General features: G+C 42.2%; 1 protein-coding gene across 1 annotated transcript; it reads left to right on the top strand.

Annotated features, from left to right (window-relative positions):
• Window positions 1-22943: 22943 nt before the first annotated feature.
• ABCB9 (ATP binding cassette subfamily B member 9) lies at window positions 22944-47192 on the top strand. Its single transcript, XM_063454295.1, has 11 exons — window positions 22944-23604; window positions 25272-25386; window positions 26733-26863; window positions 28713-28918; window positions 37050-37247; window positions 38284-38412; window positions 39966-40154; window positions 41307-41480; window positions 43265-43424; window positions 43752-43888; window positions 46121-47192. The coding sequence occupies exons 1-11, from the start codon at window positions 22986-22988 to the stop codon at window positions 46409-46411; spliced, it is 2349 nt and encodes a 782-aa protein (XP_063310365.1). The 5' UTR covers window positions 22944-22985; the 3' UTR covers window positions 46412-47192.
• Window positions 47193-72089: the final 24897 nt, after the last annotated feature.

The raw sequence follows: 72089 nt of genomic DNA, 5'->3' as shown, positions 1-72089 counted from the left end.
CTTGTCTCGTTTTGCCTCCCAGGATGCCCAAGAGTTGCCAGGCGATGGCAAGAAGCCAGGTGTGGGCTGAAGACAATGATTTTGGGGCAATAAAACGCTATTTGCCCAGGAGCCGATAAGACTTGCGTCTGCTCGTCTTGATGGTCAGGCCCCGCCCCCTATAGATCAGATCTTGATGCTTTCATTTAGACATAGTTTGGCTTCACCCCAAAAAAAGGAGTACACCTGGGTGGGTGCTTATAGCAAGTATGCATAACTAACGGTCCGAATGCTCAGTGATCGAGCCCACACACATAGACGCAGTGTGCTAGGGGCATAAGCTAATGCATTAACAGCGCAAACGGGGCCTATTTGAGTTACTGGCCGGTCACCTCCCCGCGGCGGGGCCTATTCCTGGCCTACTTGGCGTGCCGGTGGGGCTGGCTCCCGGGTGTTTGCCTGGGGGGCGGTCCCGCCGGTGCCTACTGGCGCTGTGCGTGGGGGGTGGCCGGCGTCGGACCCTTGTGCAGTGCATAACGCCCTATACTATCTGAAACACGGGTACCGACTGCCACAATAACAGTGAAGTAGAACCCCGCAAGATACAATTGTGCAGAGGGAGCTGCTGATCCGATCATTAGACCGGGCACCTCGTTGGCACTGCTGCTGCACGTGGGGGACCCTTACGGGATGTGCTTGGGGTGGGCCACCACGTACAATACTTATTTAAAAAAAAAAGAGGAAAAACCATTCCCCAGTAAGGCATAACCCACTCCAGCCCTCAAACTCCTGCTACCGTTCCCGTTCACTATATAGCGTAAAGAGCCCCACTAATACTGCCAACCCTGTACATGGCAGTGGCAAGTCGGAGGGAATATAGAATCGCCCACTGAGAGTACCTGTCATGTGGTATCCAGTTGCAGTGAGGTGCCGCCCCCCAATCTGGCTCCGTGGGAACTCCGTCCGGTGGATCGCATGGTAAACCACGCCAAGGAAGACAACAGGGTGATTGCAGCTGGTTTCTACTCTTTATTGGATCCTTACAGTTAGATATATTGAGATTACATGTTTTTAGACTTGAGCATTGCTGGGGTGCTGTCCGGCTGTGTTTCCCCCCCGTTTTGAGGTGATCCCCTCGACTCGGTAGAGACCCACCCCCATAGCTCCGGGCAATCGGTAAGACCTGGACATCGTGATACCTTGTTGATTGTATAGAAGTTGCAACTAAGCGACTGATTTAGCACAACTGTATTTTGTCTTTTTTTATCTTGACTGTTTAATTTTTTGTTTGGTCTCACTATATACGAGAGCCGCACTTTTGCAAACTAAAGCTCAATCAGTAAGACGCACAACGCACCAAACGTTTCTCTGAAACTGCTATGTTTATAAAAAAAAGGGTTAATCCTAGAGGGACCAGGCACCCAGACCACTTCATTAAGCTGAAGTGGTCTGGGTGCCTAGAGTGGTCCTTTAACGTAAATGGGCTCAACAGTCCCACTAAACGTAGACTCCTCTTCCGTGAACTCAGACGTCAGAAAACAGACATTGCTTTCCTCCAGGAAACCCACCTACCACGCACAGCAAAGACACTACTTCAAAACCATATTTACACTAGGGCATTTGCTTCCCGAGCACTAGGCAAGAGAAACTGGGTCGAAATACTTACACAAGAAATGCCCAATTAATATCACCCAGACCCATATTGACTCAGAAGGCCGGTGCGTGGTCCATACGGGCATGCTTCACACCAACACATACCATATGATTAACATCTACGCACCCAACACCCCCAGTAAAGAATTCTGGAAGGAATTGGAGGCATTGATCTTAGGACTCCCTAGGGGGTTTGTACTACTAGGGGGAGACCTAAACGCAACACCATGCCCGGCGACCGATCGGGGAGGTGGGCTCCACCTCCCTAGGTCGCAGAATAGAGGAGGGCAGGACAAGCTCTTAAACAATCTCATTAACCATACGGGACTGTTGGAGCCTTGGAGGATCCAACACCCGAGTGAGCGGGACTATACCTTCTATTCGGAACGTACTCCCGGATAGATATGTTCCTTGTCAGCCAACCAGTCATGCCATGGATCAAAACCGCAGGAATAAACCTAATCTCATGGTCTGACATTGCACGCCGACATTGCACTCACCTTAAAACTCCCTGGCCCACACGCCCCTTGGTAATGGAGGCTGAATGCCTCCCTGCTTAAAGATCCCAAAATAAAGTGGACGATACAGCAGGAATTAACCCGCTACTTCCTAGAAAATGACACTCCTGACATATCCCCCACAACATTATGGGCAGCCCACAAAACAGTGGTAAGGGGATTACTGATTAAAACTGCCACCTTCCTAAAAAGGAAAAAAGCTGAACAAGTCATTGAACTCCAAAAACAGTTACGTAAAGCTGAAATGAAAAACAAGCAGACAGCGAAACCGGACACGACCAGGGTAGTGACTGACATCAGACGACGGCTTAGAGAAGTAATGATAGATGAGGTGAGCAAAGAGATGATCCGCACCAAACGCTTATTCTATGAAAAATCTAATAAGATGGACACATTATTAGCCCGGGCCCTTAGACCCAAACGAAGGGACACGATTATCACGGCCATTAAAGATTCTCAAGGCAAAGTCTTAACCAACCCCAGGGACATAAGCAAGGAATTTACGAAATTCCTAGCCCATGTATATGACCACTCCCCCACTCTCACGACTACAAACAGCGCATACATGGCACAAATTGCTGCCTTCCTGCAGAATGCTAAATTGCCACGACCCTCGGCGTAACTTCACACTTAGGGGCACCCATCGAACATGATGAAATAAATAGAGCCATAACGGATTTTAAGGGGGGAAAGGCCCCGGGCCCAGATGTGTTCGACGGCTCTTACTATAAAACCTTTCGGGAAGAACTGATACCTCACCTAGCCAACATAGACGGATAATGACTCTCCAAACTCCGACCTCTTAACGGCAGACATAGCCTTTATACCCAAACCAGACAGAGACAACTCTAACGTAACGAATTACCGCCCCATCTCTCTTATCAATTTTGATTTGAAAGTATTTGCTAAGATACTTGCTACCTGACTCAACCCCATCCTCCCAAAGCTCATACACGCAGATCAGGTGGGTTTCGTCCCAACCAGACAACTTTACAAAAACACAAGACTAGCAACAGACCAGATATGGTGGGCTAATAAAAAACAAGCGCCTTCTCTGGTCCTTTCCCTGGATGCAGAGAAGGCGTTCGACAGAATTCAGTGGCCATATATGTTTGCCCTCCTTGAGGAGCTGCGGCTCCCCACCATATTTATCAAGGCGGTCCAAGCACTCTACACTAACCCTACAGCCCAAGTCATGGTGCCGGGAGCACAACCGCTCCCTTTTGCACTGAAAAACGGCACTCGACAAGGATGCCCTCTATCCCCCCTACTGTTTATAATAGCTTTCGAACCCTTACTGCACCAAATTAGAACACACGCCAATATCAAAGGCATACGGGTCGCATCTGACGAATTTAAAATTTCGGCATATGCAGACGACCTATTGCTTACCATCACAGACCCTAGGGAATCAATCCCTCATGTCCTCGACATCCTAGACACTTAGACAGGTAGCCGGATATAAAATAAATTTAGATAAATCGGTGGGTATGCCACTGGGGGTCCCCGATACCGATGTCCAGTGGCTGCAACGCAGGACAAATATAAAAATAACACAACCAATTAAATACTTAGGTGTTAAACTCACATCGTCCCACACCGACTTGTACACAGAAAACCACAAGAAACTGCTAAGTACGTTACGGAAGGACTTAAATGGCACGAAAAGCCCATCTCGTGGATGGGGAGACTGCACACTATTAAAATGAACGTCCTCCCGCGTCTCTTGTTCCTCTTCCAGGCACTACCTGTGACAGTTACTAAAAATGATCTTAAACCCATGCAAACAGCGATTGACCACTTTATCTGGGCCGGAAAGAGACACAGGGTAGCAAGACACACGTTATACACACCAAAAAGTAGGGGGGGCCTTGGACTCCCCAATCTATACCTATTCTACCTTGCAGCCCAATTGGCGCAGATAGTGGAATGGCATTCCCCACCGGACACCCACCGATGGGTTGACCTTGAGACAAGCCTGATGAATACTGACCTGCCTCAGTTTTGTATCTCGGTGCCCAAACCCAATCGCCCAGAGCTCCACACGACCTGCCCAGCTATCCTTAATTGCATAAGAATATGGAACCTAACGGCGCACAAATATGCACTCATGCACCCTACCTCACCCCTTACACCGTATCTTCGCAATAAAGCATTCCTGCCAGGTATGACCCCTAGGGACTTTAGAGGTTTGTAAGACACTGTAGTTCAACGTTATTACCACCTATTTCAGGCAGACAAGTTCCGCACCTTTGACAACCTGAAGACCCTAGCGCCACTCACAATCACAGACCATTTTAGATATCTACAACTGAGGGACTTTGCCAAAATAAACACCATTGCCGAGGCAGCCAGAACTCGGCCCACATTCTATGAAACACTGTGTATGACCGAGGGACCATGTTCCGGCCTCATTACTCGCCTATATACGCAACTGAGCGCACCGAGACCCAAACACCTTCCTATATTCTACAATGGGAAACTGACCTCCAACAAACAGAGCGGGGAGTGGCAGGACATATGGGAGGCTGCAGCCAAGTCCTCAGTCTGTGTCATTCACCAAGAACAGTGTTACAAAACGCTCATGAGATGGTACACGACTTCAGTTAAATTGCACATAATGGGCAAAACACCCACAGATATATGCTGGAGAGGGTGTGGGGAGAAAGGCACTTATCTCCACATGTGGTGGACATGTCCAAAAGCTTTCCAATTCTGGGGCAACATAGCCACACTTCTGACGACAGTCCTAAACAAGCCAATCAAACCTGACCCCTGGACTTTCTTGATAGCAAAACCGATTGACAGCCTACCCAAAAGAGAACAAAAACTATTGAATAAAATCTTCCTGGCAGCCAGGCGTGCCCTAGCACAGACGTGGCTTCAAATGGAAACCCCTCACATGGACAGGGTAATTTTGTAATATTAAGGTAGCACACCTAATGGATAAGGTCACAGCGCAGGTACGGGTTACGTACCCCCTCTTCATTAAAGTATGAAAGTGTGGGAACCATGGGAGGACTACATTAACGCTCACTAACACTCCCCTCCCTCCCCTCCCCCCCGTGGCGGAACCCACTCACCCTCATCTATTCTCTCCCCCCCCCCCCCCCTTGCGCTTTTTTTTTTCTCTTCTTTCTCTCTACCACCATGATAAGGTCATGTATCAAAAAATGCAGATAAAGGCACGTATCTAAGTGCTACTCAACGGAAACCCGATGAGCGTGACCACCTATTGTAGCCTATGTACCAAGCACTTCTTATGTATTGTCTTCTCTCTCTTTATGTTTCTATAAAATCTAAAAATGTGACAATGTTTGGAAAGTACCTGTTGTACAAGACACGCACAAATGTTGCTATGCCAATTTCGGCTTCTGCGTAAGCCTTCACTATGTGCGACAAATATACTATGAATTAGGTCACGGCATAAATAAAGAATAAAAAATAAAAAAAGGAGTACACTTAATTACATTTTTTTAGTCTAGTCCAAATGACACTAAAGTAAAATTAATATTAAAAAAAAGATGTAAAACATTCACATTTTTAACACTGCAAATTCAATAAATAATTATTAAACAACCAAAAAGTGGTTCCTGCGTATGTATAAAAGAACCACAATAAAGTGTCATCCCACATACTTACTAAATGGATAATTTTACATTAGCACAACCAATTGATTTTTTTACACGTTGAATAATGATCTCTGTAGAACCATTTTTCTTTAAAAGAGCACTCCAGAATTTGAAATTTACACATGTATTTGTATATCTGGAATGTTCGAGATTGAGAGGGTCTTCTTGCCGCAGCTTCACTCAGACCCAGAAGATCCACCAGTCCAGTGTTTCTTCTAGAGAAGTATGGGCACTTAGCTCATTCCTTTTTGATCATGCAATTCAGGGATTTAGATACAGTAATACCAGTTGACATTGATCCCTTATATAGTGCTGTGGATAACTAATAATTCTGCTTTGGTTGCCTTCTAGGGCGAAGAGCCTAAAGGACATGGACCTATCTCCCAAAGCAATGAAGACTTCTTCCTCTACATTTCTGGAATGCAGGAGCAGAGGAAAGCAGTAAGAGAGATCGTAGGTGTCATCCTGTTACTATTAAAATCTCTCTCCTGTATTTGTTGCTGAAGGAATCATACATTGAACATGTAGGCATTAAAGTGAAACTGGTTGCCTAAAAAGCATGGGTGCTACAGGCATAATTAGAAACCACCTGGCCTTGGTATAAAAATTGCTCTGGGCCCGCCCCATGTATCTCATTTTCCCCCTCCCCCCAGCCCTCCAATGTGTCTCATTCTCCCCAGCCCAGCAATGTCTCATTCTCACCCCCACCCACAGCCCTCACATGTGTCTCATTCTCCCCCCAAGCCCTCACATGTATCTCATTCTCCCCCCAAGCCCTCCCATGTGTCTCATTTTCTACCTCAGCCCTCCCAAGTGTCTAATATTCCACCTCAGCTCTCCCAAGTGTCTTATTTTCCCCCCAAAGCCCTCCCATGTGTCCCATTCTCCTCCCAGCCCCTCCATGTGTCTCATCCCCTCCAGCCCCTCTAGTGTCTCAGCCCCTCCATGTGTCTCATCCCCTTCAGCTCCTCCATGTGTCTCATTCCCATATTCCATGTGTCTCTATCCCCCTTTGCTCTCCGCTGTCCATGTAGCGTCTCTGAGCGGACCATGGTACACTTTCTGACAGGAAATGCTCTCAGTGAGCACTTCCTGTCAGACTGGTAAATGGAAACAGAGACCACTCTACCTGCTTCTGCTCAGCCACACTACATGCTGTGACCGGCAGGAGGGGAGCGCTCCAATTCTGCTGGTCACCTTGCAACCGTGTGCACTGGGCCGGTGCATCCATGCAACCTTTGCGACAATGTTAGTTATGCCACTGCATTTTTAGGATCAACATTTTATCTATAGTCCTGTGGTAACCAGTTTGCTAGCTTAGTGCAGAAAAGATGTATGCTCCTTGTAACTGATCCCCTATACTCCGGCAGAGTATATCCGCTGTAAGTCTCTCAAATCCCAAGTGATGCAGTGATTTTAGCTCCCAAGTCCCTAAACATCAGCCTAGACTTGATGAAGGGTACAAGTAATCTGATTAATCCAGGCTCAATGGCCTGCTTTTATACAATACATGGACACAGTAAACACAACCATGACACTCCAAACAACACACCCATAAACACGCCTACAAAATGTCCCCACGCCTACAAAATTACAAAATATGAAAACACACAAAAATATATATTTCCCACATAGGAACCTCCACAATCTATACATCCCCAGGTAGCCTGGATCTGAGCGTCCAACATATCCCACGAACAGAGCCTAAACGCCACTGTGGGGAAGTTCGGACCAGTCGCACACCTGGTCCTATGCCCAAAACCGTTCCAGGGCGTTTTGTCCTTTTGCCGGGCAACTTTGGGAGTTCCATGCAAACAAAATACTGAACGCACACTCTGGCTTCTTGGTAACTTTTGTTCGTATGAACCATACCAACAAACCTACCGAATGGTGCTCTCCTGACGTTTGTGGGGAAGGAGGAGGCATTCGTCCAAGTTCAGCGGTGTTTGGGAGTTTCAGAGTCCGATTTTTAGTTCCACGCGATCGACGCCCAAACACCGCTGCCTGCATTCTTGCAAACAAGATGGCCGCCACACAGTTCCCACGCGTTTGTGCTTATGAACAGCGGCCACTTAGCTACACAATTAGAACCCACACTGGTTGAAGTGTCGATAGAGGTTAACAAGGGTCAAGCTCAGAGGTGGTCCGCAGTTTGTGGATTGGTTGGTTGGTTCCCGAACAGTCCAGGGTAATCCTACGAACAAAGTGTTTTAATAGAATGGCCCATATGCAGTGGGCAGGAGGCTAGCCTCAACACTCCTCAAGGAGCCAGTGGCGAACGTCCAGGCAAAGGGGCGTTCATCACACTTGTGTTTTAAAGGGACACTCTCTAAGCACCAAAACAGTATTGGCTTAATGAAGCAGTTTTGGTGTACAGATTGTATTCCTGTAATCTCAGTTGGGAGTTCCTTAGCCACACTTCCCGTAGCTGTGATTGACATAGTACAATGTGTTCACTTAAGAAGTTCTTATCTCCTGTTCTTTTAATTGAAATTTTAAGACACAGAAGGCCTTTAGCAGGCAATTAACAAAGCAGGAGACAAGAAATTTGAAATTAAACACACTGTGGAGAGAGAAGATTAAAAAAAAAATGTGCTATTTTATTTTTATTTTATTTTTTTGGGAGCTGTGAAGGGTATGTGTGGCAAGGGCTGCAAAAGCAAAGTAATCTTACTCCTAAACAGCAGAAAAATGTTTAGTTAGCCTTCAGGGGCATCATCTATACTGTAAAACTACTTCATTAAAGGACCACTCTAGTGCCAGGAAAACATACTCGTTTTCCTGGCACTAGAGTGCCCTGAGGGTGCCCCCACCCTCAGGGACCCCCTCCTGCCCGGCTCTGGAAAGTGGAAAAGGGTTAAAACTTACCTTTTTCCAGCGCTGGGCGGGGAGCTATCCTCCTCCGATCCTCCTCTTCTCCTCCCCGTCGGCTGAATGCGCATGCGCGGCAAGAGCTGCGCGCGCATTCAGCCGGTCACATAGGAAAGCATTCATAATGCTTTCCTATGGACGCTTGCGTGCTCTCACTGTGATTTTCACAGTGAGAATCACGCAAGCGCCTCTAGCGGCTGTCAATGAGACAGCCACTAGAGAATTAGGGGGAAGGCTTAACCCATTCACAAACATAGCAGTTTCTCTGAAACTGCTATGTTTATGAAAAAATGGGTTAACCCTAGCTGGACCTGGCACCCAGACCACTTCATTGAGCTGAAGTGGTCTGGGTGCCTAGAGTGGTCCTTTAAGCTAAAGTTGTTTTGTGCTTAGTTTGTCCCTTTAATATTGATGTACAATTGCATGGCAGTGTCTTTTGTTTCATGAGGTCAATGATTTTGTGATGTGTTAAATAAAATTATTTCAGAAAATGGGCTTTTGCTAGTAGCAGTTGTTTGTGTTCAATGCTTTTGGCTTCAAAATGTACCATTCAAGATATGTGTACCGTGTTTCCCCGAAAAAGACCGGGTCTTATATTAATTTTTCCCCTGAAAAACGCACTAGGGCTTATTTTCGGGGGAGGTCTGTTTTTAAAGTGTTAAGGAAGTGTATTTTGTGTGGTTTTATTATTTTTTAGAACAAACTATATTTAGTGGAGTCATGAGAAGACAACATTGTATCATCAAAACAAGTGGATTAATCATTAATTATTCTTTAAACAGGTTTTATCAAATCTTTCTGGTGCGGAAAAGCAAGAAAGAAACATTATTGAAAGATCCCAGAGGACTCCTCTACCTGTACTATCTCAAGGCCAAACTCAGGAGTTTGGAGAGAGACCTTTGAAAAGGTTTAAGCAGGATCATGTCATGGACTTTAAATTTGAGACTGTGCTACCCACTGGAGAAAACACACCGGTTATCGAAAAGAACTAAAATTTTAAAAAATTACAATTTTTACCACCATATCTAAGGAGGACATCAAAACTTGCTTCCAGTATTAAAGGAATAACATTCCAAATGGACATGTGGGTCAAAGAATTTCTTAAGACTTGGATATATAGAATTGATATATATTGTCATATTATCAGAAGAAAGCTAAAAACAAAACACAAATCTGTTTATTATTCATTAAAGTGTGAATTGTTGGGGTTCAATGTGAATTAGCTAAACTACTAGCTCATTTGGATTTTTTTTTTCTCAAATCCATTAACTTGCTTAAAATTTGAAATTCACTTTGAATTCCTGACAATACATACTTTAGTAATCGATACTGTATGTCTTTTGGTAAATAATTTTTTTTTTAAATCTACCTACTCATCCAGTTTTCAGTATCAGGTATTGTTATAGCTGACTGCAATATTTTGATATTACTGGATCTCCTGCACTGTTTTTTTTGTTGGTTTTTTTTAAAAATTGTTTTCTAAACTATGAGGTTTTTGTGTGTACGGGTCTGTATACATCCATTCTATTTGTATGAGCAGTTTTCTAGAAGGAATTGTAACAGTATTAAGTTCAGTTTCAACAATCTTCTACTGCAATACATCGTATATGCAGGCTGGCAAAAAAGCTGAGCTGATTTATAAGATGATCTGATGTATAATCTCTTCATACCAGAAGGATACACGTTTGACTCATAAGTGTCATTTAGCTATTTGTGTATCCAATGTCAATAAAGCCGAACTACCAATTTTGATAAGAATAATTGTTAATAATCGGCTACCAATTAAGATAAAATGTAATGTTTCAGATTATTGGTATAATGCTGTAAAATGTACACTATTCCTTCCACCAGTAGGTACTAAGTGGTGCCTATCACTTTACCTACTAGGCATGTGCGTGGAGAAAATTTTTGGTTCGGCATTCCGAAATTCTGGACTTTCGCAATTCGGGACTTCGACACTTCGGAATTTCGGGACTTCTTTTGCAGCCGCTTAGTAGATAACTCCCTAATTCCCACAGTATTAGGGAGTTATCTACCAAAAAGCTGAAAGACCTAAATTGGTCTCTCAGACAAATTTACTAATTCTAAGTAAAAATTACTTAGTATTAGTAAATTTTGCCCCTACTCGCTATACTGCGAGTAGGGGCATGTCTAGTAAAAAAAAATCCCCCCTCCCGAGCCCCCACCCGCGACACACGAGTGGGGGCTTTTAAACTAAAGGGGGGCCCTATTGCCCCCCCCGTCCCCACCCCTGAGCGGCGGGTGGGGGCCCTACAGTAAAATAAAAGGGGGCACCTAATGTCCTCCCCCCTGGCCCCTACCCCTGAGCGGTGGGGGCCCTAAATTATAATAAGGGGGGGAACCTAACGTCCTGCCCCCACCCCTGAGCGGCGGGTGGGGGCCCTAAATTATAATAAGGGGGGGGCCTAACGTCCCCCCCCATGGCCCCCACCCCAGAGCGGCGGCCCTAAATTATAATAAGGGGGGGAACCTAATGTCCTCGCCCTCACCCCTGAGCGGTGGGTGAGGGCCCTAAATTATAATAAGGGGCGGGACCTGATGTCCTCCCTCCTGGCCCCCACCCCTGAGCGGCGGGGGGGGGGGGCCCTAAATACTAGTTGGGGGAGGACCTAACGTCCTGCCCCCTGGCCCACACCCCTGAGCGGTGGGTGGGGGCCCTAAATACTAATAAGGGGGGGCCTAATGTCCTCCCCCCTGGCCCCCACCCCTTATTTTACTTAAAATTGTATACAATGTAACCTTGTTCTTTCGCTGGTAAGTGTATTAGTACTTACTAATACTGTGCTTCGGCACTTTGGTAATTTCGGAACTTCGGGACCTTTGCAATTCGGACATTCGGAAGTACCCGAATGTCCGAATTGTCCGAAATTCGTCCGAATTCATATTCGGACCGAAACGAATTGCACATGTCTATTACCTACAATCTATGCTTATTTTGAAAGAGTATAACATCCTCTCTGTACATTTTGCTATAGATTGGGAGAAAAATCCTTTTTTCAAATTGGTCTTTTGGCCACCTGTTGGGCGATGCCAAAGAACTGACTGACGAGAGCGCAGAAGAGATTTCCCAAAGGCGGTCCTTCTGTTCTCTAAACATAGCAACCACAGCACATCAATGTAAGTAATGTGCATGACATTAACGTTAATATGTGTATCTAATTTCCTTAGTAAAAAGGGGTTGTGGATGGGGCGGTTGCCACTTCTGCAACAGGTGCCATGTAACCAAAGCGCGCCTTTGTCCCCCTTCAGCCAGGGAGAAACTTTGACATAAAGATGTGCCACTCACCTTCCCCAAGAATGCCACATCTGAGATCCAAGAACCTAACTCCCCCCTACAGCTGTACGTCCAGGTGCCTTAAATCGTTACACTACTATACTTTTTATTTTTGTCTTCTTCCTAAAAACATTTTGTCTACAATGTTATTCACTAAATATTGTATTACTAACAACTTAAAGCGAATTTCAAATTGAAGACCATAATAAGTGATCTGAAAAAAACTCCAACTCATTGTTTTCAGTTCATCTAACTTCCCCTTCAATTTTGAAATGTACTTTCAGTTCTTGACAAGTCACACTTTTGGGGCAGGGGATGTATAAGTGATCACCCCTACTAATTACCTCTACAAGTCACACTTTGGGGGGTTTGGATGTACATGTGAATACTACCACTAATTACCCCTACAAATCACACTCTGGGGCTACGGTATGTATAAGTGAACACCCCTACAAGTCATAATTTGGGGGCACGATATGTATATATAAACACCCTTACAATTAACACTTGGGGGTATGGTATGTATATGTAAACATCCCTACAAGTCACACTTTTGGGGCACAGTATGTACATATGAACACCCCTACAAGTCACACTTTGGGGGCAGGGGATTTATATGGGAACATCCCTACTAATTACCCCTAAAAGTCATACTTTGGGGTTATGGGATGTATATGGGAATACCCCGACAAGTTACAGTTTGGGGGCAGGGGATGTATATGGGAACACACCTACTAATTATTAAGTTCAGATGTTTCAGCCTTACCAATTGATAACAGGTGCTTGTAATCAAGCACACAGCCAAAAAAACTTCCATACAGGGTTATTTGTGAAAGTGAGAATTCAAAGTGAATTTCCAATTTAAGGCCAGAGTGGCCCAACTGAAGGAATAGCGGACTTAGAGAATTTTTCAAGTTTGGATATTTTGTCCTGAAATTTTAAATTCACTCTATTAATAAATAATCATGGATAGGCAAACATCGATAGTGTGAAGAGTTGGAAAAATGTAGTGATTTTCAATGTGACAGTCATAGGATGCCATCTTTGTCACAAGTCAGCTTGTTAAATTTCTTCCCGATTAGACCTTCTCTGGTCAACTTTGTGAAGCAAAAGCAAAAACAATGCCATGTTTTGACTGGAGTGTGTAAAGCATGCCATCATGTACTGGAGATGTGTTCTCTGGAGTGATGAATCATGCTTTACTAGCTAGCTATCTTGTGGGAAAATCAGGGTCTGGATTGCTCAGTAGACATGTGCAATTTGTTTTGGTCCGAATTAAAATTCAGCCGAGTTTTGGGTAATTCGGACATCCGGGTGCTTCCGAATGTCCGAATAGCTGAATTGCTGAAGTACCAAAATTACCAAATTTCCGAAGTGTAGTAGTGCTGAAGTGCCGAAGTTCCGAAACACAGTATTGCCTAAGTACTAATAAACTTACCCAGTGAAAGAAGAAGAATGTTCCATTGTATACAATTTTAAATAAAAAGTATACAAACATAGCCAGGATTCAGCTGTAAGCGTTTGCAACACTTACAACAATCAAGTAACATACATTTATATAAAATGTAAGTTACTTGGCCAGTCAATGTAATGACAGGAATGAATAAGTAGATAACTCCCTAATTCCCACGGTATTAGGGAGCTATCTACTAAAAGGCTGAAAGACCTGAATTGATCTTTCAGCCAAATTTACTAATACTATGTAAAGATTACTTAGTATTAGTAAATCATGTCTATTAACCCCTTAAGGACACATGACATGTGTGACATGTCATGATTTCCTTTTATTCCAGAATTTTGGTCCTTAAGGGGTAAAACAGTGGGGGCCCTAAACAAGAATAAGGGGGGGGACCTAATGTCCTCCCCCCTGGCCCCCACCCCTAAATACACCCCCCTCCCCCCCAGGTGACTAGGGGTCCCCAAACCCCTAGTCACCCCCTCCTCAAAAAAATAAACCCCTACCTACCCCCCTCACCCTAAAAATAATGAGGGGGGGGGACCTTTAAGTTCCAGTAAAAATGCAAATAAACTTACCATTTGATGTTTTCAAATTGAAAAGAAAAGAAAAAACAGAGTGCAAAAATAAAAAAAATATCCATCTTCACCCGGCGAGGGCTCCGCGCACACTGAGCTCTGCAGGGCGGGGGAAGGCTTATAAAGCCTTGCCCCGCCCTGAAATTAGGCTCAGAGCACTCTGATTGGTGGGTTTAAGCCATCCAATCAGAGTGCTCTGACAGGTAAATGAAGAGACTGACAGGTAAGTCTCTACATTTACCTGTCACAGCACTCTGATTGGTTGGTTTGAAATCCACCAATCACAGTGCTCTGTGTCATTTTACACAGCGTGGGAAAGTTCTTTGGAATAATTTGTACTTAGTATTAGTAAATTTGGCTGAAAGACCAATTTAGGTCTTTCAGCCTTTTGGTAGATAACTCCCTAATACCGTGGGAATTAGGAAGTTATCTACCAAGCGGCTGAAAGAGAAGTCCCGAAATGCCGGAGTTCCGCAGTGTCTAAGTTCCAAAGTTGCCGAAGTCCCGAATTTCGGAATGCTGAACCGAGCCGAATATTTTCCGTATGCACATGCCTATTGCTCAGACTTCTCATCGAGCTGCATTGGGAAGTCTGTGATTGGACAGACACAAAGTCTGGAAGGGGAGGTTTGCAAAGGCTGTGGACAAAATATTTACAGCTCTTTTTAGCTATACCCACAATGAAAAAATGCATAATTAAATGCATGTACGGATATATTTACTAAATAGTAAATATTTTATTTTAGTTTTTTCGTTATTTGGGCAGTGAAAAAAGATGAATTGGAAAGTTTATTGCAAGCCTTACCTCACAGATGTGCATTTGCTGAAGACCTCTGTGATACACACTTAACATTACTGTGGGTTTTACTACTGTGGATTCCTGTGATGCACATTAGTGCGACTTTTACTGCTGAAGAGTTCTGTAATATATTCATACACTCTGCACAGTATTTCTGTGGACTTGTGTGTCACACACACATACACTGCAAATTACGGCAAGTTGTATTGTTTATGCATTCATATACTTTGTAGATAAATGTTAGTTTGATAGCCAAGAATCTCTGTGAAACATTCACACATTCTGCACATTGTGTGTTTTATTGCACATTACTGTGAGTTCTGTTGCTGAGGTGCTCTATTCATTCATACTACATCATACAGTGAGTTTCATTGCTTTGGAGTACTGTTCTAGACATAAACATTCTACATTACTGTGAGTTTTATTGCTGTGGAGCTCGGGGTCCATTCCACATTAGACATGTGCAAAAGTTTGCTATAGCCAATAAAATCACAGTATTGTGTGCCATGTATGAGCGCCAAAGCATTCAGGAGTTACTCCAACCACCATAGCTGCTTTACTAATTTGAAGTGGTCATGGTGCTTGGAGTCTGTGTGCAGTGTTTCACTATAAAAAAAACTAGATATACAGAAAGAATGCCCTTTGCTGCTGAAGATGTAACTGCACCTATGGTGTCATTGAGCAGCCCGGAACGCTGTCAGTTCTGTGCATAATAAACGTCGCCCTCAGTACGCACTGCATGCTGGGGATATTATACCAATGGAGGCAATGACCTCTGCCCCCCCCAAGTCCTCCAGACATACATCCTCCTAGAGCAGCAACTTGACCTCCCCACTGGATGGATGTGTGTTTAAAGTAAGGGTTGCTCCATCCAAAAACAGTATTTGATTAAAATACTATTTTTTGTTGTTGGAGTAACCCTTTAAATTCAAGTTTGCGTGGGTGTCCTTTACTATACGAGTAGTGAAGGCCCCCTTACTTTTAATATACCTGATATACTTTTGAGACACACATACACTTGTCATCTCTCTCTCTCACACACACACTCACTCCCTTTCTCACACACACTGTCACACACACACTCACTCCCTTTCTCACACACACACTGTCACACATACACTCACTCCCTTTCACACACTGTCACACGCACTGACACACACACACACACACACACACACTCTCTGTCTCACATACACTCTCTCTCTCACACACACACACACACTGTCACACACACACACACTCACTCTGTCTCTCTCTCTCTCACACACACACACAAACTGTCACACACACACACTCACTCTGTCTCTCTCTCTCACACACACACACACTGTCTCACATACACACACTCTGTCTCTTTCTCTCTCACCCCCCCCCCCCCCCCCCCCCCATTTTTAGTATAAATGTAACATTGATGTAATATACCAGTAATGAACACAGGTTGATGCTATACCAGCTCCTGTCCCCCAGTTCCCCTCCAGCTGGCTGCTGTCACATGTCCTGTGTGGACCAGACCGGTGCTTCCTGGATGCTGAGCGCTGCAGGTTGCTAGGGGAGGTCCAGCCGGTGGGCTGAGGTTTGCGTGACGTCACGAAGTGGGCGTCCCTCCCGGCTTTCCGTAGTGCATTGCCATTGCCCTGCATGCTCAGTGAGTGCCTGGGAGCTGCTATAAAGGTAAGGCTCACACCCCCATCTCCTGGCTCAGCAGCAACGTGATGCCCATGGGAAGACCCTGCTCTCCTCTATGGCAGCCACTATATTCATTATTCCTTTGTTCCATTGAGGCTCCCCTTTGGCACTCTAGTTGTGGTGGGCTGCCTTTGCTATGGTGGGCAGACTGCCAGGATGGCTGAGCATCATGGGAAGTGTTGTGTTGTCTACTAAAAATTGTAGTGCCAAAGTTTCATCATCTTGATCTCTGCCTTTCTTCTGTAAGAGATGCAGATGAAGGTCAGGTCTGGCCTCTGTATCACACAGACCTGAGCATCCTATATGCTGGAGCAGAGAGAACTTGCTTTCAGTTTTAAATTTTAATTAGTTTGTAACTTCCAGGGTCATAGTTATCTAAGCTAGTACATAATAAATCATTATTGCAGATATTTTATTTTGATACATGCCAAATTGTAGCAAAATAAAATCTGAAAGGGAAAATTCAGGTTAAAATTGCTTATCTGCAAAACAGACTAAAATATCCAATCTATGACAATAACTTTGGCTTTGAGCTCACTACAATGCAGTGTGTAGTGAATATACTTGTCAATTACTTTATAGAGAGCTTGCAAACAGACATTTAGAATTAGTCTTTTCTAGGCTCATACCTTCAGTATTGCATACAGGTATTTTGTGTTCCTGCTAAATATTTAGACTTTTAACCCCTTAAGGACCAAACTTTTGGAATAAAAGGTAATCATGACATGTCCTACATGTCATGTGTCCTTAAGGGGTTAAACAACTATATTTTGGGAAAAAAATGTGGTGACGTACTATCAAGCTGATGTGGAGGAACTGTAGTACACGAATGTAACCCATTCATTGATATCATTTAATTATATATTTTTTGTAATTGAGGTAGGTGCATCTGGTCAGTATAACACTTACAGGGTCAATCGCTAAATTCCAAATTTTGGCAAAAAAATTCAGCAGGGCAAAATTATGTTAAAACAGCTAAGCTTTGACTTCGCCAGTCACATTTCTCTGAGCTAGAGAATTTTTCCAGATTTGTTATTTTTAACCTCAATTTTGCCACTTGAAATTATTCTGTTAAAATTCAGTGTAGTGAATAACTGTGTTATGACCATGTTGAAATTCACTTTGAACTTTTTTTTACTACTTTTACCAAAATGGAACTTCTCTTGCTATGATAATATCACAGTTCATTATTGATATCTGTAACCCTGCAAGAGTTCAATATTTAAAAATAGTTTATTTGCCATAAGGCTGTGGTAGGGGGTAAAGTAGGGTGTTGAGAGATCCCAAGGATCATCGTATATCCTCGCTATATGAATTGCTAGGTAATACATATGTTAGACTGCCTCACACCCCCAGAATGTTTTGGACAAGTCCACAGGGAGTAGGAAAACAGGACTTTTTACGAGCCCAAACAAAGATGAGAAACATTGAGTAAATTAATGAGAAGGAGTATTTTATAAGGCATTTTATAAGGCATATGGGAAGGGTTTGAAACGGATAAAGATAGGTTGGCCATGCATTAATTATAATCATATTTACTCTGCTTATTGGGTGTGTAGTTTATTTAATAAAATCTGTAAAGAGGCTTTGCTTGAAGTTAGAGAAGTGTAGCTTTAACCCTGTAATGTGGACTTGTAGGTATTTAATGGATGTTTTTGTCCATTGGAATAGAAATACATTCTGTAGTCCGCTTCCAATATGTTTTTGGAACTGTAATATTCAAACTAGCACTTTCTTCCACACTTACTTTAAAGTTAGAGAAGAGGCTGGATGTCTGCATCTCTTTCCTTAGTGGTGGAGGTTAGTGAGGTTGATGGATTGCTTATAAAAATAACCGTATGCATGCATTTATTTATGCATTCGTTTCATTGAGGATATATATAAAAACAGATTTCAAAAGCTGCAGATCTCTTATCTGCAGCATTTGCAAACTCTCCCCTTTTTTACCCAGCACAGACTTTCAGTCTATACTGTAAAGATGACCAATGAGTCTCTGATTTTGAGGTGCTTGTACTGGGCTCACGGTGACTTGTGTGAGAAGGCAGGTGCGTTGTAGCAGCGGCCACTTCCGTTAACTCTGTGGATCTAATAGAGTATGGAATATAACCTATTTATAACAGTGCCAATTTCAAATAGAAATCATTACTATTATAAACTGCAATTAAGATGAGCATATGCTCGCACATAATGTGTGTAGTGTTCCTTTAATGATTTTCTTTTTAATAATGCTGATTTAGCAGGAAGGGGCAAAATCAGCCTGATCACTGTGGATCAATCCTGGTAGTGACAGGTGTAGTTGATTGGCCAATATCTTGGTAATGAGATTCCTATCAGTGCTGATGAGTGATATGGGCCTGTAGCTACTACATTGGGAAGAATGCTTTGCCAGTTTGAGAATTAATGCTATGACCGCCTCTAGCCTCGAAGGAGGGAGATGAGTAAATTGTATATTGGTGTTAAGGGCTAATAAAAAGAAGAGGGATAGCTGAAAAATAAACGTTTTATAGTATTTTTATTGTGAAGCTGTCTTGGCCTGGGCTCTTAACTCGGTATAATTTAAGTCATCTCTTGTGAGGTGACTATGACTATGTGCTGTCTGCAGAGCCCTCCTGCAAGCAATGGAGCCAGGTGCACAAATAGACACACATTTGCATGCCAGAGAGGGATGATATCAGGCCTGGCAAACTCTCAAGGACTGTCCACAACAAAGTAACTAGACAATGCAAGTCGAATAAGATATACAATTTGCTGTCTTTGTAATGCAATACCTTTTATTCATGACCCATCCATATTGCATTCTTTACAAACAGATCCTCTAAATCAGAAGTATAGGCTTCAGATATTTCATATAGTCCTTTGCAGTATATTCATTACGAACCAAACTGAAGTTTTACAAGTATTCACACAGTAGCTTTATATTTTGTGTAATTCATAACCGACATCTTTAGTGCAGTATATATTCCATATTAATAAATGAATATAACAGCTGTCAGTAATTGTCACATTACTATTTATGATTTGTAATGTATGTATCACTGTAATCTCACTTGGTGTATATAGTATTGACAAAAAGCCAGCAGAAGTTTGTGTAAACTCAACATACATCTGCAAAATGAATAGGGAATTGTGCACTGTTATTTTGAATATTTATTGTTGGTGTTTTTTCTCATTATGAAAATCTAGTTGTTTTTTTTTCTCTGATCCAAACTTTTCTTGTATGTTCTTCAAACTCTGGAAGGTTAGTTCACGTTGACCTCAATACAATGTCTCACAATAATCTCACATTAACCCCTTAAAGTCAGATGTAATGGTCCAAGTTCTGTCCAAACAAAATCTAGAATTTGCACTACGTGTTTGTTTCACCATAATTTAAGGGTTTATCTTTAAGTGCCACCGTCCATATGATATATTGATTTTAAATCCTTTCACTTAATATCTTATATGAATACATATCATAACATTAACTGTGAATAAAATGTTAAAATTGGGGTAAAACCAAATTTTATCACATTTTTGCCTTAATGATTTTTACACATCCTGTGCAGCTAAATAGAAAGAACTCAAAATAGACTAACATATCAGTCCTGATTGTTAAATATCTAATATGTCTAGGAACTAAAGTAATTTTTGGTAGTTAACACTAACTTTATTCCAACCTTCCCCCATGCTATACTAACCAAACCTCTATGCTTAAAACCAACCCTAACCCTAAAACTAGCCCTAAACCTTCCCCAACAGAAACCCTAAGGAAAGTAGTACTGATATTAGCAGTTCGCTTCCTAGCTAGAACATTAGAGAGTGGTATGTTGTCACCATCTACTGGCTGTTTTCAGTATTACAGGAAGAAAAGGGACTGTAGTGGGTGCAGGGGATTGTTAGAGGCTGTAGCGGTTGCAGGGGGCAATAGAGGCTATTGTGGTTGCAAAGGCTTTTAGGTGCTTTAGTGGGTACAAGGGAGGAGGAATTGCTTTAGTGGATGCAGGGAAGAGATAGGGTCTGTAGTGGGTATAGGAGACATAGAAGCTGTTGTGGGTGGAAGCTCTAATAGGGCTGGTAGCATGTGCAGAGGGGGCAGGTGCTGTGGTGGGTGTAGTTTGTGCACAGGGCAATAGATACTGTAGTGGGAGCAGGGGGATAGGGGCTATAGTGGGTGCAGAGGGAATAGGGGCTGTAATTTTTGCATGGGAGAGAGGTTAAAAGGGGTGTATGGATACAGAACTATTGCATGCTGCACACACTGCATATAGAATCTACTGATTTTGTGGACTTTGCATCCTCTTCACTAAGCCCAGAATTTGCATGTCTCTCACGCCCAGGGCCGCCATCAGATTTTGGGCCCCCTGACAAAGCACAAGGTCTGGGCATCCCTTTCCCCTCCCTCCCCCCCCCCCCGGGCCTGCCCACGCCCTACCTAGTCCGCTGACAATGATGCAGGACTGAATGTGGTGTGTATAGTGGAAGTGAATTAGAATGTGTGTAATGGATGTAGTGTTTGTGTGTATTAGATACTGTTTGTGCAGTGAATGCAGTGTGTATAGTGAACGCAGAGTGTGTTTGAGTAGTGGATGTAGTCTGTGTACAGTGATTTAGTGGATGTAGTGTTTGTGTGTACTAGATGAAATGTGTTTAGTGGATGCAGTGTCTGTAGTGGATGTAGTGTGTGTATTAGACGCAGTGTCTGTGTATAGTGAATGCAGAGTGTTTCAACTTGTGGTGGAGTGTGTGACAGTGTAGTGCATGCGGAGTGTGTGTCAGTGTAGTGAATGCGGAGTGTGTGTCAGTGTGTAGTGAATGCGGAGTGTGTGTCAGTGTGTATTGAATGCGGAGTGTGTGTCAGTGTGTAGTGAATGCGGAGTGTGTGTCAGTGTGTAGTGAATGCGGAGTGTGTGTCAGTGTGTAGTGAATGCGGAGTGTGTGTCAGTGTGTAGTGAATGCGGAGTGTGTGTCAGTGTGTAGTGAATGCGGAGTGTGTGTCAGTGTGTAGTGAATGCGGAGTGTGTGTCAGTGTGTAGTGAATGCGGAGTGTGTGCCAGTGTGTAGTGAATGCGGAGTGTGTGCCAGTGTGTAGTGAATGCGGAGTGTAAATGTGTAGTGAATGCGGATTGTAAATGTGTAGTGAATGCGGATTGTAAATGTGTAGTGAATGCGGAGTGTAAATGTGTAGTGAATGCAGAGTGTGTGTTGTACTAGTGCAGGGGTTCTCAACCCAGTCCTCAAGGACCCCTTACCAGTCCAGGATTTAGAGATTACATGGGTGTGTCTATGGTGTTCTTTTTTTTTTTCTTTTTCTAAACACTTTAGACACACCCGGGTAATCCCTAAATTCTGGACTGGTAGGGGGTCCTTGAGGACTGGGTTGAGAACCCCTAGTGCATGCAGAGTGTGTGTTGTATTAGTGCATGCAGAGTGTTTGTGTGTTGTATTAGTCCATGCAGAGTGTGTGTGTGTGTGTTGTATTGGTGTATGCAGAGTGTGTGTAAATGTGCAATCTAGGAGGGGGGGGAGAGGGCAGGAAGGTGTATTTTCACATTAATTTTATATTAAATTAATTAAATGTTATTCCCCCCTCCCTGCTTCTTACCAGTGTCCAGGGAGGGGGAGATTCCATTACCTGGTGGTCCGGTGGCATGGGGGGCCTCCTGGCTCCCTATTACTGCAGAGGGGGCCCAGCACACTGCTTCTTCACATTCAGTTAATTTCTTCCAATAACTCTCGCGAGACCCGCGGCCTGTGTGCCGCGCGGAGCGTTGCCATGGTAACCCGTGGTAATGCTCAGAAGGCCGCGGGTCTTGCGAGAGTTATTGGAAGAGAGGAGAAGAGTAGACGCAGTGTGCTGGGCCCCCTCTGCGGTAACCAGGGGCCCGCGGCTGCACACATAGATAGCGATCATGTTGTCACCCCCTGATGGCGGCTATTAACGCCTATTAACATCTCCAATTTCTTAACATAAACTCCTGGGCTGATCAGTGCACGAAATCTGTCCTATTGTGCCATTGGACAGGTTAGGCAAATTCCCAGGTTACTCTAGGAGGATGTCAGGGCACTCTTTGCACTGTAACCACTACAGTGTGCTGTATGACTATGGTGTTTGGAATGGTCCTTTAAAAATTGCAAGGAAATAACCTTAGATAAGATTACTTTACTGTAGAGTTCAGTAGGTAATTAGATATTGTCTGTGAAGTAATGGAGAAATGACCTTTAGAGTTCTAAACAAATTGGACACCATCCTAATGACCAATCCCAGACTAATTCTAGACCAGTTGAAGTTTCCTTCTAAGACTAGATGCCTACTATGATGTTTTCGAGCTTACGTTTTGCGCTAATGACCTGGTTTTGAAGATGATCATATGGATTCACTAAGGTTATAATTTGACCATCAATTGTACAGATATTCAGTAGATGGTGCTGAGTGTCCTTGCTGTTTTGGGGTGTTCCTCACTGTACTGTCTGGTGTTATTTACAGGGAAGCCCTGCAAAATGAAGCTAACTGGAAACTAGAAGACTTACTCTACACATGCATGAACATGAGGCCCAGCCAGGTAATGCTTGGCACTGTCTCCTTTACACTTGGTGACCTAGTTGTGTCAACAACACTGTACATGTACAGCAATAAAAAGGAAAGCATAGTTCAAGACATGATGCATTTTAATATTTTTCAATCCATGGTGGACGTTTGGGCAACTTCATTGCTGAGAACCTGCATATGCCTAGGTGCTGTGATTGGTGTTGCAAAAAACAGGACACACGGTCCTCCGAGGCTTAAAGCATCCCTAACCCCTATGACCTTAGTTTGCTACCTCATTGCTACCTATGCTATGATAAAGTTGCTGTTGTACTCCGAGGAGGAGAAACCTGTGCGGGATCCTTGGTTCTGGAGTCTATTCGCCTGGACCTGGATATCCTCAGCTCTTACTCTTTGTGCTTGGAGCCAGCTGGGACATGTTTCTCCTTGCATAGAAGAACCCAGGTCATATTCTGTGCTGTCTGGGGACCAAGGAGAGGCACTGGGTTGCAACAGGAAAGAGGACGTCAAAAGGGAGTTTTCAGGGGCCACTGTAGGAAGGCTGCTTTCTTATTGCAAGCAGGATTCATTATACCTTGTTGCAGCTTTTCTCTTCCTTATTCTATGCACTCTAGGTAAGTATAATGCATGGTGTACCATTACTGAAAGCTGGTAGTTATATATACTCATGTGCACTAATATATATGCATTATTGAGTTATGAAATATTGCTTATAATAATAATGTTCATGACAGACTATGAGTCGTTGAAAAGTTTAAACTAGTTGTATAGAAGTGCCTTTTGAAGTTGCATTAAATTAAATAGGCATTATTTGCTAACAAGTAGATTTTGTTTAGTCCAACCACCATGACCACGTCAGTGATTTGCAGTGGTCATGGTGGTAGGAGTCAATATGCGCAGTGTTTCTGCTCGAAACATTGCACATACTGAGATATTGCTAATTGTGTGCTGGAGGCTACTTGCACCTCCAGCACACGAGACTTAGGCAGCCCAGAACTCTGTTACGGGCTGCCTAAAATCAATTCTGTGCATAAATTACTCCTGTGCACACTGCACGCTGACAACAGGCATGAGAATGTTACTCTCACAGGCAGAGTGCCTTCAAGGGGAAGCTAGCTCTACTCTCCCTGATCTCCCACCCTACCACATTGTGCTCCTCGTGTACTTTGGTCTTTAAAAAAACAAAACCTGCATACATAGGCACACTAACACACTTTTCCACTAACACAGCACACAGAGAGACTGGTGTGTCCTCACACAGACACTGCACACAAGAGAAGTTATACACCTTCACAGTGCACACAAATAACACTGACAAGCTCTCACACTGGCACTGTATACTCAGAAAAACTTACATGGCCTCACACTGACACTGAACATACAGAAACACTAACATGTCCTCACAAGGACACTGCACAAACAGAAAAACATGCTCCCACATTTATGCTGAACACAGGAACACTGACACCTGTATGTCCTCACATTGACACTGGTAACACAATTTAAATTGACCTTATTACGCCTGTTATTAGTGCGCACTGCACGCTGACAACAGGCGTAAAAATCTTACTCTCGCAGGGAGAGCGCCTTCAAGGGGAAGCTAGCTCTACTCTCCCACCCTACCACATTGCGCTCCTTCCTGTCTCCCTCGTGCACTTTGCTCTTTAAAAATATAAAAACCATGCACTGTTCACACAATTTAAATTGACTTATGCTGGCCTTTAGTTAAGAATTCAAGTTTGTCACCTAATTAAATAAATTAATTGTATTGCAAATGTTGCAATGGCATTAGCTGGGTAGGTTAATTCATTGGGACAAGGGGATTGCCCATTTTGAGTCAAAATTGCTAAACTTGAATAATTCTCCAATCATCTATTTTTCTACCAAAACTATTTAGCCCACAGGTTTAGTGAATAGTCTCCACTGGCTTTCATGCATTATGCAATGGATGTTAATGATCTGCCCTAAAAAAAAAAAAAAAAAAACACAATTTATAGTGCTTTCCTGCTATGAGATTTAATTTTAGTTTGAATATCTTTCCACTTTACTGCGGTATGTCTTTCACACTGTATGTGCAACTCCTTGCTCCATTAAATGAAACCAAACACAATGCCATATACCGAAAAGAGATTGTATGATAGTCCAAATATCCATCTTGGTTACTTTAGCCAGACCCTGACTTATACAAAGTATGTAAATATCGTGCTAAAAACCTATAGGTAGTTAATAGTGGCTAGTACAAACGGTCTTACAATTTACAGTGTGGCCTTCCTCTCCACAGGGGAAATATTCAGTCCATATTACACAGGGCTGGTGATTGATGGCATTGTTGTCCAAAGAAGTCTGAAGAAGTTTTCCAGTGCAGTCGTCATTCTTGCAGTTTTGGCTGTTGGGAGGTAACAAAACAATGTACAGTGGTACCTCGGTTAACATAATTTTTGGTTTACAAATGAAAATCCATTGAAAACAATGCCTCGGTTTACAAATTTTTTTTTTGCAATACAAAGCAAGTTTCCCCAGGATGCATTGCGCCTGGGAGGTTTATAGCGCCGCCCCCGTGCATGCTGGAGTCTGTGGGTAGCACGTGGCGTTGATTGTGAAGGTGTTGGAGCGGTTTTTGCATCAAGTTTTGGAGCAATTCTGGAATTTGTTTGGGACTTTTTTGAACTTTTTTGGTGCATTTCTCAAGTGGCGGAAAGGTAGGTAGCCGAGCTTCGTCATTTGCATGCCTTTTACTATGTTCGGCATTGTGGATTTACCTCCGGAACTGATTAATTGGTTTTCAATGCATTCCTATGGGAAACCACGTTTCGGCTTACACATTTTTCGCAATGAACATGTACATAAAGTGCACTGCATCTTTAAAATGTTGTTTTTTTGTCTAGTTATGTGTTTATTTTTTTTTAGCTTTTACACATTATAAAGTGCAGCTACTATTATTATTTCTTATATTTCTTAAATTTAATTTATAGCATTTTTAGCACCATACTTTTACTTGTTTTTTCTTTTACATTTTTCGCAATACAAAACATCCCGGAGAACGCATTAATTTCGTAAACCGAGGTACCACTGTATTTGTATATATGTATGTATGCCTGTGATAAATACACTATATATACATTCCACATCTCTCAAGTACAAGTCCTTCCTATAGATTTCAAACGTAAACCTCATAGATCCATATCACCCCTAAACAGCCTCTGTGATGGTTTATATAGTAGCATCCAGTAGACTTGTGCAACAATTAATTCCGGCCGCTTCTGATTCAAGTTTCTTCTAATCCACCCCCAAACAAATCGATCTGTCTGAAATTTACTGAATAAGCCTATTGTCTCCATTATTTATTAAATAACTGTATTGTATCCTCTATTGAATTCTGGATCCTAATAATCTATGTGCTAAATGGACTTCTTTGCTTACTTTATTTTGAACTCCGTAGATATGACATGACTTCTAACAGTGTGGTAACACCATCTATATGTCATTAATTCCATGCATATACCCTTCTTGTAGAAGATTATAACTATAGCTATCTTCACCATGATTTATATTAGTCCAGGCAGTATAATATTAAGTATGGTGATAGATCAGTAGACCATAAAGGATGATATAGCCATCATGTTTAACTTTGGTATATATAGAACGGGACAGGTCACGATGAGGAAGGAAACACATTTAATTCTGCAGAAGGACTAGGAAGAAAATACTTAGATTTTGTTTTGTTAATTTCTCCCTTTATCAGTTCTTTTTCTGCTGGTGTGCGAGGTGGGCTGTTTACGGTCACATTTGCCAGGTTGAATGTAAGAATCCGTAACCTCCTCTTCCGCTCACTGGTGTCTCAAGAAATCAGCTTTTTTGATGAGAATCACACAGGTCAGTATCTTGTAACCATGACATTGAACCCAGCCCTCTGAATATCATTAGTCATATGCTGTTAGTCAATGTAAGACATGATATCATGAGTGGAAGGAAGACCAACAATCCAAATGGCATCAAATGTCTCGCAGCTCTGCAGCTGTTATACCACAATAGAAACTCTAATCAGCTTAGTCCAGGACACTGGTTAGTTACTGGTGCATTTAGCAAGATTAAACCTCTACAATGCATTAAGAACTACTACTGTGCTAAAATGATTATACATCTTATGCAACCCGATCTGGTTTTGATTAAATTTAGACAAACCTACAGGGTTCATCACTAAAGTGAGAATTCAACTTAACACCCATAAAGCTTTATGGGTGGGAGTATCCCATAATAATGACATCTTTTAAAAGTGCCAATTTCTACTAGAAATCCGCTCCTTTAAAAATAATGAATAAAATAATCAAACTGCCAGGGGGCTTTCTTCCTGCTACCGTTAGCTTCGTTGAGCTAACAGAAGTGGCAGGCATGCTTTACCTGAGTGCGCCTGATTCACCCCCTCCATAGCTCAGATCAGAGTTCAGACCAGCGTTTACAGACCTCAAATCGGTATGCTGCGTGTGCGCATGCATGGAGGGAGACCTTCAGAGGCTTCTCAGTGACAAGCCTCCCATAGGCTATTTCCCCGTGAAGAGACTGTTTTAAGGAAAAAGGGGGAAGACTTGCAAAGACTGTAGCTCATAAGAACTGCAACTTTTGCAAACTGTTTTAATATACAAAATAGGGTTACTTCTAAAGTGGAGCGCCTAGGGGTGACAGAGGGAGAGAGAGAAACAAAAATTTCTAGTAAATATATAAAATTTACACTGTATTATATATTAGTACTTTTAAGCACTGTTATATTCCAGCCACTAGTGTTTTAGGAAGCCGCTGGCGGTACTATTGGTCCTTGTCTTCTTTTGAGCACGGTAATTTAGAGGGACACGGCTATTGGAATTTTTCTTTGTTTTAAGATATACCCCAATAAATACATGCATGTACGTTTTCATTCAGCGTATCTACTAAACAGTGATTTTGATTTTATTTTACATTTAGGCTGTGAAGTGTTCATTTAAGGCCAGAGTCGCTGGAGTGGAAGCATAGCTGACAAAGAGAATTAGAGAACTTCTAGTTTTTACCTATTTTGGCCTTAAATTTAAAATTCACTTTGAATCCTCACTTTAGTGAATAATCATGCTAATGTTTCCTTATGTTTATCCAGTTTAGCTATTTTGGCTTAACATTTTTATCTACTGTTTTACAAATTGCTAGCAGTAGCTGCCTTATATTTGGCCACTAGGCAGTGCTAGAGCGTTATGCGTCCTATAACAAACCTTTAACTGATCAAATCAGTAGGTTCCAGATAAATGTTTGAATATTGCTTATGTCTTCTTTCATTATTGGATATGTTAGATGCGCTAATGATTAAGACACTATTTAATAAACATGCGTGCCTTTTTAATAAATGAATGCTATCGCGAAAATTATTGTAGCTGCCTAGCATTGAACACAAATTATATCAAAATAGTTAATTAAATACTGATGCCAACATTTGTCACTGTAGATGTTTGTAAACTACATTTCACACAATGAACAACTTACTTTCTTTATTTTAATTAGTTATTTTTGCAATAGCGAATCTCTTTGTTATATACCTACATTTTGAAACGCCAAAGTAGCTGCTCAATAACACATTAATGCAGAAACAAACAAAGAGCAAATGCTTTCAGGTCCTCCTGCCAAAGATTCTGTTTGGAAACAATTTAGGAAATATGACAATGATTACTTGACTGTATTTAATACATTTTCTGTCTATTCGTAGGTGACATCATTTCTCGGTTAACCTCAGACACGACCATTGTTAGTGATGTGGTTTCTGAAAATGTCAATGTCTTCTTGCGCAGTTCGGTGAAAGCCTTGGGAGTAATTGCATTTATGTTTAGCCTTTCCTGGCAGCTCTCCGTGTTGACCTTCATGGGATTCCCCATCATAATGTTGGTGTCCAGGGTGTACGGAAAATATTACAAGGTACAAGGCTCCACTTGTCTTTTCTCGTATTAAAGTCACATTCACTTTCCCAGTTTGTCGAGTTTGTGCCAAAATATACACAAATGAAAGATAATTATTTCACCCTGTAAGATAATCAATTCCAGATGTGCTGCTTGTCGGATCGTAGCTTTTAACCTTTCCCTTCTCTGAAAATCATAGTCTATATAATGCATATTATTCATATATTCCTGTTCATATACTAACATTCTTATTCTAAACACAAGCAGATAATCAACAAGTCAACCTAAAGTGTCTTTATTACTTGTGAACAGCAACTTGCATGCACTGCTTCTCTTTGTCGATTTGTCTCATGATCAGTGACCCCTGTGCTCTTGTTATTTTTAGGACAGGTTACCATGACACTTTAAATAATTGTGCAGGTTTTGAAACTGATACTTCTGTAGTATAGTCACTATCCGGCCTCTTTTATTTCTTTGAAAACTCACCTGTCAAAGTGCTCTCACACCTACTATAGAATTGACCCATCCTGCTAATTGACATTTAACCTCGAATGACTCACGTTGCAGCTGTACTTGTACGTTTGATTTAGTTACTGTTCTTTTATTTTTGTAAACATTTTTTTTAATTCTTTATTTTTGCAGTGCAATTATAACTTCACAGATTTATATTTATAAAGCCATAGTAACATAAGTAGAGGATGACAATATGACAATATAGTTTTGCTGACTATGTCATACAGGATTGTTGCACTCTTTTAAAAAAAATTAATTAATGAACAAGGTAAACATCGTGTCCTAGAGCAGGGGTAGGCAACCTTTGAGCAGCACTGTGCCGAAATAGGATTGTCCCGTAGCGTGCCGTTTTAAATTTTTTTTTTTATTGAGGTGTGTATTTTGCCGTATTCTGCTTGTGTTATTTATACTGTAGTTGCTTTCTATATTGTGTATGTTCATGAGTAGTTTTTGGTATCGTGTATGATACCTATGAATGTGGGCTGTGCATGACGGCTGCTTGTAGACTTTTGTGTGTGGGTGGATATGTCACATAGTGTGTTTGGTAGTGCATATGAGAGGCTGCATGTGGGGTTGTGTGCATGTATATGGATTGCCAGTGGTGTTGAGTTTGTGCGGATTGTGTGTTGTATTTTTGTGTGGGCTGTTTGTATTTGTATGAAGGGAGGGTTATTCTGCATTCCTGTGTATATCTAGCAGTGTGGGTGGCTTCCCTTGGTTCCAGTGGGGACCAGGCTGGCCAGGTACAGGAGCTGCAACAGCAGCTGTGGGCTGCTCTACTCCAGTGTGGATTCCCATTCACAAAGTGCTAGAATAAAGTGATCTGAGATCACTTCCTCTCTGTGCTGCAATGCTTAAATTGAGGATTGCCCTTTACCACCTTTTTGTATTAGCAGATATCTAAAGTTTCCCTGGGACTCCTGATAGGCCAGAGTCTGTTTGACGCTAGCAGCCTTGAGTGCCGTGCATGGCACACGTGCCAAAGGTTGCCTACCCCTGTCCTAGAGCATGACGGTTATAAGACCGGATGCTAGTAAAGACAGGGAGATGCCAAGGACAGGAAGAAAGAAAATGTGCAAAGGAATAGAACTTCGGGAGCTAGAAACAACATGGCGTCAAATGAACTATAGCAAAATGCATAACTCTGAAAACAAATATAATAAAGTAAAATAACAGCTATGCTGACTGAGCATTGAGTAAGATTATAGGCAAGAGTCTGGGGAGTTAGTTCAACCGATTCCTATAAGGGGCACAACTGCATCCCCTCCAGGGAGGGAGGACTTTGCGCCTGGTCAAGGGGCCTCTCTAGCCCTAGGCCATTATGAGGGCCAGCGTCTGGGTGCTGCAGACTTGAAGTATTCTGGTGTCCAAGCCTTTCCTCCTATGTGAGAGGTCGGAAGTCTTAGATGGTTCTCTGCTTTCCGCGAGAAGGTTTCCGCCTGTGTGGGCGATGCAGGAATGCCATGCCTCGGGTGGTTTTTGGCCTAGTTAGGTTTTGCAGGGTTAGTATGCATTTCTTCTTGCGCGTATTGCTTTGAGGAGGCCGTTCTGTCTCTGAACATGTGCCGCTTCGATCACCATGTTGGTGGTTCAGTTTATTGGCTCACTAGCATGCTTGTACGGTGGACCAGAATCTTTGGAAAATGCCCTCCAGACGCAACATGCAGAGAGAAGCGTAATCATTGCATGCTATCTGGGGGGAACTCACGCCATGGGAGTTCCGCTTTGGTAGGCAGTCGCCATCTTGGAATGATTGAGGGCTACTCGTGTCAGCTCCCAAGAAGCAGTGAGCACTGGTGTCACAGCTCATATCAGTCCAGAGGGTACAGGGATATCCCCAACCGGTCCAAAGGAGGGGGTAGGAATGCAGCGGGTCCAAACTGTGAGCAGTACAGCGAAGAAAGCGACCGCCTCTCCCTAGCTCCACTTTCTGCAGGCCGCAGCAGGCTCATCCGGGCACCTGGTGAGGTAAGACTTTAGAAAAGATATCAAACTGCTAACTTAGATGCACAGAGGTCAGCTTGAAAGTGTGTTAGCCAAGATTGGGATGTCGATTACTGCCAAAAATGCAGGTGCTGGGGGCGGGGCCTGAGCAGCATGGCGACTGGTTGTACTTTCAAGGAGCTCCAGCTACTACTCTTACTGTGGGCGCCTTACACAAGTCCCAGGAGGGGCGGAGCTTGACCGCCGAGCCGGACAGTCGCAACTGACATGGGCTCCGGCCGAGCGGGCACGATCCGGGGCCAAAACGGCGACCACTTCACTCAAAACCACTCGGGGGTGCGCCACCCACATCGGGGGTGCCCTCCTGAACCCAGCGAGACCACTCCGGGACCCGTAAAGGCCGGGAATGCGGCCTACTGAGGCTGAAGTATGCCCTGCAGAAGAGGGGTGCTACCTCTCGGCAAGCAGAGAGAATGGTGACCTCGTGGATACGGCCCGCAGCACGACGGAGCTACTACAGACAGACACCACGAGGCTCCAAAATGGCTGCTCGACTGGGCAGATACAAGCGGGCCCAGAGGCGGAAAACGGCGGGAGGCCTATCGGGTGCAGTCTCCTACCTGCAAATGAAACCAACCGGACCTGCAAATCAACCGCTGCAAACAGGAGACTCACTTGATCCACCTCTCAGCATACAGAACAGCTTACACCGATCCCACGCACGAGCCAAGACGCCCCAAGCGGCTGTACAGCAGTTGACTCCACGACACACCGTCAGAGTTAACCCCCGAAGCAGCATCAACAAACTAGGGGGCGACAAGATGCCACGAAAACCCTTACAGCTGGACTATGTGGAAACCCGCCGGGGCATCGGCTAGACACAGTATGGGACTGAATTCTCGGGCGCATCCAGCACCCCCCCCCCCCCCGACTGCCATCGTACACAGCAAGTAGAGGGGAAACAAGGCTCTCACTGAACTACTGAACACTATCTTTGGGCAACAAGTAGTACTATGCTTTGAATAGCCATTTATTTCGCAGTAATTTCATTATTGCTTCGAGCAATGTACCTTAACCAGTTTAGTTTTACTATTGTACTGCATGCAATCTGTCACCCACTTATACAATCCTCCCGATCTAGCAATTTATAACGTTGCAAATCGCGCATATTGTTGTGGCACGCTCAGCCCGCATTTAGTCAGTGCTCCCCTGCACTTACCCCCCACCTGCCTTGCATAGACCACGACAGCGGTATAACCCCAGTGGACAGATATACGCTTGTTTACTTAATTGTTTATCATACACATTAATCTATATGTCTATCGCTTAACAAACGTGACTATTAACTAACAACACATGTATGTTTTAGCTAGTTTCAGCAAGTACAACATATTGTCTTACCGTGCTTTTCCATCACTTAGTCAAAATCTCTTGAAACTACTGTATAGCTACGCTTATAACACATACCATGTACCTCCTATTATATGCTCTCCCCTTTTCCTAATTCGCATTTTATAAGCATTTTATAAGCATGTCTGTGACCGTGTTTTTACTTAATCACTTATACGTCCAGCTAATCCGTATAGAAAGCAGAATCTATAATGCTGATCAGTCGGACAAATATGCATAGCCTGAGACCCAGCTACTTAATTAATATCGTATGCAATAACACTGTATGCCTTAGATCACACATTGCAGATATTATGTTATGCCTACTAACCCTGCTTTCCAGGTAATCGCTGCAATACATGTTAACTCATGTAGGAGACTATAAGCCAATATAACACGCCTGCGATTCTCCTTTTATTGCGCCTCACAAAACTTGCGTTTGAATTTAGCTTGCAAAACAGATGCGCTTGATGTTCTAACATAAAATTGTTACAACGTACCAAAAAAAAAAAAGTGCAGTTTCTGAGTACCACATTGTCAACACTGATGCTTAATCCATGTGTGCTGTTGTGGCACTTGATATATGCTTGTAACTCCTCATGCACGAATAAAATAAAGAATTTAAAATAAAAATACACAAGTCCCAGATAGCCCTGTGGCCCTTAATGTTTGACTTGCCTGCGTCTGCGACCAACCGAAGCAAGCTGTATTGCCTCTGGAAGCAGCTCTCTCTGCAAACGCTGGAGAGGTGAGTGAGGCTTGGTGAACCCGTTGGACAGGCGAGACGGCCGCTTGCCTATACTGTGCAGCACTGGGCGTCCGCGGGACAAGCCACAGCTCCGTTTCCCCTCCCTATGGACCGGCGGGGGATATCCCGGTCCACACTGGCTGGCCAGCTGCACCGAGGAGACGCGGACCCTGAAACCGCACACGCCACGACTTACTCCACCAAGATGGCGACGGCCCCGGGAGTCGGAGAAGTGCTGTCCATGCGACATGGGAGGCAGCAACAAGATCCCAATAACAGATCCCTGCAGCACCTAGACGACTTATGCCAGCGATTCAGGGCTAACCTAGAGGCAAGACTAGGGCGTGATACACCCTTTCACCCTGCACAAGAGCTCAGGAGCGGAGGGAGTGGTGGAGGTGGCAGGAAACCTCTGGGCGATCGAAAAGCACACAAGCGAGGGCACCCAAACTCTGGCCCACCGAGGTCGTGGGCTACATCGGGCAAGACCACCCACACCCAGCGGAGACACAGCAACAGGTCCGTCTGTCTCCCCAACACAGGGCAGGACTCGGACTCTTTGAGGCCCCAAGACCATGGAGCAAAGATGCCGGCCCGCGGGAAGGCCAGGGGCGGGAGGCAAACCCCCCACAACGCTTCACCAGCAGATACCTGGGACTCCCCTTGGACCAACACCCAGAGCAACCTGCTGTCCGGAATAGGCTGAACGCACGATCTGGGACTGTAATGTACTCTAGCACTGACATTGATATTAATTATATGATACACATTTATACATTGATATGCAGCCTTATCCCCTCTCGACCCACTTGCCCTTAACATTAGGTGCTTGGTGCAACAACACTCCCCAACCCCTCAAGATATACTTAAGCGAACAACCGCTTCCCATAGCCCAAGCCAGTGGTATGCAATCACCTGTTTAAAGCGACTCACCCCACAGTTCACTCATTTACCTAGTAAATAAATACAGCACATATACACTGTGCTCCAGCCTGACAACCATCACACATATAGGCCTACTAGCCTGCACACAGGTTAGAAGAGAACCATATTATATGCCTGTTTATATCTCGACATGCTTATCTTTTCACCTGTGACATCTTCGTTATAAAACATAAAATTGTGCATGTACTATCAAAACGCAAAGCACCTGCCTAATATGCAGACATGTTGGTTTACCCTGTGATTACTGGTTTGTCTCTTATGCTTACTGTCACCCTAAAGTTAACCCACGAGTAACTAAGCATTTCAAATTGTGCAGATCGCTTGCAATATATGACTAACTATAGCAATATGATCTCAAGCATGTATAACCTGATTATTTTATTCTGTTATACCTGTCTATGCTTACTCTCAAATTTATTATAAAAAAAAAGGGCAACGTATCTTGAAGCTGACGCCAAAATGTCACCAATTGTCGACTACTGTAACATTCTCTGCCAGTATTGAAACTTGTAATTATCTATGCACTTTCAAAAATAAAGAATAAAAAAAAATGCAGGTGCTTAAGTGCCACATGTCTGCACAGCATGGAGGTCAGGCCCACCCCTAGTTACTATTTTTTTTATCTGCTATTTTCAATTATATTGCCCACCACCTCTATATATATTTTTGTGTACAAAACTTTTTCAGAATATATTTAGTATAATTAATTCCTTGTAAAAAAAATTACAAATACCGTACAAAGTAATACATCATTTTCACACGTACAGTGAGAGGACATTTAGAAAGTAATAGAACAATATTAGTGGGAGCTAACATATATTAATATATGAAGTATTGATGCCTTAGCTGGATTTTCCCACTGTATAAATGTGGAATTATTACCCCTATCTAGTAATGCTAGTATAACCCTCTGTGAATACCTACGCAGTGTTCTGTAATGTACTCACGAGTACATGGGTGTATAAATGTCAGCATTCATTCATGTGACTAGTACCTGTTTCGTTTCACAATTTCCTGTTGTTCGTCATGTTCTAAAATTAGTTACAGCATTAACACATGTAATCCGAGAACCAGGCAACCACACCTTGGAGTTAAGTTTCCTAACATACTAAAACAGGTCCCATTTCCAAAAGGATCTGCTTGTCTGTTGTTTCTGTAGGACTGCTGTTGTCTTTATTAATTAGTAAGTGTAGGATCGTCAGGATTAATTACATAGTATTTTATCATATACCTACAGTGCACACATCTCTCAAAGAGGATAAGTAAATATTAATTATAAAGCAACGTGATAGATGCAGTTGAAGATGAAGTGTGTTAAGCTGGTCTGTGTTACCTGACACTAGTAAGGTAACATAGGCTTACTTGGCTGATAGTGCCAATGGTGTTGATAAAGATCATATCACTTTGGTGTGGTTCTAGCACAATAGTTCTTTCCAATGACCTAAATCATGTACATAGTGTTATCTAAATGACTATTCTTCAAGAGTCTTATTATAAAATGTGATGTAATAATTCTACTTTGTAGAGAGACCAACTTAAATGTCACTGGACCATCCTTGTTTCCAGACACAGGGGCTAAGTTCCACTGCTGTAGTAAATTTGTTAAACCTCCAAGTGAAAAGACTACATCGTATTGCATTGACCTTTGCCCAGGATCATGTGGAAATATGCTGTTGACCTGATAGCAGTATTTCCATTTGAATTTTTTTTTTATATTTTTATTGAAGGAAAGCAAAAAAAAACAACAAAAGAACGAAAGAAAGGGGATAAATAAATGTATTGGTTTAAATAATCAAACAGGACCTCAAAATGGGACTTGCAGGGCCCAATGGAAAATTGTTTCAGTCGTGATGAAACACACAGGTCTCAATAATTACAAATGTTTCATAGAGTATATATAACACAGTTTAGAAGCTGTACTGGGAGTCATATAGATAGCTATCATATTGTTTCAAACGACAAGAACAGCTGGTCATCCAGCTAGTGATTAAGAGAAATAGGGTAAAACATACCAAAGGGGTAAGGTGGGAGGGATAAGGCAAAACAGAGAAAGGGGTGGATTTTGCTATCACGCCAGTAATAATCAGCAATGAATTAATCTTGGACTGCAGATGTTAGTGTGAAAGTAATCAAAAAATTCTTAAGCGTTCGCAAGAATTGTCTGAAAATCAGTTGACTATAGCGGGCCCTGATTGCAGTTTATGTTCGGACACGGCCATTCGAGCTAAAGATAAGCTCCTCCATCACCTTGAAGTTCTCCATTCTTGAAAGCCAAAGTTGCATAGATGGTGGGTCAGTTATATGCCAGAATAATGCAATCTTATGCTTGACCACCATTTTAACTTTTTGCAAGCATTTCCACATGTCGTATATTTTTAATATGATCTCTGTAGGTTCAGCTAGTCATGTATAACTTTACTTCTCTGTAACTTCTGGAATTGTTAGGCAACCTGCCAACTTCCAGCGTTTATTAAGCTACAACTCTGATTATCACCAGATATCTGAGTGAGAATGGCGTTTTTTGTAGTCCTAGAACAAATGGGGCAGCAGATCGTTCTATAATGGCAAAAGCAAAATACTGTATTTGAGATTTCTATTGTGTTTCCCACAGAAACTCTCAAAAGAAGTTCAGACTGCCTTAGCACAGGCCAACAGTACAGCCGAGGAAACCATTTCATCAATGAAAACCGTGCGCAGTTTTGCCAATGAGAATAGTGAAGCCAATGTCTACCAAGAAAAATTGCAACAAGTCTACACGCTGTATATTAAGGAAGCCATCGCTTACACCTACTATGTCTGGTCTACTGGAGTATGTATGAGTTTTACTGAATCACCGCTTATGTTTTATTAGCCAATCTTAATAAATAATCCTGTATGTTATATACATCAAATGAGAGTATAATAAGTAGTAGGAGGTCAGACAAAAAATCTGAACTAGAATAAAGAACGTCCTCTGATAACTGTCCATTAATACAAGTTGTTCTATTAATGGACCTGTTCTGCACACTGAGATTATATTGAAGCTGGAACAGAGGAATTGGTACCCTTCATAGGCTTATTGAGACCAGGCAATCTCAGTGCCCAGAAGAAGACCTTAATATCTGCAAGATTGTGTTCTATTCTATTCCCTACTGGTCTTCAGCTTCATGAGATCTGAGATGCTAAGTAACCAGACTGTGACCCATGCTCTGTATACTCTCAAATGTAACTCTGAATAGATTAGGGTTTATATTGAAAAATATATTCCCACGGAATAGAATATAAGTTTTAACTCTTTAAACATTTAATCTCTTAGTAAGATGGCCACCGTGTTTAATTTCTTTTCTAATCTATTTCTTCCCTGCTTTCTATAGAACAATTGGAACTCAGAACATTGCTATAAAATCCACATACCACATTTCCTTTTTTTCTTTGTGTGGCATTATATGTATATGTTTAAAGTTTTAGGATATTTCTTTTTGGTATAAAAACTGGTTAATCATATGGCTTAAGCTATATTTGCAGGCATAGAATCTAATACTGATATTAATTTACGATTGGTGAATGGAGACTATACAAAGAAGTTATTGTATCACGGACAGGAGGATATAGGAGTAGCCATCTAGTACATGAACAAAGCTCTGTGCAAAATGTATCTTTGGAAGAATGAAGGCATCTGTCCAATAATGGCTCAGTTGTACTGACTATGCAGTCAATATACACATAGTTATGTGAAATTGCCTTTTTGGACCCTATCTTCAATTCTAAACTACATGTAGTTACCCAGAATTCCAGAAGTTTGCATAACTTGATAATTATGTACTCCCTGAAGTTATATATATTGTTTAAATTCTCTGTCATTGTAGTTTACACAGTTGGTGTTACAGATCAGCATTCTTTATTATGGTGGCCACCTCGTTATTTCAGGACAAATGACCAGCGGTAACCTGATTTCATTTGTCATTTATGAATTTCTTCTGGGAGACTGCATTGAGGTAAGAGAACCTAAAAATCAAGTCATCACACACTAGGATCAACTTGGTTTATGGTATAAAGACTCGAGTTATGGTATAAAGATTGTCTTCAGAGAGGTGGATCTTCTTTGATTCTATTTACCAAATCTGCAAATTGTAAGTAGTGGAACTTACTATGAAATAAATATCATCAATATAAGACCAAATACAGCTTTACTGTATTCAATTTCACAGGGGATTAGAGTCATAAAAAAGGGTACACATCTTTCCTGGAGTTTATTTTTGTTTCTGCTGATACTGGTACCGATGAATGGAAAATGTGGGAAAACACTATTTAGTTGATGAGTTAATCCTTTCTCTGTCAGCAACATGTATACACACATGGTTTCGATATTGCGTTGCAATATGACATTACATAAATATAGTTCCTCTCCAGTTCCACATTAGTCTTCAGCCAGTGGGGAATAAATTACCTCAGCAGGGCTCCTCTAAGCCACATTGCCTTGCTCTGTACACGAGCCTACATGACTCAATCTATACTGTTCTTCTTCAGAGCAACTGGGTGAAGAAAATAACTAGGAATGTTGTTTATTATTTGGCGGGGTCCACGTTGGGCATATTTGCTGACTGGTTATGACCTTTTTCCTTAATGAATTCAATTTTAAACTTAATAGTAGACCGAGGAAGGATTTTCAAAAATGAGATAAAACAGCTTCAAGTATAAAAGCAGTCAGTCAAATACATAAATGGAGCAGGGCCTCTCAACTGTAGAACGATCTAATCTAGTATACCGAGTCGTATGTGTCGTATTGCACTCCATGAGGGGATAAAGGGGATACCTTTGTATAGATGGTTTGATTTCCACAACACAGGTGTCAACAAGAAACATTTATATCAGAAATAATACTGGTAATGTACGGGATTAATGAATCTGTTCTGAACTCTAAGAGGGAGAAACACAAACATAGTCATAGTGAAACTGTTGTATCAGTTTTATCCTAGATTTTTTGTTCAGTATTGAAACAACTTGATTGCTTTCACTGTTGTGACAATAGTTAATCAAATGCCTATTTTCTGGCTATATTTGGTTTATCTGCTGTCCATCCAAATACATGTTTGAACAAACATAACTGTGTAATGCATATACTGAGCACTAATCTTTATACCTCTCTAAATAGTTAGTGACTACCCCTACTATATTAAAACAAGTAGTCATGTAAAGTACATCCAGTTTCCTAACAGAGATGAAGGCAATGAAAATAGTTAAAAAAAAAAAAAAAAAAAAGCAGTCATATGAATATACTTCTAAAGTAGTTTTGTCAAACTCTCTCCCCTCCGCCTTCCCCACCAATGTTGATGGACTACAGTTTCCCAGAGACTTATGGGGGTTGTAGGGTGCAGACATTGACACCCATGCTGTAAATGGGGAAAAAAACAATAAACTATTCATTAAAATGAATTATTACCCCATAACATTAGCTATGCTTTTATAGATCTTCTGTTAATTAAACTGCTAATTTATCATTAGAAAATGGCTGTTACAGGTGGTGGATAAAATGTGTATTTTGTTTCAGTCAGTTGGCTCAGTGTACGGTGGGCTGATGCAAGGTGTTGGGGCAGCAGAAAAAATATTTGAATTCATAGATCGCAAACCGAAAATGGTTAATGATGGCACCCTCGCCCCAGAAAATTTGGAGGGTAAGGTGGAGTTCAGAAATGTTACATTCGCTTATCCTACCAGGCCTGCATCACAGGTTTTAATGGTGAGTAAGATACAGCATGCTGAAATGATTCTGTGCATTCCACATGTGAAACTATGGGCCACAGGGAGATTGGAACTGAATGATGCTGCGCTAATTTGGAGTTTGTTCATTTGTGCCCCAGCACCTATATAACAAATAAATTAATTAATCAGAGTTTGTCAAATATATTCTCTATTTTCAAATAACCCTATCACAGTTATACCATTGACAAGGTGCCAAAATTCCATTAATCTGTGTTTTGCTTTTATAGATATCTGCAAATAGCCTTTGGTTCCATTAGAAGACAAAGAAATCCGTTTAGTATAAAACATTTTTTTTTTTTTTTTAAACGTCTCATTGCGATGTTTGCTATCAGGTTTAATACAAGTGTTATTTGTATAAATCACAATGGTCATAGTAAAGATCTGGCATTTAGCCAATGGAAGAATGACCTTCAGACTGAGAATTAAAGTCATTTCTTTTTCTCTTCTCATTAATTGCTCACCTTTTCCATACACGCATAGATAGAATGTTCGTACTGAAGATTATTATTTGTAATGTTCTGCTTCATACGTTAGAGAACAATTGTCCAGTGACAGGATAATAATTCACTTCTATACTGTTACACCCTGCTCATAACTGGTAGAACATATTGTGGGAAAATTCTCCGCCATAATATTTTTATCATTCAGAAGCCTGAGGTTACTGTGTGTGATCTGGGATATGACGGCTATTTCTTAGTTTCAAGCATCCATCAAAATAATCTTTTTGTAGAACAGAACAAGTGCAGAACTTGAATGCCTTTCTGTTCCATATACAATGAGTCTGCCAGAACAGAAGGTTCTTCTGTTGTATGTTCTGCAGACAGTTCATAAAAGAATCTGGTTTCAAACAAATAAAACTACTGTAGCTAAGAGGATTATATTTACATTCGGCCTTGCAATTGAAGCTGGCTTATATTTCAATGTCAAAGAAGCCCGTTAAACTGATTTGTGTGTTATTTCCACCAATAACGACTGAACTAACCCAATCAGGCCAGAGTACGGTTACATCATAGGCAAGTGTATTGTTCTAGATTAGTGGCTGGCGTTAACATGAGTTGTATAAAATGACAAGATCCATCATATCGATGGTTCAGCAGCTCTATAACAAAGCTTGTTTGTATTCCTGCAGAATATGTCGTTCAGTCTTTATCCAGGCAAAATCAATGCACTGGTTGGTCCATCGGGTAGTGGGAAAAGCTCCTGTGTGAATATTTTGGAGAATTTCTACTCTATACAAGACGGGGAAGTTCTTCTTGATGGACAACCAATTAAAAGTTATGATCACAAGTACCTACATACAAAGGTAGTTATACAGAACACACTGTTTGTTTTATACATTCCATCACTATCACTAGGTAATGAGATGCATGAACCAGGTAAGGCAGAATCATTGTAGTTGTGTGCGCTAGGTCTGATGCACCATCGTTGTTTGACATCATGGAAACTGAATATAATTCTTTATTTGCAAATATTCTTTATTTACATCCTTGTTATGTTTAGTGCATAACTTACATGTCCCCGCATGCACAATGGTAAGTGCACATTTGCTAATATCCATGAGGCATTTATTAATTCAAATTCCATATTTATATTATTGTGTACTAGTATTAATACTTCAGTTATATCTCTGGGGTTTCTTGTATACAGGTAGCACGTAGTGGCTATAAATACTATATATTATAACTAATGCTTATTCTGATGGATTTAGTGGCTAATATTGCTAGTTATATTTTGTCATGCCTCTGATGGCTAGGGATAATAATTTGTCTTATTAAAAAGGAAAAAAATAATTATTTGGAAAAACTACTTTTCACCAGTAAAAAAGTGGGTAAGAAAAGAGTGGAATAAGATGTTTATGGTAAATTAAAGGAACACTACAGTGTTAGGAATACAAACCTGTGCCATCCCTCTCCATCAACCCCACCGCACCCCCCCCCCCCCCCACCACCACCACTGTGACAATTAAAGGATTAAAAAACCCTTTAAACACACGTCTTTTATTGCTTAAGTCCCTCAAGAGGACCCTAAAGCACATGTGTATACATTAGACATCTCCCATAGGAAAGCATTGAATTATGAATGTTGGATTTGAAGATGCTGGACGTCCAGTGTTGTTTTACTGACCGCGGGAAGAGAGCCACTAGACAGCCACAACTGTTAGACAGTCACTAAACATAAACAGGTCTGAAACATTTCTCTGAAACTCCAGTGTTGTAGATTGCAGGGTTAAGGGGACAGTGCACACAGACCACTGAGATGAAGTGGTCTGGGTGCCCATAGAGTCCATTTAAGTGTTACTATCACACTAATCTAATACCTTATGAGTTAAAGTGAAAATGTTAATAAAAATTTTATTTTTTTTTAGTAACCCTTAACAGCGACATGCTTGTATGTTAGTGAGGTAAGGCTATTTTTCTGAAGAGGAAGGATTAGTTAGTACATTTTCACATAACTGGGGTGTTTTAGGCAATTAGCAAAACATTTCTGGGCCTTAGAGGTGACAGGGAAAGAGCACCAAATATTTTTGGAGTGTGTACTTATTTTATGGAACGTTTCTAATTTGCATAATGTTAAGTTAGTTGCTGAAGTCCTTTATGGTTGAGGAATATCTTATTTTAATTCCAGTATTAAAAAGTGCCTATTTCTTATGACAAATCTGTAGTTTTATAATTAAACTCTGAAAAAACTAATTGACAGCGAGGGAGGTTAACTACATCCTTCCGTTGGCTCCTCTGAGCCAACAGACGTGGCAGGCACACTCTATTTGAGGGTACCTGCCTTCTTGTCCATTCCTCCTCACAGACCACAGTCCAGCTTCATTCATCTCCTACAGACCAAGCAAGTGTGCACAAACAGGTGCACACACAGAGGGTACAGTTCAAAGGGGTTAGAGAGGTTTGGCACAGGAGAGGAGACTTTGGGGTTAAACCATTTGTGAACAGTTTAGCACTTAAAGGTAAGCAAGCGTCTTGGACCTCCTGGCACCACAACAACTTAATCTTGATGAAGTTGTTGTGGTTCCCAGAGTGTTTTTATAATAACCTTCCAATACATATGTACCAATAATGTTCGGTTTTCTTATGGCAGATATCCATGGTAAGTCAAGAGCCAGTTCTGTTTGCCCGTTCAATTCAGGATAACATTTCTTATGGTTTGGGGCCGGTTCCTCTGGAGGTAGTTGTAAATGCATCCAAAAGGGCCAACGCACACAATTTTATAATAGAACTTCAAGATGGATATAATACAGGTAACTAGCTCTCTTCACACTGGTTCTGTATGTCAATAGACACCATATAGACATTGTGCTATGTCTGCTTTGATTTCCCAGTAATTTACATTTTAGTAACTAATCATGTTAGCATTATCTAGAAACATAGGCTTTAAGGCTGCAAGTCCACCTCTACAAAGTTTATTAGCTGTTTACATTGTGTTCCCACTTAAAACATAGAACCCATGTAATTTTCTGTACCAAAATAAACTATATATATATATATATATATATATACACACACACACACACACACAAACGTTTCTAAATTGCACATTTGTATGCCTTTGATTTTTCTGATTCCAGAAACAGGAGAGAAAGGTGCCCAATTGTCTGGAGGTCAAAAACAGAGAGTAGCTATAGCCAGGTCATTGATCCGAAACCCCAGGGTACTGATACTGGACGAAGCTACCAGCGCTCTTGATGCTGAAAGTGAACATGCGGTGAGTTTCATAAATCAGGGACTTTTTATGGGGGGGCAAGGAGGGGGATATCTTTACATTCTAATACAAAGACATTTTAATAAGTTATCAACGTGAAATGAAATATCTGATAATGGAAAGTATTTAGAAAAATACTAGGTATATTTTGATATACTTTATATCACTACATGTTTATAGATTTATAATGAAATCATTAATTTTGTGAAATCTCTAAAGAGATTATTTAATAACGGTTTCACTCATTACATCATATAGTTTGTAATAAAGTTCTGTATTAACACAAACATCATCCTACAACTTTTTTTACTCCACTCGGGTATCATCGGCTATTACAAGGACGGAAATGAGATTACCATTAGCTTGTGTTTTTATAATACCACACTAATGCGATCTTGTGCGTTGTCATGTTACACTCATTAGTGAGTTCTTAGCTGGAATGGTATCTATCGCAGTATGAGTTACTGTTCGTTGTCACTATTCTACAGACAAACATTTCAGAAAGAAACAATAATATATATGTCTTTTTTCTCACATCTGAATACATAGATATATGCATTGTTTACTTTACAAAATGAAGAGTATACCCCGAGGGATGCTAATGCTGTTATGTTTGGCAAAAGGCCAGTATGAATTGGAAATTATACGTTTATGGTGTGTTACTGGAAAATGTAGACTAACAGGGCTATTTACTGAAGTGTGAATTGTTGAGACTTTACATTGAATTTAAAATGTTAGCTTAAACTGTCCGAACTGAACTTATATCTAACTTTGGTAGATTTTTTCCAATGAGCTATTTAGGTCTAAGTTTGAAATAAACTTTGAATTAACTACCAGACAATTCACACTAGTGAATAACCTTGTTAACGTAAAATATCACAGACAATCGCGTAGGTGAAAATAACGAATTTCTGAGGTTTATTTTGTTGAGTGTGCCTTGGGCTGTGTGGAGTGTGTTAAGGGCTGTGTATACGCAAAAATGTGTGCCAGAATTGGCATAAAAGACATTTACAGCTCTATGCAAACAGCATAAATATATAAACTGAAACCTCAATTAAGAAGCTGTTTTCTGAACATTTGCCATTTGCATGGTGAGCAGATTGTATAGATTGTACCATCTGGAAGTGCCAATGTGTCATATTTGTATTGTCAAGCGCATTTTAAAAATCTCTGACTTACCTCTTCACTCTGCAATATGCAGTTCTGTATTTTTAAAGTTCCTTTTAAATTAAACACATTTCCAATGTTAAAGAAAAACAAGTTACCTGCGCTCTCTCCTTAATCCCTATGTAATTTTAAACAAATGGAGGTTTTTTAGTTACCTCCAATGGCCATGAGAGGATGAGCCCACCTGCCAAAGTCAAGGCAGACCCCCCTAGGTGGGTCCTAACTCTAACCATTCACCTTGCTTCATTAAAAATCTCTACTGAGACAGAAAGGGGTATTTTTTATATACACCCCAATACATTATTAACACTTAATAGGGAACACATTGGGATGGGCGGCTGCATTGTAACAAGGCTGAGTAATACAAAAAATGGATACAAATGCAGAAAGAAAAGTCCTGCGCTCACTCCCATCACTGGGTGGCTGCAATGACTACAGTACACATCAGCCTCAATATATAGTAAAAACCAAAGAAAAACAAGTTACCTGCGCTCTCTCCTTGTTACAATGCAGCCCCCCATCCCCTGTGTTCCCTAATAAAGGTTAATAATGTATAGGGGTGTATATAAAAAATACCCCTTTCTGTCTCATTAGAGATTTTTGCCAGAGGCTCAAGGAAGCAAGGTGAATGGTTAGAGTTAGGACCCACCTAGGGGGGTCTGCCTTGACGTTGGCAGGTGGGCTCATCCTCTCATGGCCATTGGAGGTAACTAAAAAAACTCAATTTGTTTAAAAATACATAGGGATTAAGGAGAGAGCGCAGGTAACTTGTTTTTCTTTGGTTTTTACTATATATATTGGGGCTGATGTGTACTGTAGTCATTGCAGCCGCCCAGTGATGGGAGTGAGCGCAGGACTTTTCTTTCTGCATTTGTATACATTTCCAATGTTATAGATGTACTGTATTTTTAATGATAGGTAACCATTCCTTTTATTTTCAGGAATTCATATCCATTCACGTTTCTCAGTAGAGCTAATTTTGATGAGAATGAGGAACTAGTGATTTAGAAAAATAAATGTTTCATTTATAAGAACACATGATTAATTATTGGTGATTCATCCCTACAGATCCAGCAAGCCATGAATAGCGATCTGCAGAACCGCACAGTGCTAATTATAGCTCACAGGCTCAGCACTGTGAAGAAAGCACACAACATCATTGTTCTGGACCAAGGCAAAGTGGTGCAACAGGGAAGTCATAAAGATCTCATGGAAGAAGGAGGACTGTACTCACAGCTCGTACAGAGGCAAGTCTCTGGCATGGGACATTCGATAAATTTACCCATCAACTCAGCCAGGATGGAGCTCTCAAGTGAAGATTCAGCTGTGGACCTAGGATTATCACTTACTGACATTTGAACACTTATAAACTCTCAAAGCATCAATGGGAAGAGTATGTTTGAGAAAGGTTTAGTAGCTGAAGATTTGGGTTATTTTTCCACTAAGTTTGACCATACATAAATTGCTGTTTATTAGGTTAATTTATTTTGAGACATTTGTTTCCTGAAAAAAGTGTGATGAGTTAATTGCTAATTTAACAGGGTTATCAACCAATGTGTGAATTTTCAGGGATGCAAAGCCAATTCAAAAATAATTTAAACCTATAAACTGAAAACGTAGCTAACGCCAGATTGATAATTGTAACGTGAAATGATTTATTTACAATTTCTGACTTTAGTGAAAAACACTGTAGGCGTAGGAAAATTTCCCAATTTAGCGATTTGTACAGTTAAACTATTTTGGTCTACATTATGCACTTGGGTTGTAAAATCATGTCAGTTTATCACAACTCCCTATTTCGTAAATGTGCCCCAGACGTCTTTGGCCAATGCACTTGGGCTTTATAATTTATTCATACGTTCATATATTACGTTGAGCTTGGGCTCAATAAAATAAAAATAGGAGCCGATGTGTATATATATTAAGCTGTAATTTTATTTACCGTTTCAGTAAGTTATATATGCACCCACCTACATTGCACGGATGGTCATCCTACATTGCACATATATTGCTTTGTGGAATCTGTGGTGGTGCATTATGGGAAAGAACTTCCCAGGAATATAAGCATTTATGTCTGTATGCAATTAAGAACTTGAATCCAACTGACTGTCTATAGCAGGGATAGGCAACCTTCGGCACTCCAGATGTTGTGGACTACATTCCCCATAATGCTCTTACACCCATAATGCTGGCAAAGCATCATGGAAGGTGTAGTCCAAAACATCTGCAGTACTTATTTTTCATTTCAGCATATAACATGCCTCCCAACATTTTAAATGGACAAAGTTGTATTCTTAACACTATAGTGCTTTCTGGCCCCCCCGTCCCCCCATTGCAGTACATATGGCTTAGAAAGCTCTTTATTTACTTACCAGATTCCAGCACAGGGTCGGTGCTCCGCCTCATCCAGCTTCATCCAAAGCGCATTAGGCCTTCCCCATAGGAAAGCATTGTCTCATTGCTCTCCTATGGGTTATTTTACTGATGCTGGAGGTCCTCATACAGGGTATGAGGCTGTCCAGCGTCAGTTAGGTGATTCAAAGTCCGGTAAACTCCCCTAAGCGCCTAATCATTGCAGTTTCTCAAAAACTGCAGTATTTTTCATTGAAGGACTAAGTGTACTGGGACAGAGCACACAAACCACTTCAATGAGATGAAGCTGTCTGGGTGCCTATAGTGTCCCTTTAATTTGGTGTTATAATAATGTGAGTACACTATGAGTATTGTTGCTGTGGAGCCCTGTTATACACTCAGACACACCAACAATATAGAGCTCCTAGAAAAGAAGGACATTAGGATAGAAAAGAGGGACAGATGGATGTGGGTCAAAATAGGGACTGTCCCTCCTAAATAGTGACATTTGGGAGGTATGATATAATGACAGGTAAAACAATTATAGAGACAAAACTCAGTGTCTTGAGCAGAAGACAGTAATGCAAAATGGGCTCCCAATGCAAAGACCAATTTCACTAGGTGCAAAGGGAAAGGGAAATCTCAAAAAAGTGAGGAACTCTAGGGGAGGTTAGCCACTATAGATCTACTCTTGGCTGAGGAAGAGAAAGGAGAGGAAAAAGGACCAAAGGACACAATCAAATTGGGACGGTAGAAATCCTCTGTACATTCCAAAGTGGTGATGGGCAGGGACGACACATCCCACAGTGGTTGCAAACTTTAGGACAATATAAGCCGTATTAAGCCGACATAATCGGCAAATCAGCTGGTTTTCCAGTTTGACTAGTATGAACTAAACGTTCACTGCCAATCCCTGGCAATTCGTAATTTTATGATTAAACACCAGCAGCTGATGTAGCTTAACCTGTCATCTGTTGAAGACTTTTGATGATGAAAACTGGCCAACGACCAAACCATACAGAGAAGTTGAAGCCAATGGGCAACAAGGATGGCCACTAACCTCCATTACTTGGTAAAAAGTACCCTGCATATTTTTTTTCATTAGATGGTGAAAGAGCTCTACCCAATAAAAATTGAAATATAGGCATTTTTAGGAATCAAACAAAATGGTTGTGGGTGAAGTTGAAACAACTTTTATTTAATAGTGTGTGGTGCTTTGTGTAATTATTGTAAAAAACAAAATACACTATGGTTTATTGCATGTTGCTTATCGTATACAGTCATTGTCCGTCTGTAAAATAAATATAACACTAAACTTCTGGTAGTGTCCCCTTAAAGTATGTTCATGTCATGGTCACCCATCCTGTGCATTTGTTTTTACAATCTTTATTTAATAAAGTATAATAAAGATAATCATTAACCCAATGTATTGTGTCAAATTGTAAAGTATGAAAAAGCCTTTTTTTATGAATAATGTCCTATCAAGCATTATTCTTTAGGTCCCCCACATCTAAAAGCTGAAATAAGTATAAAGGTATTACTTGCCTAAGCCTTAAATCCGCCACCAGGCGTTTCTCCCAGAGCTGCTTTCTACGCCCCCTGCGGATGTCCTGCAACTGCATGAAGTCTATTCAAAACCTTCTCATAGAGAAGAGCTCTGAGCCGGCAAAGGTAGAAGAAGTGACGAGAGGGAGGGAAGTGGGAAAATTCTAGATTTTTCTATCTTGAATGACGTAAAGTCAAAATATTATTAAGACAGAAGGTGACTATTGTGTTTTATCTCTCTTTACTACTCAAAAGCAAACAGATTTTTTTTTTACAGTGCAAAGAAACTTGGCATGGCATAACAGGAGAAACATGCTGAATAAAAGGTATAATGAACCACCAATCACAGTCAAGCCCAGTCTATATAAGGTAATGCCATAGCAGCCTAGTCCTCTTTATTTGACTGCGACGATCAGCGCAGAGTGAAGACAAATAAGAGTGAAGACAAATAAGAAAACGATGAACTGGATCCAAAAGTTAATCCAGAGAGACGAGAAATTCTTACATGGAAAGGACAGGTCAAAACAAAAAGAAACAACATGAAAAAAAATCTGATCTCCGTTTATGCTTAAAAAAAGAAAAAAGTAAACATACCAAATAGACATCGCAATTATGGGAATATTTTGGACGAGAAGGATGTTTCAAGTGTAGATCTCTCATGAGTTTGCAAACTAGAGGACGTTTTTCCATTGGTAAATTGTCAACAAAGATGTGTTTTGCAGACATGGCTGATCTATATACGTTACTAGTACGATACACTTTCACTTGATCATAGCAGTTTGATAAGCAATTCATGATTGTAGGAAGAGAGGCATGGACGGGATCCAAAGACCTCGCCAGGCACCAATCAGACCAAAAATTTCAGGCTGACTGATAATTATGATAGGATGTCTTCAGTTAAAGGGACACTATAGTCACCAGAACAACTACAGCTTATTGTATTTATTCTGGTGAGTAGAATCGTTTCCTTCAGGCTTTTTGTCAGTAAACACTGTCTTTTCAGAGAAAATGTAGTGTTTACATTACAGCCTTTTGATAACTTTGCCGGCTATTCCTGAGATGTCTGCTAGAGGTGCTTCCTGGGGCAGTGCTGCACAGTGAGCAGTACTGATGTTTAGTGTCTCCACCCTCTGCATGCAGACACTGAACTTCCCTCATAGATATGCATTGATTCAATTAATCTCTATGAGGAGATGCTGAATGGCCAGGGCTGTGATTGACTTATACTGGCTCAGCCCCTGATCTGCCTGCATGACAGTCTCAGACAATCCTATGGGGAAGCATTATGATTGACTCAGGCCACCACATCTGATGATGTCAGCAGACAGCAGGCTGGTCAAGGGAGAGGCAGCAGCTGCAGGCTTGAATACAAGTAAGAGTTTACTATTTGTAGGGAGGCAGGGGTATAGATGGTGGTTTGAACACTATTGGGTCAGGAATACATGTTTGTGTTTCTGATCTTATAGTGTTCCTTTAGTTTTAAAAAAGCATCTTAAATTGAAGATACCCTGAAAGTAGCCAAGCATCAAGTGTTAAGTGATGATCAAATAACATCATTAATCTTTTTCCAATAGACTAGATTTAAAAGGTAGATCCATCTATAAATTGAGTAAGTTTTATTTAGTTCATGAAATTAGAAAGTATTTCAATGAATTAATGTGAATGTAGGATAGAGGTTAGTTCTTGATGTATGAATTTGTGGTTAGGTATTCTGGACAAAGAGTCCTTTTTTTTATTCCAAGTCTGTAGACTATGTGAAAGTTGAATCTTTCAAAAATGAGACTCCATCTGACCTGTCTTACTGACAAGTTTTTGTTGCTATGAAGATATTCTAGATTTTTGTGATCAGTATAAACAACCGGTTTCTCATTTCTTTCTAATAGATGATGCTAATTCTCGAATGAAGCCTTGATCCTCAGCAAGATGACTCCAGTTGTTTTATGAGGTAAGCAAATTACCTAATAAATTAAGTAAGCTGAATGTCTTAATATAAGCAGGTTGTATACAGGATAAGGAATTTTAGTGCGGTAATTGCAGATGATTTGAGTTCAGATAGTAGATAAGCATGCAGAAACTATTCTAGCAAGCAAAGAATGCATAGTAATCTAAAGCAACTTATCTTGAATCAGCAGGCAAAACAATAGTCAAGGTACGTTACGTTTTTTAATGGTGAGAGAGATCAGCAGCATTAAGTAAGGATTATCACAGGTTCGGTACACTTAATTCACAGGAGGGAACTCAGATGGCAACTTTGTATTTCAAAGTTGCCAAGCTTCCCTTTAACATGGCTGCTAGTGATGTCGCGAACATAAATTTTCGTTTTTCGGTATATAGGGGAATATTCACTAAATTCCCCTATATACCAATGTTTGGCATTTAGTGAATATTCCCCTATATACCAATGTTTTGCATTTAGAATAAAAAAAAAAAAAATTAATAAAAATAATAATAACGAATGAATCTAAATTGTATGCTGTCCAGTAGGTGGGAGGGTCTGCTGCTGATTGGCTGTAATGTGTCTGCTGACTGTGAGGTACAGGGTCAAAGTTTACTCAATGATGACGAATAGGGGGCGGACCGAACATCGCATGTGTTTGCCCGCGGCGGCAAATGCGAACATTCTATGTTCGCCGGGAACTATTCGTCGGCGAATAGTTCGGGACATCACTAATGGCTGCTTCTGATGTCAGCCGTGTGAGCAGAATGCTTGATTGGTGAAACCCGGAAGTAACATTGAGGGAATTGACAATAGGTAAGTATAAGACAAGTGAGTTGGAAAAATGTCCTGAATGGATGCTGCTAAAATACCCACTATGTGTGCCAGAAGACAAAGGGACAACGTTTTAATTTTCAAAACCATTAGACATTCGTTTCTCCAGAGGTAAACTGAGTGATGGTTGATTGGAGTCTATCAAGAATCAAAGGAATTCGATGGATTGGGAAGGATCTGACGTTGATTTCTTCCAATTGATGTAGAAACCTAGACCCTGTAACAGAGTGATGGTCAATGTTTTGTGGAGGGGGGAAGTTTGAAAAGATCAGGAAGTCCTCATTCTGCTCTGAAAATTCAGTGTCTGAATCCTTGCTATTATTGGTATCTGTCTCCGAAAATTTTTACCTCCAGATAATTCTTCCCGTACTGAGGGTTTATTGTGTGATTTACTAGCACACTTTTTTATGGTATGCTTGTTATAGGCAGAATTTTATCTGTCTCAAAATCATGGTCCCTTAAACTTTTTCTCCACTTTTTTGTAGGAAGAAAGATCGTGGAAATGTGTTTATATTTTTCGGTACTTATGCGAGGAATAACAATATTAGTAGAGTCTCTGTCAGAATCTATTAAATAATAATATTTCTCTGAATGAGAAACTGGTGCATTAATACATAAGGTTCTTGTCACGTATCCATCCTCTCCATGTAAGGATTACAGTAGTAATTACCTTCATAAGAATAATAAAAGTGCCGCTCAGCAGCCTTATGGCATTATGCCTGGCATTTGCAACAGGTCGGTGGACGCCGGCCGCTGCAAATCCACTCTATTATATAGCCCCACTTCCGTCCACGGTAAAGAAGAAGTCGATGTGCGGGTGACGTAACGCAAAAGACACACACGCACGTTTTGGGGTCAAAGGCCGAGTACGGCCAATCGGATGCGCAAGAGGGTTATTTAAACTCACTTATTCCCTTAGCTCATTGCCCTGTCGTCGTTTCCCTTTGCCGGTTATCCAAAAGTGTGTTCCTGATCGTATTATTCCGGTTTTTGACTTTGGATTCATTTTGACTTCCCTGATTTCGGGTATCCTTGACATTTAGCTTTCCCTCATAGTTGTGTCTCATTCTGTATCCCTGACCTCGGCAAGTATTTTGACTTTTCTTGGATACGTTAAGTCCGGCCATTCTAACGTCCGGTTAGACGTTATCCATAGTCCTAGGTGTGATACTATTTTTGCGTGCTGGATCAACTAGTAATCCTGACAGTTCTTACTTAGAAAATGCTAAGAAAAAAAGTTTGTCAAAGTTTCATGCAATTAGCCACAGCAGATGATATAGCTTGCTGAATAGATTTTTGGACAGATTCATCTATTCGTCAGGTATATTTTCAATAGTATCTGCCAGGTGCTCATTAGAGGAATGCAGAGAGTCTTTAGACGTCATGACAGAGATTAATATGGATAATAAATAACAGTAAATACTGAAGTAAAATATATAACTATATATATATGAGGGAAAACGTAACTGAAAAAAACAAACTGAGGGGCATAAAAATATAAACAATTATTAACAATCACAAATTAATCTTGAGGTAAACTCGAAAGGAAATAAGGTGAATACACTGAACCGCCAAGTGGTGTCATTATCTCCCTCAACACACAGTACAGTCCCTATGTGAGGAACTGACTTTGTTGGGTTTTGAAGCCTGGTTTCCATGCTGTTGATCCTCTTCCTTACCAGTTCAGCCTGCCTTTTGCAGATTTACCTGAGCTCTGATAACCTTGACTCTACAAGCAATGATATCAGTGCCAATTCTCTTCAGCTGTGTCTGGTCAGGTGTCTGGTTCTTGGCCTATATAAGCCACTTCCTGTCTCTGTACCTTTGCCAGATTATTGTGGTTCCTGTATGCTATAATCAAGCTTGTTCCTGTTTCTTCTACCTGTTGCTGAATTTGGACCGTTTGACTTTGCTGCTTCTCCTTCCCACTGACCTTGGGTTGCCTTACCATGATTACCATCTTTCTGTCCAGTCTCTCATCTCTGCTTAAGACCAGACGGCCACTCAAGGCTCAGGGGTTCAACCACCAACGAGTGGCTACTACAGAAAACATTGCTGATCTGGCTGCTGGACTCCAAACCTTTGTAACATCAATATCATTACAGAATAATATGGCCTATTAATGGAGACCGCTGGATCGTATTCTGCATTGTCCCACATTATACATTGCAAAGAGCCCCATCCAGAAACACAATCCCACAACAGTCAACCTCCCACCCATGCAATCCTACAAGCATCCTTCTCTCCACACCCTCAACCACACTAGCAGCATCTCCCTAACACACAACCCCACAAGCAACACCACAAGTAACCTACCTTCACAAATACAACACAACAAGCAGCCACCCCCACACATGCATTTCCACAAGCAGAATCCCCACAAACATACAAGACCACAAGCAGCCCCCACACACATACACCCCCCATCACTCCCAGCCCTGTCCCACTTATCATACAAATACCAGCCTAGTCACTTTAATGCCACAAACTAGTCACATTATATAACAATACAAATAGTAGGAATGTGATTTTAAAAAAAAAAAAAAAAGGTGCTCAATCCCCTGTGTCCCTCTTTGTTCATTTGAAATGCTGGAAGCTTTTATGGTGTAAGATCGAATTTACTGAGAGTGGCAAAAAGAAATATCCTGACCCACCACTATCATCCGCTGTATCCTCCATACTTTGCCACTAGTCTGAGCCAGCTTTGTTAAGTGGCTCAGAACCATGTGTGTTGGACCAGTATAGTGTATATATAGTTTAACTGTGTTAACTATTTTACCCTATGTTTGTATTTATAATTTTAGATTCCACATCAATCCAGTATTTGTGGTATTTATGTTATATAGTGTGCTCTCACTTTTGTATTTTTATATAGTCATATTATATAACCTAAAGTACTTTCCTGGGTGTAGCTATGGCCGGTAACTAAACAAACAAATGAATAGATCACTCACATGATGGATATCAGGTGAATATAACTGCCTTTATTGAAGCAGATTCAGTGTCACAGCAACAGTTCAGTCCTATAGTGGACTTCTATCGAGACACTGAGGACATGTGTATAATGTCCTTTTATAGGACATTGATAACAAAGCTTAAGTGGAAAGTGAGCAAAGGGAGGGAAAGAAAGAAACTTCAATAAAAGGCAGTTATATTCACATGAACTGCGTCCTGTGAGTGCGTATATATATATATATATATATATATAATGCAATGTTAAACAGAAAATGTGCACACCAGTCAAGCTATAAGACTTGCTTTACCGCAAAGGATTCTGGGTGGGCATATGCAAATTAGTCTAACAAAGAATCACATTTTTGCCTCATTCCATTTTAAACATGGATTCCTTTGAGTGTGTGTCTGCTGTATACAGCAGCTTTGAAACACTACTTAGGAAAAGAGGCAAAGCCAGTGAACCACGCATGGACACCTGTTTCATTGTTAATGCAAATCATCAGCATGAGGTTGGTTACTGCATGTGTTTCAAAGCTGTTGTTTTATTCCAAATTTCAGTTCTCTCGCTTCATTTCCTCAAAAGTCATCAGTGCCTTTAGTAGTAGTAGCTGTCTGACAGATACCAGAGGAAGTCTTTTTCTTAAAAACTGCAATGATTTAAATTCCAGGATTAAGTGGGACTGGGACACTACACCCAGACCACCACTTCAATGAGCTGAAATGGTCTGGTTGACTATAGTGTCCCTTTAAGAATAAATCATCTCCCTCTGTAAAATCATCTCCCTCTGTTGATACCGGAGAAACTGACGGAAGCCAAGCACAGAGAGATGGACACAGGTTTCTTCAGGAAGGAAGAGATTCTTTATTCGGTTCACCGATCGGGACTCAGAGGGACTAATGTCACCAAAATACAGCAAGTTCTGAGCCCCGGACAATAGTGCAGGCTCCTTATATAGGCATATAACTCCTCCCATATTAAGCTCCACCCGCACATTCTCTTGACCAATCATAACAAATAAGAATTAACTTCCTGCTTGACCGCATGGCCTGTCCAGCACAATGGAGGAGGGGAATACTACATCCGGTATTCTTGCACATGCTCCGTACACTACTGATCGTATCTTGCCACGTGCAACCAACTGATCGATACGTCAGCATATGCACGTACACATGCCACGTGGTAATCTCGGCCTACTAAATTTATTTTTACAGAGATTCCACCACATTCCCCCCTTTGATGCCTCTTGATATTTCACAATTACTTGAGGCATCACTTAACCTTGGTTTGCATACACCGCAAGTTACCATGAACCAGACCAGACTTGTCTATGATGTGAATCTTTCAACACTCATCTTCCTGCATTGGTTCTCCCTGATCTAGAGCCTTATATTTATAAATTGCCATTATCTGTGCAGCAGCCTTCCTTTCTGCTATATTCTCTATCAGGCTTTGCACAGACCTAACTACTAAGGGGATAAGACATGGCAGGAGTAGACACAACATTAAAATCAGTAGGACTCCACCTACCAATGCCTTAAGCCCTCCAAACTGCTCATACCAGCTACCAAACCAACTACTTGGATTATACCCTTTCCATACCTGAGTAGGCACATGTGCTAGTTTAACCATATGGCTAGTAAGCTCAGCTATTGCTTGCCCTTCGTCATCTATTTGAAGACAGCAATTGCTCAGGTTAAACTTCCCACATACACCTCCCTCTACTGCCAATAGGTAATCCAAGGCTATTCTATTTTGGTATACTGCTGTCCTCATCCTGGTATTATGCTTCGCTAGAAGATTGAGCGCTTGTGAGGTCTCATTAGTAATAATCTCAACCACCGCTTGTAACCTTATAATACGGTTGAGCATATAAATTGGGGTTCTATAACCAAAGGTACCATCCTCTGCCCACGTGGCTGGCCCATAATAATCTATAATACGCTGGGGAGGCCATTCATCATCTTCCCAGGCGCCTATCTCTATGGGTCCCCTTTTCTTCCTATGATTCACATCATAGACTTTGACACCTAAAGTCTCACCTGTTTCGATAGGTAACAAGAAGAAGGATGGTTTGAGCATACCCAACACACATGCCCCTTCCCAGTCCTGTGGCAACTCCGAATAGGCTTTCTTACCACAGATCCAGTACAAATTTGCTGGGGCTCTCCAACTAGATGTGATGGATAGATCAAACCACACATCCTTTAAATTGGCGTATCTTGCAAACGGGTTAGATGGTTCTGAGACATTTGAAGCCGACCACCAAGTTGTATTCTTTGTATCATCATCATAAGCTTTTTGCCCTAGACAAGTTAATTCTCCTACAGAAGTATTATACATCATTCCTTTCCTCGCTATGCAAACATAACCTATGATGGAGGTCTTTAATCTCCACTCAGATTTACCTCTAACACTCATCTGATAATCGGCTTGTGAAGATATTAATTGTTCAACTGCCTCAGAACCGGACATTACCTCCTTTGCTTCCCAAGGCCATTGGTCTCCCATGTTAGTACCTCCACACACATAGCAGTTGGTAACATTAAGACTACCGGCAATACTTTCAGCTAAATCAATGAACAGGTTTTTAGCATTATGGGGGATCTTATTATCTATACTCATTTCTTCATAGAAGGAATGGTATACCTGATGGGTTTGGGAGGTTACCTGTTCTTGTAGTCTTAATGCATACCTCACAGCTAGGAGTGTTGGTACCTCTACCTTCCTGAATATAAAAATACACATATAAAAACATTATCAGAAACACATCTTTCGTCGTCATCCTCAGTCTTCGTCCGTGCGATGGCACCTCAGCTTCCAGGATGTAAGGGCTGCAGGGAGTTCTGCTCGTCTTCACAGGGGTCCCTTCGAGACTTTTCCTGACTTATACACTACACGTCGGTGAGCGGACAGGCTTTATTATGGCCTTCTCACTCACTTACCAATCTCTGAAACAATAAAATTTGTAATCCACAAGGTTCCTCGTCACTCCGACTGAGTCGTGCGCTTTAACCGGATCTTGCAGGGATTCTCTGGATCTGCTGTAGCTTGCCAAGAATCGACTGCTGCTGGTTTAACCCTGGAGTGATGTATCCACGGAGTCACTTCGGCCACTTTTATCGCTGTAGGGGTAGACAAAAGAACAACATAAGGACCTCTCCACTTGGGCCCTAACGGTACATTATTCCACTCTTTAATCCACACTTGGTCTCCTGGGTGGTAACTATGAACTGGGGGATAAATATTCACAGGTAATCTATCTTGTACCCATTTCTGTACCTCCTCCATAGTCTTACCCAACTCTACAACCTGCTGCCGGGTAATTCCTTCTCCCAACTGACTCAAATTCCCCCTTAAGTTACCAAGTACGGGAGGTGGTCGCCCATACATGATTTCAAAAGGAGAGAGGCCCATCCTTCTGGTAGGTGTACTGCGGATTCGCAATAGAGCTATGGGCAAGAGAACGTTCCACTTAAGTTGGGTTTCCTGACACATTTTTGCCAACTGGTTCTTAATAGTTCTATTCATTCTCTCTACCTTACCAGAACTCTGGGGTCTATATGCCGTATGAAGCCTCCACTTTATACCAAGCATATGAGTCAGTTGTTGTAGGCACTGATGAACAAAAGCTGGACCATTATCCGATCCTATAGAGCAGGGTAGTCCATATCGGGGTATTATTTCTCCTGCTTTCTCTGTACGAGTAGGACATGCTTCTACCCAGCCTGAATAGGTGCACACAACTACCAGTAGGTAGCGATGTCCACCAGATTTAGGCATTACTGTATAGTCAATCTGTAGATCGGACATGGGGAGTCCCCCCATAAACTGGACTCCTGGTGGCTTTACTGGTCCTTGCCTTGCATTATTTTTAGCACATGTTACACATCTTCGTACAATGGCTTGAGTTAAGTTGGACAATCTTGGTATGTAGAAATGTTTTCTGAGAGATTCTTCTGTACTATCTCTCCCAGAATGTGTCCCGTTGTGATAGTTTTGGACAATTTCTACCGCTAGTGATGCTGGAATGACTATTCTCCCATCTTCTAACTGATACCATTTGTTCTCCAAATACTTTCCAGGTTCAGTTTTTAACCACTCCTCTTCTTGAGCTGTATAAACTGGAGTCCATTGAGACAGTGGAGTTGGTATAAGAGCAGCTATATGCTCCACATATTCCTGTCTTCCTGATTCAGCGGCACGCTTAGCTGCATTATCTGCCATCCGATTTCCTTTAGTTACATCACCATCTCCTCTCAGATGCGCTCGACAATGTATAATACCGACTTCTTTCGGCTCCCACACTGCTTCCAATAGTTGTAGGATTTCAGCTGCGTACTTGATTTCTTTGCCTTCTGAATTCAATAGTCCTCACATAACTACTGCCGTCTGTGTAATATTGAACATCAGGGTTCTGGATTGGAAAATCACGAAGATCTGGTCTACTTGAGAATACTTCATCCATCACTTCCAAACAATCATGTTGACTTTCAGTAGGTTGTGGCAAAAGGGTAGCTGGATTTAAGGTATTAACAGTCTCTAAATGCACTCTTGGGTTTTCACACAACATTGCTTGATACTTGGTCATACGGCTGTTACTAAACCAATGATTTCCTTTGTAATCCAACAACGTCTGTACTGCATGTGGGACTCGTACATAAAGTTCTTGACACAGAGTGAGTTTATCGGCTTCAGCTACTAGCAGGGCGACTGCAGCTACGGCTCTTAGACAAGGTGGAAGTCCGCTGGCCACTGCATCCAGTTGCTTAGACATGTAGGCAACAGGTCTTTGCCATGATCCCAAGTACTGTGTCAATACTCCCACAGCCATTCTTCTTTGCTCGTGTACATACAGGTAGAATGGTCGTGTGTGATCAGGTAGACCTAATGCTGGGGCACTCATCAAAGCCTTCTTCACATCTTCAAATGCCGTTTGTTGTTCTTGAGTCCATAAGAAGGGGTCGTGCTCTGTACCTTTGATAGCTGCATACAGAGGTTTTGCCAGTGTCGCGTAGCTGGGAATCCATATCCTACAGAAGCCTGCTGCCCCCAAGAATTCTCGCACTTGTCTTCTATTCTTGGGTATCGGTATTTGGCACACAGCTTCTTTTCTCTCTGGCCCCATAATTCTTTGACCTTCAGAGATATGGAATCCCAGATATTTGACAGTTGGCAAACACAACTGAGCCTTCTTTCTAGACACCTTGTATCCTGCCTTCCAGAGAATGTGTAATAGATCATGCGTTGCTTGCTGACATATTTCCTTTGTAACTGCTGCTATCAACAAGTCGTCTACATATTGTAACAATACACACTCTCCTGGGATGGACTCGAAATCCAGTAGATCTTGACTTAGAGCTGAACCAAATAGGGTAGGTGAATTTTTAAACCCTTGGGGCAGTCTTGTCCAGGTCATTTGACGTTTTGAGCCCGTCACAGCGTTTTCCCATTGGAAAGCGAAGATACATTGGCTTTCTGCGGCAATTCGGAGGCAAAAGAAGGCATCTTTGAGGTCTAAGACTGTAAAATAAGTAGCCCCGCCCGGAATTAAAGCAAGCAGGTTATACGGATTGGGTACAACTGGATGTATACTAACAACCGCATCATTGACTGCTGTCAAGTCCTGCACAGGTCGATACTCATCTGTACCGGGCTTTTGAACAGGCAGCAATGGGGTGTTCCAGGGGGAAGTACAGAATTTTAGGATACCATACCGTATGAACTAATCCAGATAAGATTGAATGTTCTTCTTAGCCTTCTGCGGGATGTGATATTGCCGTAGGCTCACTGGATAAACCCCAAGTTTTAGTTCGATTTTAATAGGTGGAATATTGCGGGCCAGTCCTGGTGGGTTGTTCTCTGCCCAAACTCCTGGTATGTTGAATAAAGATTCATCACTCCTAGGGTTTTGGCTAGTCAACGCTGTATAAAGTCGCCACTCTTCTTCCTTTGGTACGGATAATGTCATAATACCTGAAGGTCCATTAAACTTTAAGGATGTTGTTCCGTTTGGTAGGAACGTAATCTGCGCTTGTAATTTGGAAAGCATATCACGTCCCAGCAATTGAACTGGACATTCAGGCATGTAAAGGAATTGATGTTTTACTACGTGGCCTCCCAATGTACAGAGTCGACTTTTAAGAACCGGTTTTGCAGCACTTCTTCCAGTTGCTCCTATTACGGTAATAGTTCTTCCAGATGGAGGAGCAACTAGGTTAGTCACCACCGAATGTTCAGCACCAGTGTTGATCATGAATGCACTCCTTTTTCCCCCTATTGATACATCGACCATAGGCTCCGCTCGACCAAGGGGGATGGAGCCCGGTCGGTATCAATAGTCCTCCATGACCGTGTCAGCCAATCCTACAAAGTCCCTACCTTCTCTATCGCGGGACCTTTGCGCTGCTGGATAGTACCTGTCTTCTCTTACACTTCCTCTGTTACCATTACTCCCTCTATTACCATTACTCCCTCCGGGGCCTCCTCTACCTCTCGCTCTGCCTCTAAAGTTTCCATAACTTGCCCTGGGTGGGTCTCTCTCGTACTGCTCTCTTTGCGGACACTCGCTTCTCCAATGCCCTTCTTCTCTGCAATACGCACACTGATTCCTACTCAAGGGCTCCCTATTCCACCTACTATCGCCTCTATCCGGGCCCCGTCTATCTACGCCTGTGATCGCTACCGCTAGCATATCAGCCTTTTTACGCATCTTGCGCTCTTCCTCTTTCTTACTTTCTGACTCCCTATTCATGTACACCTTATTTGCTACCTCCATTAGTTGGGTGATGGACATTCCTGCAAACCCTTCTAACTTTTGTAGCTTGCGCTTATTATCTCCGTAAGCTTGGCTGACAAAGGCGGAGTTTACCATTCGGGAATTATCAGCGTCTTCCGGATTAAAGGGGGTATACAAGCGGTATGCCTCCAATAATCGGTCATAAAAGACACTGGGCGCTTCATCACTTTTCTGAATCACCTCAACTGTCTTCGACATATTAATGGCTTTCTTCCCTCCGGCTTTCATGCCAGCAATTATAGCGTCTCTATAGGCTTTTAGTTGAACCATATCTGCGCCATTAACATTCCAGTCGGGATCGGTATTAGGATAATGTGTTGCGGCCCATGCTGCTGGATTGGCTTGATTTAAAGTACGGGCTTCATCCTCTAGCGCTTTAATGGCCGCTTGGTTAATCCTAGTCCTTTCCTCATTATTGAACAATGTCATTAATAACTGCTGGCAATCAGCCCATGTCGGATTATGTGTCTGAACTATCGAGGTGAACAGATCGGTCATAGCTTGTGGTTTCTCAGTGTACGAGGAATTGTGGGTCTTCCAATTCAAGAGATCGGTAGTCGTGAACGGGACATATACGAAGACTGGGTCAGCATATACCATTTGACCTGTGGCATCGAGATAGGCTGACCCAGGATTCAAACGAAGAGGCATCTGATAATGTTTGGGTCGTTGGGTACCGGTCAGTTGTCGGGTTAATATAGGGCTACGTGGAGGGGCGTCGGTTATGGGTTCCGGTCGGGGGGTAGTAAGACATGAGGATGTAGAAGCTTGATTTTGGGGAAGGTCGTGAATAGAATATTCCGAGCCGAGCTAGAAGAAGCTTGACCGGAAGTTTGAAGTGGCACCAAATCAGGATAATCGGATCTAATGGGGGTTGGTTCCGGAAGGGGAGGTTTAGTACGACGGGGGGTGGATTCTGAACTGGAGGAGGAAGCGGAAGCGGATGGGGACAATGGGGGAAGGGGTGTAGAACTTCCTGTACTCGTATCACTTCCTTCTACAGGGAAGTAAGGGGGCGGCAAAGGGATCTCGGACTCAGGGGGCGTGTCCAAAATGGGCCTAACCATAGTCCTAGTGGACAAACAAGTCCTGGCCACCATGAGGCGACATTGCTCCTCGTGGCATATCCGAATCCATCTTGGCGAGTCGTTTACGGCCTGTCTCCAACAATCAATATATGGAAACTGTCCGTAAAGTTCAGGCCTACCTGATACAGCCACGTGTACACGCTGTACCAGAGTTGGATCCAAACTGCCACGTGGCGGCCATGCCGCAACCAAAGTAGGCCACTCCCTAGTGCACAAAGTGACCAAACGTACAGGAGACATTTTAACCCCAAAATCACATGTTGTAAATCCCTTTTTAAAATTCTTTACCATACAACCTAAGGGATCCAAAATCGTCGACTCCGACGCGCCCATACTTATCAATGGAGCGTCGTTGACAACGAATACTATGCACACGTTCTATTCAACAGTCACACCCGTTTCTTCCGGCAACAGCACCACGTGGTACAGTTACCAAGTGAAACGTACACAATAACACAATAAACACTCAGGGAATTCCCGTACACACACAGCTGTTACACCAGTCACTAAATAATCAATATTATGCCCTTTGGCGAAACTATACAGTCACCCACGCTATAATTCTCTATATATGAATTACCCGTCTATAACACACCCCAGTAACATCGTCTTTTACAAACAGCGGTTACAGTACGGTTAGCATAGGTCAAAGCACAATTTAAGATCACAATAAAATTATTAGTGGTTATGGTGTTAAACATGCAATAGACGACAATGATTAGTACTTATATACAGTGTCAGTAAATATACAGGGTTATGGTACCGTGCACTATAATACAGCAACACACTATTAACACTCTCGCTAGACGGCTGAGCTCGCGCTATCTAACAAGATATACACTTTACTAATAATCTTTAACACATATACAATCCCAACTAAACTATTGGCCAGTACCTTGATGGACTACCTAAAACTATCTACATCCGTTTTGGTTAGCCACACTGCCCAAGCACCACATATAGCGAACTAGAGGGCAGAATTTACAACAGAACCCTTTTAGTCTTTCTACTCTATCAATAGTCTAGTGGGTTCCAAATTTACACGCCTTCCCACTTAGCCAAGATAGGTTGAGAGCTAGCAAACGATAATGTACATCAGAGTCTGCTTAGTCTCCCGGTCCCTCCGACCTAGCGAACGAATTGTACACCCTAGAACGCTAGTCTAGACAAGACACCGGTGTCCGGCTAGGGCTATTTACACAGAACCCCGCCTGACTCCAAACCAAATCAAACGGTCTTACTAAAGAGCGTTCGATTGAGCGGTGCGCCTTCGCTCCTTCCCTCCGACAGAGGGGGCAGATTCCATACACAGATTTAAACCCCTTATGGGCCTACCGCACAATCGGTATACCCCTAGTGGGTCCGCCGTCTAAAACAGCGGTCGTCTTACCTCCTCGTTCCTGAACCTGAGTTCACACTCATCGACGGGGACACCCCAGCACTTCTTACGTAGAGGCCGATGATCTCCTGGACAACAGACCAGTGGCGCCGAGACGAAGGGAGGTCCACGCAGAAGTTCAGGGGTGCAGCCGTAGAGAACGTGGGCAAAGATAGACCGTCTCACGCCTCTGCCTCTCAGCTACCGTTGAACGATGAGCTTCCCGGCCAATGCACCAAATGATACCGGAGAAACTGACGGAAGCCAAGCACAGAGAGATTGACACAGGTTTCTTCAGGAAGGAAGAGATTCTTTATTCGGTTCACCGATCGGGACTCAGAGGGAATAATGTCACCAAAATACAGCAAGTTCTGAGCCCCGGACAATAGTATAGGCACATAACTCCTCCCATAATAAGCTCCACCCGCACATTCTCTTGACCAATCAATACAAATAAGAATTAACTTCCTGCTTGACCGCATGGCCTGTCCAGCACAATGGAGGAGGGGAATACTACATCCGGTATTCTTGCACATGCTCCGTACACTACTGATCGGATCTTGCCACGTGCAACCAACTGATCGATACGTCAGCATATGCACGTACACATGCCACGTGGTAATCTCGGCCTACTAAATTTATTTTTACCGAGATTCCACCACACTGTGAGTGTCAAACCTTCAATGGATAGAGAAAAATTGCAGAATCTTGATTATAAATCATTTAATCCTATTGAGAAGATCTATTAATCGCAGTTATCAAAGAGATGCACTCATTAATTGTTGTCTCTATATCCAAGTCAGTAAAAGGCACCGTCTTTACACCAAAGGGATTCATGACTGATACATTATTTAAGTCTTTGTTTCAAGCAATTTTTTTTTTTTTTTTTATTCTTTATTTTAGTTGTGCACAGATAACTTTACAAGCTTGTCTTGCCACAACATCATCAACAAGCAGAATCATGACATAACATAAAACAGTAATGTGGCATTCCTGAAAACAGCACATTTTTTTTATAATAATGATACAAGAACCTCTGACAGCTATTCCACCCTGTTCGTGTGGTATTCAACAGCTACACTCCTCAACTGTGGTGTGCAGGCTATAATATATAAAAGCAAAAGTGGCTTAGGCATAAATCAAGCTCAGCAAACCTGAACACCTGCCCACCAAGGCTCACAATAATTCGATAAAAAAAGCTCTAGGTAGGCTGGACAATTAGTGTGTCAGGGAATTATAGAAAATATGATTAAATATGCTAAGCCATAGTTAGGTGACAGGGGGATGTGACCCAGTTAGTGGCAAATGTAAGCTCTGTGATATAGCGGAAGGTCGTCTGGAACATGCTAAAACGGAATAAAAAAAAAACAACTTTAACTTTGTAGGGATTATAACTGATAGGGGAACCACTCCACCAGGACCAGAGTGCACATAGGAGATTATACGATTAAAAATAAAATAATATTCTGCCTCACTATGCCTCGAGGCTCGACTGTGGGGTTCATCCTATCCCCTTACTTGCCAAAGAGATCACATATTGAAACCAAGTCCCGGAAGTCCATTGTTGGCTTATCGCCGGGCCCCAGGACTTGAAGAGAGCCAGCATGCAACTTCCGCTGCTCTGGGTACTTTCGGCACCTCTGACTATGCCCCAAATGGCGATGGAATCGGTCCTCTGAGGGTGTGGAACATGACCTGGGGTTATCCCCCTCGAGGCACTCAGTCTGGGAATGCGAAAATGGGCACCGAGTATTCCAGCTCGACGCCGTGTTGGCTGTCTTCTCCTTGGTCCTCTGGCATGTGGTGCAGATGGTGTGCTGTCAGCCCTGTGAGGCAAGCAGTGCAGTGGGCTTTCACTCTTACTCTGCTCCGCCGCTGTGCACTGCCTGTGCTGTAATTTTGCCCCAATTCCTCGAAGATCACTTCTAGTCGCTGTAGTGTAGTCTCCATTAGGCCTCGTGGAATGGCATCCGCCATCTTGGTTTAAGTGATAGGGCAGAGCTCTGGCAGGCACAAGGAGACTGGGTGCTGGTGCAGGGATTACCCCCACCAGCGGGGGGGGGGAAACGGGGACCTCTGCTGTGTTCATGTGTTCCAAGGGATGGCAAGTGGGGAGATCGGCCGCCTCTCCCACACCTGCACTTCCAGGTAGGCCGCAGGAATGCTTCAGGGTTAGATCGCAGGACAGGTGTTGAGAAAACCCTGGGGTGAAGCAGGCTTTGGGTCAGGAGATGCTCAGCTTGTAGTATGCAGAGGTTAACGTGTGAAAAATCAGAGTATCTTGCTGAAATATTGGTTTCTCATGTGGCGCTTGTGCTACATGCGACCGCCGGGCTCCGACCCTGTCTCCAGCAATTTTACATGCTAGCAGTCACCTATAGAACAGATCATGGCTTTCGGGACTCTTTAAATGCATGACTTTTAGTCCGTGAAGTCGGAAAACAGTGCAGGTTCTTTATTATAAGGTATAAGTAATGCATATTTATGATAGAATGCCTTGAATAATAAACCACGTGTCTACTGTAGCCTCCTGTATTTTTAAGAAGGATAATCTTGATCCTATTACAAAGAACAAGGGGAGGGGGGGAAAAAAATCACGTTTAAGAGCCCATCTTATCGGGATAAAATGACGAGGAAGTAAATAGAGCAAAAGTCCATGTTTGATGGTAGTACAAACCCTGAAACCTGTACTGATGAGGAAGTAAAGATAGAATCTTATCATGATTTTGATATGGATTCTGGTTATTCTGAAAATAATTCTAAAGATGTTATAGTTGAAAAACTTACTAATGAGAGAGAAAAGAGTTCACAGATCTTACTAATGAGAAGAGAGAGACACTCTTTGGTCCAAGAAGGATAAACTGTATCCTTTCACAGGGAATGTGGAAAGACACTTAAAATAGTCCATCTCACCAGCCAAGCTGAACAGATGCCATTATCTGGTGCTCCAACAATAGTCATTGGAAATAGAGAGATTTAGAATGCAATTGAAGCCAAATCAGCCGGCAACACACTGGAGATCATACAGACCTGTCGGGGGTACTAATTCGATGCTTTTTGTCTTTACCCAGATGGGGAAACTTACCAGCCAAAACTCTGGGCTCTACTGTGCCTACCAGCAGGCTCCGCAACCAGCGTCTGTTGCTAGGAGCATCATTAAACTTCCAAAGAATAAAGATGAGTTAGATGAAGAATCCCTGTAAAGTGAGGAGTTCGTAGTGGCTGATCTGTTACTACCTTTAACTGAGATCGGTGGCTTTTAACAGGGGCAGACCTATGGCCTACATGAGGCCTACTTAAAGCTGGTGAGAGGGAGGCGGACGATCCCTCCTCATACAGCTTCATTTTCCTTCCGTGGTCTCCCCGTAAATTTTTATCCCCATGCCAGTGAGGGATATCCCGGTACTCTCAATCAGTGCTGAAGTGGCGGTGTTCCAGCTGCCTAGCACCAGTAACAGCAATCCTGTTGCTTGCACAATGGCAGATACCACGTGCAGATCCACGCCCTGCGACCAACTACATTCTCTACTGGATAAACTGGATGTGGTGTTTGCCAATTTCTTATCCAACTAACCAGTCACCTGGGCACTACAGCGACAAGCCTACTGACACCTACCTTGCCTCCATCCACTCGGCAACCCATACATTCTGCCCGGAAGGGGGGTATCCATAAGAGGACAACCATCCGGAAAATCGGTAGACAGAAGAAGCGGAGGGTGCCGCAACCTCGATTACCGAGACAGGCTGGGAGCCAAGGCCCCATCAAACAGCAGTAGTGCGGGCGAGGTCCCTACACAGGCCGGACGAAATGCAGCACTTGCCAACACCACAGATCCAGCTGCCTGTGCGCTGTCTATCGCACATCTCCGGAGCAGAAACCTTAACTCTACTTGGGCTGGTGCCCTGATTGTAGATCACCACCATGCTGAACTGCGCTGTTTACCCGGAGCGCAAAGGGTAGCCGGGGACAGATTTACTGAATGCGCGTACCTGGTGTTAAACATACCCACTTTCTCAGGGAAGCTGCCACTGTCATCACCTGTTTAACTTCTACCTATGATACCATGACCCCTAGCATGTGTTTTTAATGCATACCAGTAAGCTATCCTGACCAGCCTCTTGCTACCTGATATCTGTTATATTTTTAGAGCGCTAGACATTCGTCGACAGATAATTTAAAAATGTGCAGTGACTCAGACATGTATTCTAACCTTCCTGCTATTTCCTAATGATACCACATATAATATCCTTGATCTGCTTTAATGATTACTATGCACAACAAAAATAAAGAATAAAAAACAAAAAAAGAGATAATTATCTCTAGCAGTGTTTCTGAGTCAGAGATCCTCAGATGATGATGTAACCGACGGCATTCAAGTGTCTCTTGAATGAACACATTAACTGGAACTGGTATTTCCTGTAACAGATAACATAGCAAATTATGATTCTTCTCATGAACCAGGTTGGGGTTGAGGAGAAGAATCCTCATCTAACTTCAAGCAACTATCTAGATTAGTCTCTGGAAACAAAGCAATAATCAAAACAATAGATTAGAGGGGTAGCAATCCATGTTGTAGGTACAATATCATTGTAATATTGATTATTTAGTGTCACTTTTCATTATGAATATTGATCTAATTTTATAATCTGTTTAGTTTAACAGAGAAGAAGTCTACATAAATTTCAGGTGAGTCTAAAACATAGAATAAAGAAACATAGAAAGTGACGGCAGATAAGAACCATTCAGCCCATCTAGTCTGCCCAATTTTCTAAATACTTTCATTAGTCCCTGGCCTTATCTTATAGTTAGGATAGCCTTATGCCTATCCCACGCATGCTTAAACTCCTTCACTGTGTTAACCTCTATCACTTCAGCTGGAAGGCTATTCCATGCATCCACTACCCTCTCAGTAAAGTAATACTTCCTGATATTATTTTTAAACCTTTGCCCCTCTAAAATTGGATCTTAGAATTCAGCATACTGCTGCACCATTCTAATCAAAGTAAGAAGTATGTTTTAAGACTGTGGTTTTGGAGTTTTTTTTAAAATTTTAATCTGAGATCTTGTTTCCTGACAGCGAAATACAGGTGTCTTTATCTACAGAAATAACAGGTGAGTCTAAAACTGCATTTTAGAATTCAGCTTCCTGCTGTACCATTCTTTGTGGTTTTGCAGGGTGTTTTTGCTGCGTTTTTTTGTTTTTGTTTTAATCTGAGAGTTTGCTTCTTGACAACGAGATACAGATGTCTTTATTTAGCACAGTCAACATATGTACTGAATATGACTGCATATTCAGAAAAAAACGTTATTATACTCGCTTTCGATTCTAAACTTGATATTTGTCCTATTGTGGTGATTATTTTATACCAATATTTTTTTTTTTAAATTCTTTATTTTTGGAAGCGCAATGTTAAGTACAAGCTCAAGAAAAGACATATGCATTTCACAATAAGTGTAGTCACATGTATATGCGGAAAAGGTCAAGAAGTTGTGTGCTTTTTTTTTTTTGTATGGTGCGTAAGTAAGATTATACATGCAGAAAAAACAGAAACAAAAACAAATGTCGCTGAGTTGTCGATTAGTACAGGATAAAACATTTCTATCTAAGTGTTGCGCTGAGTGCATGCCTAACGTGTGCAGTACAAGGTTGTAACGTTATGCTATATGGTGTATAAGTAAGATTATACATGCAGAAAAAACAAATGTCGCTGAGTAGTCGATTAATACAAGATAAAACATTTCCATCTAAGTGTCGTGCTGAGTGCATGCCTAGTGTGTGTAGTACAAGGTTTTAACGTTATGCTATATGATGTTTAAGTAAGATTATACATGCTGAAAAAACAAATGTCGCTGAGAAGTCTAATAATACAAGATAAAACATTTCTATCTAAGTGTTGTGCTGAGTGCATGCCTAGTGCGTGTAGTACAAGGTTTTAACGATAAGCTATGTCAGGGTGCTCCATATAGAAACGCTTAAGTTTACCCTCGTCTTATGGGGTGTATTGTGCTTGCCTCTAATCTAGCAGGCGAAGAAGATCAACTAATTGAGACCCCCTACATGAGGAGGCTTGTGTGCTATGAGCCGATCCAAGAACTCTTATGTATTTAGTTTAAACAAACGATTAGTTGTTGGATGATAGTAAATGATAGAGGTGAAAAAACAAGAGCAAAATAAACCTAGACATATGCGGCAGAACAAAATACTCATTAGTGATGCAATCTGCATAGGATCGGGCGTCTGCAGCCGCAGGCCGGTAAGTCCATGGTGCACCAGGTGATTCAGCTCTGCCATGCAAATAGTCAGTCAGCCTATGCCCAAGGTCGGGAAGCTCGGGGCAGGTCGGCTTGTCAAGATGTTTATATGGGTGGTGCAGAATGACAGTCCTGCCATCCAAAGTGGGACTCTAAGAGGGCTGTACAGTCAAGTAGGTGTTCCAGCAGGGGTGGGTAGCCGGTGTTGCAGGTACTCTAGGGTGAGTCTCTCTCCCTCTGCGCCATTCAGCCGATGCCTTGTGTGGGTAGAGTGCAGACTTGCGCCAGTAGCTTGATTTTATACCAAAATCAAATTTTTTCTAGACCAAATGGGCTAGTCCCAAGTAAAATAAAGTTTTAGTCAGTTCTACTTCACCCTCAATTTGGAGTCCTGTCTCTTATTGGGGGAATCTGCTACAAGGGATTGCTATGATCTGCATATTCCCTTGCTATAATCACTCCTAAGCTCTTTTAAGAGCTCGTTCCTGCTTCGCTCTGGAAGGAAGAGAGGTTCGTCCTGCGGTGGTTGTGGTGTCGGCTAGAGTGCTTGGAATCCTCAAGAAGTGCTAGGAGCATCCATCAACGGAGGTACCCAGTCGGGGTGCCAGGTGATCCGTTACATTGGTGGCAGCGGTGGGATGGCTTCCTAGCCTTGGGAAAACCAGCACTACTTCAGAGATGGAAGGCCGTGCAGTATCTCCCTTTGACGTCAGGCTCCAGCAGCGACTACAGGATGTTATGCGCAGTATGGAGTATCCTATCCCAGAGGAAAGAGAGACAGAGTGGAGGGTGGCGCTTCGTACCGATCTCTGGAAGGAGGACATCGACGAAATTCGACCCTTCCAGTTTGAGGAAATCCTGACCACTAACCAGCGCCAAGCAGAACAACTAGAGCTGCGGATGCCATTATTGGGAAACCAGCCCTCAGAGGAATGGGTAAGCGAACTGGAGACGCTAGTTGAGACTGAGGTGTGGCTGGATGATTCCTATCGGGCCCTGCGGTGGCATGCTTACCACCTCTACCCATGGCTGATCGAGTACAAGTGTATTGAGGGGGAAGACTACGATGGCCCTGGTTTGTTGTGGGATACTATTGAAACTAGTCTCTGGTTCGGAGACACCGACATTGCTCGCTTCTGGTCCATCCGAGCTGAGCGGGCAGACAACTGGGACCTTACGGAGATCGATGCCATTCAGCCAGATCTATCTTTTCTTGCCAACCGGGAGTGGGAACTAGAACAGGATTATGTTTGCCTATTCCAATGTATAACGCCGCCTGTCTCTGACATGATGGGGCTTATTGACTGTATGCCACTGGAAGCATTGAGTTTAGTTCCTCCTCCCCAGCAACCAAGCCTGTTATCAGGGGACCTTGGTATTGTACCACATACGTCCCAACCAGCACCAGAGATGAAAGATCTTATTGACTTGTCCTGGGAAGACATCCAGCTGGCAGGTGGAGATGGGACCGAGGTATCTCTACCGGCCCTACAGGGATGCTGGGCAGTCGACCCAGATCCCAAGCGGCAGTATGTATCCCAGGGAGATGAAGGTGCCGTCCTTCCTCCCCAGCGGCAGTGTGTGTCCTTAGGAGAGGAGACAGTTGGTCCCTCTTCCCAGCAGTCCAGTGAGTCTCAGGGAGCCGAAGGTGCAGTCCTTCCTCCCAAGCGGCAGTGTGTGTCCTTAGGAGAGGAGACAGTTGGTCCCTCTCCCCAGCAGTCCAGTGAGTCTCAGGAAACCGAAGGTGCAGTCCTTCCTCCCCAGCGGCAGTGTGTGTTACAGGGAGCTGAAGGTGTCGTCCTTCCTCCCCAGCGGCAGTGTGTGTCATTAGGAGAGGAGACAGTTGGTCCCTCTCCCCAGCGGCTGAAAGTATGTATGGGAGAGGAGCTTGTTACCCCC

Source organism: Pelobates fuscus, chromosome 5, assembly GCF_036172605.1.
Source record: "Pelobates fuscus isolate aPelFus1 chromosome 5, aPelFus1.pri, whole genome shotgun sequence".
NCBI classification, from domain to species: domain Eukaryota; kingdom Metazoa; phylum Chordata; class Amphibia; order Anura; family Pelobatidae; genus Pelobates; species Pelobates fuscus.
This window is presented reverse-complemented; position numbering and strand designations above follow the sequence as displayed.

Coding starts and splice junctions, on each gene's coding strand:
- ABCB9 (XM_063454295.1), top strand. CDS start 22,986: ATGAACATGAGGCCCAGCCAGGTAATGCTTGGCACTGTCTCCTTTACA. Junction 23,605..25,271: donor CCTTATTCTATGCACTCTAG/GTAAGTATAATG, acceptor TCCTCTCCACAG/GGGAAATATTCAGTCCATAT. Junction 40,155..41,306: donor CTGCATCACAGGTTTTAATG/GTGAGTAAGATA, acceptor GTATTCCTGCAG/AATATGTCGTTCAGTCTTTA.